Raw genomic sequence first — 71,768 nt, forward strand, 5'->3', positions numbered from 1 at the left:
TATATATATATATATATATATATATGTATATATATATTGTGAGCATTATTCATACGCTTCATATTCTCACCTGTACATACTCATCATCACCGTTTTGGGGCCTGGTGGTGGGGCTCTGTCTCGGGAGAATAAAGAAGAGACTGGCTGCCTAAACCTCGTCTCACAAGTGGTGGAGTGTGCTGTCCGGTCCCTTCGCCCTCTCGCTCCCGGTCTCTCTCCAGCTTCACCTACGCTACATCCCTGGAGCTCCGCTCGGGTCGCCGCCTCTACCAACTGCACTCGACCATGTCGCAAGACCAGCAGACCAGTACCACGACATCCACCTTGCCGACTCCTGCGGGAACCCCTTCTTGGACAGTCACCACCCCTCAGAAGGATCCACCGGTATTTGCTGGGCTTCCAGGTGACGACGTTGAAGACTGGTTGGAGCTATACGAGCGCGTGAGTGACTTTAACCACTGGAACGAATCAGCAAAACTTGCTCACGTCGCCTTCTACCTAACCGGAGTTGCGAAAACATGGTTTTACAATCATGAGCTCGATTTGGTCAACTGGAGCATCTTTAAAAACCAGCTACGCCAGATTTTCGCAAACTCGTCTGTCCGCTCCGATATCGCTAAGAAGAAGCTTGCTGAGCGTGTACAGCACTCAGGCGAGTCCTACACTTCGTACATAGAGGACGTCCTCGCCCTCTGCCGCCGCGTGAACACCTCGATGGCAGAGAGTGACCGTGTACGCCACCTGCTCAAGGGTATTGGGACTGCGGCATTCAATGCTCTTGTAGTGCTGAATCCCACTACCGTCGCCGACATCATCAGTACGTGTCAGCGTCTCGATGACCTTCATATGCTCCGCTTACACCCTGACATCTGATTTCAAGGCGTCCAACGACAGCGAGCTACGTGCTTTGATCCGCTCCATCATCCGTGAGGAACTGCACGCCCAAGCTTCGTCAAACCCTCCTGAGGTCCATCTGACGCCTCCTGGTGGCGGCCTACGCCATATCGTGAGGGAAGAGCTAGCTGCCGTGACCTGCCCGCAAATCACGAGCCCGCACCCTATCCATACGCCAACGTACGCTCAGGTTGCCTCTATAGCGCCACTCCCCCAGCAGCCACCACAACAGGCACCTGCACCGCACATGTCCCTGAATCCTATCACTGCAAGACCATCGCCTGTTCCGTCCTATAACGCATGGAGCCCACCTCGACCGGTTTGTTACTACTGCGGCATCCGTGGCCACATTTCCAGGTTTTGCCGACGCCGTCAGCAAGATGAAAGACGTGGCTATGACGGCTTTGAAAGGGATCAGTTTTCTGGCCCTGTACCACGCCGTCGGCGTTCTGACTACGTTTATTATCCACCACGTTCCCCATCTCCACAGGACTTCAACACTGCCAGTTCATCGCGTTTCCCGCGTCGTCGCTCTCCATCACCGATGCGGCGCTCTTCTTCCCCTCTACGACCGGCTACTTCGTCCTCCGATCACCGCCCGGAAAACTAAATGGTGCAGCTTCAGGAGGGAAAGCTGCATCTTTTGGACAACGTGAAACGCCTCCGGAGCGCCCGTCAAATGTACTTTTGGTGTTTGTTGAAGGTGTCCGAATCGAAGCCTTGGTTGACACAGGTGCATCGCTTTCCGTTATTAGTGCTGACTTGTGTTCTCGATTGCGAAAAGTGAAGACACCGTATAATGGCCCTCCCCTTCGTTGTGCTAATGCAGTTCTTGTTCAGCCCTCCAGTGTTTGCACTGCGCGCGTTTTCATTGATGGCATCCTCCACCACATTCAGTTCGTCGTGCTGTCTTCGTGCACTTACGCGATGATTTTGGGATGGGACTTCCTGTCCTCCGCCTCAGCTTTAATCTCTTGCCGTCAGCGAACTATTCATATGACAGACACTGAATCTTCGTCCTCTGTCAATGATCACAGCCTGCGTTTTGTCACGTCTACCGACTGTTTCATTCCCGCGGGCACTGAGCATATTCTGACGCTGACTTCCGACACTATTATTAATGGTGATGTGTTCCTTGCACCGAGTGGTTACTGCATTTCTGGTGGGCTTAGCCTTGCTCCTAGCCTAGTACGGTTTCAGGACGGTAGAGCCTCTGTCGCTGTTCATAACCCTACTTCTTCCCCAGTTGTGCTCTCCCAGGGCTCTACTGTGACATGCTTTACTGACACCGAACCTCTTTCGCTGGTACCGCTTCACACCGAATCACCACCTTTGTCTACCACAACTGATTATCACACTGCTGCCGCTGCTTTAACGGCCGCGATAAATCCCGATTTGACCACTGCGCAGAAAGAAGACCTTCTGGCACTCCTGCACAAACATGCACAAGCATGTCCCGAGACACCGTTTGCCATCGTTGGGATAGACCTAGTCGGCCCTTTGCCCATAACGCCAGCGGGTCATCGATGGGTCGTGACAGCTGTTGACCAGCTCACACGTTACGCAGAGACCGCACCTCTACGCTCTAGTTCAGCCTCCGACGTCGCCACCTTCTTTCTAGATGCCATTGTGCTGCGCCATGGTGCCCCTCGTGTACTGTTAAGCGACCGCGGCAAGACTTTCATGTCAACAATGCTCGCAGAAGTACTCGGAGCTTGTGGCACAGTTCATAAGACGACATCCGCATATCACCCACAAACAAATGGCTTAACCGAGCGATTTCATCGCACACTAATAGATATGATATCGATGTATATCGGGCCAAACCACGACAATTGGGACAAACTTTTACCTTTCGTGACTTTTGCTCACAACACCGCTATCCAACGAACTACGGGATACTCACCTTTCTACCTAGTTTTCGGCCGTTCACCGACATTCACCATCGACGCCGCTTTCTTCAATGCTCCAACTAACACCTCAGACAGTACACCCGAACAGTTCGTTTCGAGACTTGAGGAATGCCGTCAACGTGCTCGTTTCAACACAGAAGTCAGTCAGCTAGATCGCAAGCAACGTTACGACATCTCTCGTCGCGACGTCTCCTTTCGTCCCGGAGAGGAAGTGCTTCTTTGGACGCCCATTCGTGCACCCGGTTTGTGCGAGAAGTTTGAATCCCGTTTTCTTGGACCCTATATTATTAACGAACAAACATCCCCCGTGAACTATCGCGTTACTCCCGTAGACGTTTCTTCCGACCATCGTTGTCGTGGTTCGGAGATCGTTCACGTTTCGCGCCTAAAACGATTCGTTCGGCGTTCCCCTCCTGGCTAAGTCGCGGCCTGGCTGGCCGCTTGCGCGTGCGGGGAAATTAGTGTGAGCATTATTCATACGCTTCATATTCTCACCTGTACATACTCATCATCACCGTTTTGGGGCCTGGTGGTGGGGCTCTGTCTCGGGAGAATAAAGAAGAGACTGGCTGCCTAAACCTCGTCTCACAATATATATATATATATATATATATATATATATATATATATATATATATATATATATATATATATATATATATATATATATATATATATATATATATATATATATATATATATATATATATTTATTTATATTTGTATATACATTCGAAACCATTTGAAGCTCTTCAAATAACCAAAAACATGGGTACCACAGCGGCACGTCGCTTAATGCGGCGCTCAAGTTTCTGGATTGCGGCATCGAATCGCGGTGTTGCGCTATATGCGTGTCCGTTCGGCGAGCCGCATCAAAGAGAATGCCTCTCAAGCGTGTCCGAAGTTGAAGGCAAATGTTGCAGGCCTCTCCGAAAGGTGCGCAGCATTGCTATACTGCTTTTGCGGTAAGTGTGCGCTGCGGTTCGTGTTGCACTAAATTGCATAGTAATGTATGTTGTCATTTCATAAGCTAAGCACGTATATCCTTCACGTATAAAGGGAGGCTAAACACTGTTTTGTAAGCTGGTCAGTTCTCGTGTGAGGGATAAAGCATAGTTTATGAGTTGGAGTGCACTTTTCTATTTCGTTCACCGATACATGTTATGTTTTACCCGCCGTGGTTGCTCAGTGGCTATGGTTATGGACAAGAAATGGCTGGTAACAGAGAGGCGACTTCGTGGCGCCCGCCAAGGCGTGGGACAAATAGAAAAGCCATGCCTACCTGGATAGGATAGGAGGATAGGAATAAACTTTATTTGTCCAACGGGTATTGTTGTTGGTGCCCGGGTCTAGGCTGCCAGGGATCTATCGCCCGAGGAAAATCTTCCGAGATCCTCGGCATAGGCCCTGGCCCGCTGGACGGCCCACTCCTGGTCTTCGGGTGCCTCGCTGAGGAGGGCGGCTTGCCATCTCTCAACGAGGCGTCCTGCTTCAGAGGGTTCTGCTGTTGTCTTCCCCCTTCCCCCTGGTCCTTCTTTCTCATGGCGCTGGCATTCCCAAAGCACATGGGCCATATCGACCCGTTCGTGCTGGCACCACGGGCAGCCGGGCAACAGGTGGAGCGCGGGCCACAGGCAGTGCAGGTGGTAGGGGTTGGTAAAAGTGCCCGTCTGCAACCGTCTCAGGTCGACCGCCTGGGACCTGTCCAGCCTCCCGTGGGGTTGTGGATATTTCCTTCGTCCTTTCCTATAGTGGCCAAGCACCTCTTGGTACGTTGCCGGAAACTCCTTGACATCGCAGTCGGCGTCCCCGTGAGCCCCAGCTCCATTCGCCGCGATTTGGGTTGTGTTGGTAACAACAGCGTCGACGCCGGACGGGGTGGCCGCCGCCGTCGCCGTCACTCCTCCGCTGGGGTCCCGCACAACAACGGCAGCGGCTGCCCTCTGGGTGACCGCGTCGCGGCGGGTAAGCTGCCTCGCGACGAGGTGGGCGCGCTCGTTGTGGTTGGGTGGGGTGTTGGTGCGTCTTCGCCACGCCTACCTGTCCTGGGCGGAATAAAGTAGAGTTCTGATAGCAGTTTTCGGAAAACTATCCTTCATCGCCGACGCAACTACATGAAATAACATCAGCGGGTATCGGACGTTGGTATCAGACACTACACCGCCTTCACTGACAGAGCCCGAGACCCCTTCTCAACCCCAACAGTCAGTGACGCGGCCTTCGCGCTCATCGTCGTTTGGTGCATGGAGGCGCCACTTCTTCTTGTACTTGGCGCCCTACCAATCCAGGACTCCAGCCTGCCTGTGGATACTTCCAGACCAGTCGGAAAAACACCTCCGGATTTTACTGCATTCACTGGCCGAATTCGCGGCTGTTCGCCACGCGCTGAGTGATGTCTCGTTGAAGCAGGCCAAGGTAACCTACACGCTAAGGTAGTCGTTATCGAAGGCCTGCCTGTGTGGCCCAAGTCTCTATATCGGATGTGCAAGAGGCCACAGGTTTCGGTGCAGACGCAGTTGTCCCCTGTTTCGAGGCCGGAAAAGCTCGCTTTGAAGCTCCGCCTTACCCGCTACTAATAGCGGGCACGTCGTCTCGGATGTCACTGCTTCTGACTGAAAAATGTCCTTCATTCCCCCTTCAGGCATGACTACTCGGCGGCACGAGGCCTTTCATTGAGCTCGGATTATTCGAGCACATCGGCGAGCCTTGATCCTTCGATGGCAACGCTGTGAAGACGCATCTGACTTCCTGGAAGGTGGTTTCGCTATTCGCACTGCGCGTCAGTGCGGCCGGCCGCTGCTCCGTGTCCAAGATGTGCTGGAATAATCATCCGAGAGACCTGCGACTGTCCCGATACAGTCACTGCCACCCGCCACAGCCATCTTCGGCGACCGGAGTTGTCATGAAGTCGCGCCGGAAACGTGCAGCGTGTACGAGGGTAAAGATGAAAGGCACAGGGCAACAAGGAATGGGAAATGAAGAACGAGGAGGAAGCAGTGTACAAGTAGACCAAGCGTCTTCCGCGTCTTTATAGCGCTCTTTTCTTCAATAAGTCAAACCAACTCGCCCACATCAAGCTTCTGCAACATAACCTTGGTTCTGTCCAGCTATGTGGCATTTGCATATTTTTGAAACATTCGCGCATGATGGTTGGGACGCCCAGTATCAGTATATATATATATATATATATATATATATAGGACAGAACCAAGGTTCTGTTGCAGAAGTTTGATGTGGGCGAGTTGGTTTGACATACTTGAAGACAAGAGCGCTACAAAGACGCGGACTACAACAAACGGGTCCGTCGTACATGTTCTTCTTTTAGTCCGCGTCTTTGTAGCGCTCTTTTCTTTTCTTCAAGTTTATGTTGTTTTCCATCGCTTGAAGATACAATTAGTCTTAATTAATTATTCAACTTCGAAGCCATAGTTAAATGAAAGTGTAAATGAAAAAATTGTAGAGCAACACGAAAAACTCCCGATAGAGCATACTGTTGCTCAATATGTGCTGCACAAAAGTGTTTTTCCGAACGTGAAAGAAGCCCGCAAATACACGCAAAGTGCCTCGAGCAGCCAGTCGCACGGCATGTTTGAGTTTATTCGCGGACTTCTTTCACGCTCCAAAAAACACTTTTATGTATAACTAAACACAATACATACAACAGTGAAACACAGAAGTATCTGGAACGCCCTCGTATTTTATCGCACACTTTGGGAGTGAATATCTCGAAACTTGTGTCATCCTGAAAATTCGAGACTTGCCAAGAAGATACCTTCTTTCAGATCAATTCAGAAATGCTGCTGCATGTACGAAGAAAATTTCTGTATGCTTATAGGGCATATATATACACAAACGATGAGAATTTAAACAGGCAAGTCATCTTTTCGTCCACTTTCATTTCCCCTTTTCTTCCCCTTCATTATTTTCTACATTTCAATTTCAACCACAGCTAATTATCGCTACGCTTTCCTTGGCTTCATTTCCTGTTAGCTTTATATGGTCGTGATATATTTCTAGCCCGAGAAATTGAAATGCGTAATCGACTAATTAACAAAATTAATTAATTACGTTGTTATATACTTTACGGCACATATTGCAGTTTACGAATTCTATCCGGTGGGCTTGCAAAACTTATCCATTTGTTACGACTTCTGAGGGACCACACGGGTTTCGAGATATGCGCCCTGAAGCTTGCGGCAAAGTTGCGCTAATAATTGTTCCACTTACTTTTTAAACAAACTGACGTTTTATGCATTGAAAAACAGAAGTATCTGGAACGCCCTCGTATTTTATCGCGCACTTTGGGAATGAATATCTCGAAACTGGTCTCATCCTGAAAATTCGAGACATGCCAAGAAGATACCTTTTTCAGATCAATTCACAAATGCTGCTGCATGTACGAAGCAAATTTCTGCATGCAGTTGGCTCAGACGTCCATGCCTTATTTCGTGCTTTATTCTTCCTCATTTCATCTCAATCCCTCACAGCAGAGATCCTGTCAATGATCTATGAGCGTTTGGCTTTTTCTTGGACACGTCGAAAGCGCCAAGCTCATCTTTGCAAACTTCATTGAACGGTAAAGCAACAACGCGCTCGAGGCCTTTACTGGCCGCCTGCTGGTCTCAAATGGCCACAGATAAGTCAACACATCATGCGTACTTCAATATGTATCACGAGACCAAGAACACAGTGACAGCCACATGTAGCCCACACTGTGTTCTTGCCTGTTACTGTAATGATGAATTCCAACCAAGCAGCCCGCCTCATCACCACCTTGCGTGTTGAAATCGAAATTTGCATTCTAGTCCTTCCTTCTGATTCACATTCAAGTACATATCAAGTCTTGTCACACGTATCTTTTTTTGTTTGTACTCAAGGCGTATGACAGAACGGAAACAAGAAAATGCGCTTTTTTCAGCCTTAATTCATGCTTTTTATGTCAATTTCCTTTAGGTCGGTTCTATGCCAAGGGGCGGTGGGAATATGTAAGCACAGAATGTAGTCTAACGCTTGCGTCGCCGCCCAGTGGGCTCGTGAGGATATATCTTGCCTTGAGACCGCAAAAGCTCCGGGGCCGCGTCGGTGGGGCCCGGTACTTCGCTCTGGGCACTGCTCTGGGTGCGAATGTCTGTAGCAGCGTTGGCACTGCTGCTCATGGCAGCGCTGACGCGCCTGTCCATAGCGGAGCTTAAGTGAATGTCCTCAGCAGCCGCGGCAGCTGGATTCGCGGGCAAGGCGCCGGCAGAACCAACGCCCGGTGGCAAAATGCTGGCGGACACAGCCAACGAAGGCGGCACTGGGACTGTGGTGGCGATTGACGTGAATTCGTGGTGCTTGACCATGTCTTCCTCGGTAATGTCCGGCCCAAGTATGTCAGAAACGACCAAAATGTCATCCTTCGTTAGGTGGTCGACTCTCTCGGCGTCTTCCTTAAGCGTGATAGATTCCAGTTTTTCGAAATTACGAGCCAAAGCCAGTCGTAGAATGCTCATAACTTGGTAGCACGAGTAACGTTCCGTTCGCGAAGCCAGCTCCTGGATGTCGCTTTCTGTGAAGGAAGGACACCTTACTTTTCCCAACTCGCGCGTAATGATCGCAACGCGTTCGTTAAACTGCGGCGGAGGGAGCGATATCTTTGACTGAAACGTCTCCATCATGCTTTTTTCCAAGCGCCAAGGCTTTCTCGCAGTGGCAACGACAACTTCACGAAATTTTCTCTTCTCCTTCAGTTCCTGCATGTAGGCTAATATTTCCTTTCTCATAGCATCTATTTCTCGTCCTATTCCTTCTGTCCTCTGCGAATAGAGGCGATCAAGGTCCTCCAGAACTAAAACGCCGCAGTCGTGCTTCCTAAAATTCTTGATCATCACGCTTGCTAACTTGACACCCTCGTGTTGCGACGTGGCGGCCATGAAAGTACCGATATCGACGATGAAGACAGACTTGTCCGGATACTTCGAAGTGATCGCCCGGACCATAAAACTTTTACCGCTGCCGTGCGGTCCGTGGAGGAGAATGAGGGACACCCCTTTCGACTTGGGGTTCATGAGAATCTGGCTGAACTTGTTCTTCATTGGGTCTATGCCTATGATGTCGTTTGTGTAGCATATCTTTCTCTTGGCGCTTACCGTCACAGCTGTGAGACACCAGGGGGGCAGCAGCAGGCCCAGCAGAGGCAGCTGGTGAATGCACTTCATTTCGGGCATGCCCGCGCACAGGATCTCTTGGTCGATGTCACGAGCGTGGTCCTTCAGTCGCAGCACCCTCTCAATGTACGGGGCACACATGGTTCGAACCGCGAGGGTAGCACTGAGGTAGGCTTCCACCGTCTTGCGGTAGATCTTGTACGCATTTGCGAACTGTTTCTTGGCTTCTTCGTCGGCAGCCTGCTTGGAGAGTTCTAACGCGGTCTTGACGTCCATCGTTGCCAACGTGTGTTGAGAGGCCATTCTGTCGTGACGCTCCCTTCCTTGTTGTTGTTGCCTCAAAACATGGCTCGTACCCACGAGGGGGATTGGCCACACTGGATAGATTGAAACGAACGCCCAGCAACTTACCAAAAGGTTTAAAGGCAGACATTTAGAACGAATGATTTGGCAATTAACTGATAACACCGATTTTGTGAGTACCTATTCACCAACTAAGTAAATGAAAATTAAATTAAACTGAGAAGCTCAAGAAAAATAATAACAATAAAATGAAATGCTTCACGGTCGGCACCCTAGCTGCGTAACCTTCCGGATGCTTCAATGAAGTTGTGCAGAACACTAAAAATCAAACCATGGCTTGTGGCTAATTGACAGGCCCCAAAAGACAATATGTTTGGTGTTGTAAGTGCCAAACCTAGCTTTCTAGCTTGAAATATGAGGAGCATTTTGCGAAAGGAGAAGAAGCGGCGGCAAAAAAGAAAGAAATTGGCAAATAGTTACTGGTTCATTACAAAAGAAAGCAGAGGTTAGTTATGGATAGACCAGAACTATATGAAGCTAAAAATTTAGGCGAAGAACTCGACAGCGGTAACTTGCTAACGTCACCTCGCATTGGCGTATTTGCTCGTGTTCCACTGAAATTTTAGATGTTGAAAATCATCTGCGGAAAATGTCGATGACTCATTACAAGTCGACAATAAAAGCCGTTTGAATCTGGCTCCTGTTATAAAAGAGAAATCAAGAAGAACATTTAAGACCGGATCATTTAGCGATGATGATGCGAGTGAGTCAGCTGATTCATTTAAAAAGATTCCACTATCTCTGGGGACCCAGACAGAGCGGACTTCAGACTAATTGTCTGGGACCAGAGTCGAAAATATACTCAACAGGTGGGACCGATTAGTGGAAGTTAAATGTGTACAGACCGAAAGCGCGTCTGTAACCACTATTACCTTAGATATCTGTGGACCCAATTTTCTGATGGCCAGAATTATCGCCAGGAATTCAGCAAGGAATATTGGAGTGCAATCGGCGAGCCGGTGTGCAAAATACCACCTAAGCTGAACTGAAAAGATGCCAACACAGGCCTTCTCTAAATTTTGTGATGCGTCCGTTGAAATTATCAAGTGAGACGCAAATTGATTAAGATGATCTTGAAGGAGACCTTCAAGCATGTACGCAGGAAGAAGTTATGCGTGCTTTGGAAAAATATCATCAAAGATCAGTTTTACCTTGAACGAATTAGACTTTGGAGAAATCAGGTTCTGCAGACGAACTTGAAGTTTCCTTGTTGTGGCTATAATTGCTGCGCCTGGTTTCGTCCTCACTGGTTCAGCTCCTATAAGAATACATGCATGCGCGTTCTATATATCACTTCCTGAAGCTAAGATCATCTCATCCATTGCAGAAGCAGGTTAGAACACACTAGCTTGGGCCGACCTCTCGACCTTTCTCTAAATAAACACTCTGTCCTGGGGTTATAAGTTAGTGCAAGTCGATAGGTAAATTAGCATTCACGTCTTTCTGTGTATCAGCCTGCTGCCAACAGCATTCAGCGAAGTGGCTCACTGTATCCCCACAAACAAAAAGACATACGCCCCACCTCGGCGTTCGTCTTGTTCGGAGAAAACCAGATTTCCGCTGCCACTAACTCATCCATCACTGTCCGTAATCTAAGGAACGTCGTTTGCCCTGGCTTATATGCGCTGTTGTTTCGGTCGGTTGCCCCGGGGGAGTGACAAAACGCCAACTCTCCACGCTAGGCAACCCGTTTCTTGGTCCCCTGCTGAGACAAATATATCTCTCGGTCGATCGGAAAAGTTTCAGCTTTCCCTCTTGGTTGGGAAGACACAGAAGACAGGAAGAGAAAATAATAATTGATAAAGCATTATTTGTACTTTTAGATTATCAGGATATGGTGATTAACTTATTTCTTTTTGTTTAATAATTGTAAGCTTTTAACCCATTGAGGGTCGATGCCGTAAATATACGGCGCCGCGAACAGGTCCGAAAATGGTCGAAGCCGTATATTTACGGCGCCGTCTGTACGTTTAAAACGCGCGCTAATTTCCTAACTTTTTCTTGCCTGGCATGTGGTGCTACTATGTGGGAATACATGAAATTTTTTTCTCGCGTCTCTCTCTTTCAGTTTTCGTTCTATACTTTTTTTCTTGCTCCGGCGCGTCTGCTACCGCTCGCGCATTGGCGCGCTCGCGGGCGCGCGGCGGTTAGTTTCGGTTTTGTTCCGCACGCGGTTTCGGCTTCTTTTGCTCGCAAAACTGATGGCTATTTCGTTCTTGTCACTCAAAGGGTGACCGCCTGTTACCCGCTCGGTTGTTGCTCACAGGGGTCCGCATACGAAGGATGCCGCCGTGCATGCGTTTCCTTTTTTGGCCCTTTATTCCGAAGTTGCCTCCCACGTCTGCTCAGGGAAGCAGTACCCAGAGGAGGTGCCATGTCTGCGCCAACACCACTCGGCAGCAAAAACATCGCGAGGACAGACTGATCCCTCAGGACCTAAATAAAGTCCTTCATACCATACAAGGTACATGCGCGCTGAGTGCAACAAACCGCTCTGCGTGGAGCCATGCTTCAAGAAATACCACACGCTGAAGAAGTATTAGTGCAAAAGGAACATTTGAGACTTGCAAAAAATTTTCGTGTGCGCATTCTTCTTGTGTATTTTTCTCGTGTGCACATTGTGTATAACAATGCGCCAATTTTTTGAAAATCTTATAACTTTATTGGCTATTTTTATTGTTTTTCTTGAATAAACAGTCCATATATGCCAACGCCAAACATTTTTTTCTCACTTAACGGTCACCCTAGAAAAATTACAGTAATTTTTTTCGAAATAGCTCCCTCTGAAGAATTTAAATGTGCAATAAAAAAAATCGACCCTGAGTGGTCGCATGTGGCGAAAAAAATCGACCCTCAAAGGGTTAAGATAATTCTGCCTGGCGTAGTGATTTTTTGCATGGTATGTGTGAGCTGAGTAGACAGGCCACACGTCACGTCCTTAAGCACGACAGAGTCCAGCCAGTTTCAATACGATACACGAAGGAAAAAACATACTATTTAGGTTGGCTGTGCCTGCGCAAAAAGTGGTAGACTACAAAGTGCTGCCTTTGCTCCCTCAAAATGTGAAGACTGGTGGACTAGTGATTCCATCCGCCAATATTAATTCAAATTTCCTAGGACGATAGGGGTTTGTGTGTGTGTGTTAGTGTGTGTGTGTTAGTGTGTGTGTGTGTGTGTGTGTGTGTGTGTGTGTGTGTGTGTGTGTGTGTGTGTGTGTGTGTGTGTGTGTGTGTGTGTGTGTGTGTGCCGTGCGTGCGTGTGTGTGTGCCGTGCGTGCGTGTGTGTGTGTGTGTGTGTGTGTGTGTGTGTGTGTGTGTGTGTGTGTGTGTGTGTGTGTGTGTGTGTGTGTGTGTGTGTGTGTGTGTGTGTGTGCGCGCGCGCGCGTGCGTGCGTGCGTGAGGGGGGAGGGGTGAAGAACAAAATGACAATTTTCAGTTTGGGACTGCTATACATAAATGAACAAGGAGACCCGTCTTCCTGCCTATGGGGGAAAATTTGCCCTCAGATTGATATGCAGCTCGAGACCCTCCTAAGTCCCATTTGCTTTTCTCTTCCTGCTACGCACGCTTCCCGAGAAATGATCACCACATCGCAGGCTTCCGTTTCGTATCCAGACCGGCAAAGCCGTAGTGTCGTGACAGACAAACGCCCTGTCGGTCGCATTGACGACGTGCCCAGTATCTGCCTGGCAGAAGACCCGGATCTAAACAGCAATTGTCTGAGCTTCCAGTTTCATTCGTTTTCCCAATTGCTGTGCTTGCGTGGCCCGGTCAGAGCGAGGCTTTCCGCCGGGAGCCGCTGTCGTCGTCGCTTCTCGCATCATCGCTACCGATTGTGGCAAGAAGAGAAAGGAAAGTGGTTCGGCCAGTCCTCTCGCAATGAGCGCCACCCCAAGGACGTCGCCGCAAGGGGGAAACCCCTCCCCCTTGCTCGCTTGCGGGGTGGCGGGCGAGGCGCCTCGGCCGTCGATTAAATCTCGCCCCCCGCCGCCCCTGTATCCCCCTCCGGCCAAGAGACGCGCGCCGATCTACGCAGAAGGCCCGGCAGCCGCCCACAGGTGCTGTTGTATACGCGCTCGAGAAGCCGTCCCCGAGAACCCTCACCGAGTCGACCGGCATGGCTGTTATAGCGCGGACGATGCACTGGTGCCTAGCCGCCTGCTTTGCGCTGGCCGTTGGGCTTGTCCGGGAGGCGCACGCCATCGATGACCATCAGCTGTGAGCGCTCTATTTTATTCCCTATATATTTGTCGTGTCCCGGGACCTGCGATCGTGTGAAATTTCAAGCGAACCACTCGTGACCGCACTTGCACAGGAATGCGAGCGGGCGTTGCAATGAATCCTGCGGCGAGTTTCCGGCTCTAATCACGGAAGCGTCATTGACCATGTTTGTGGTCGGGTCTCCGCATCCACACGAGACCAAAACGTGAAGCAGTAGAGCGAAAGCAGAAAAGAGGAGAAGGCGTGCAACGCATGTCTGTTCAATAATATCGCTAAAATCTAGACCACACATCTGGGTCCGCAGCATATAATGTCGCTCTTCCGAAACGCTTGTTGGACAGGTATTCACGAAGCAATTCGTTCGCTGGAGCGATGTATAAGGCAGTCACCGGCCAATCGTGATAGCGAGCTTATTTGTAACAATGGCGTCCGGCCAATCACGAGCCGTCCTTAGGAATAATATTTGTGTGTGTGTGTGAAGGGGGGGGGGGGGGGTAGAATTGTACATAGGTTCTTGTTTGTAAGAATTCTTTACCATTGGCTAGTAGCTGCCGTTATAGTTATGTGTGCTTTTGCGAATGGCCGGCGCTTGTTCTCAAGAGCCGCTTTACATAACGAACTGTTTTGCAAATACGAGCCCTGTTTCCTGTTGCTTATATCGTTATTTATCTAAGCATTAAGGATTCCAGGGCTCACCTTTGCGGCCGCTGTACCATACCTTCACAATATTGTCGGTGACAAGGGCCTCATGTTTCGTCAATAGAAAGTCTTAGAAATTGCGTCCCCGAGCGGCTTTGCATACTCAAAAGCCCAAACTCCTTCGCACGTCTCATTGCGCTCTTTTGTACTCTCGTGTTCTTTTGTACGCCTGGACGGTAGCGTACCCGAACTATGGATCCCCACTTTCTAAAACTTCTTACTAAGTTGATTCGCTAGAACGCAGGTCCGTTCGCTCGCCAACTATTGAAACATTGTGCGCTTCTACGAATGACTATATATCGCATACATTCATCCAAAACAGAGTGGCTCAGACTGTTGCGCAAGTTTTCCAATATATCCTACGTGTTTGTTCTAAACCGCTTCATTGGTCGGTTCGTTCACACCGAGCGCAGCCCATAGCGGCCGCTCATTTACGAGCTCAATAATTTCAGCCGCTGAACTCTAGGGTGCGGGCTCGATCCTAAGTTTGGCAACCGCGTCTCCGCGGCATATGCGCCGAAAGACGACTGAATGTCACAATATTAATGCCCAATGAAGAGCGCCAAATGAGAGAGCTCAAAGTGTATCTCAGCTATATCGTCTCTCTCAAATCGCGATATATTGTTTGCGAATAAATGAGGGTGTTACAGCGCGAAAGGGTACGGCAAACTGAGTAGACAGACAGACACACACACACACACACACACACACACACACACACACACACACACGAAAATATGCGTTTCTCTCCTTGTATGTTGTCGTACATATTTCACGTTGCAAGTCTATCGCTATCCGTAACTAACCAACTAGAAGGGCTACCTTATTTCATCATGACGTCGACTTCCACAATCTCACATTTTCGTGATTGCGGAGGCGAGGGAACCGTTTGTTAGTGGGTGTACCTTGGCCAAGTACGCAAGCGTTCTGCGAAATGAATATTCACTGATAGCCTTGTTTTTCCTCTCTTTTTATTTATTTTTTTATTCTCTTTTTTTAATTCACATATTCGAGAAGACTCTTGGTTCAGAGCACCTTCGAGTCTCGTGTGTTGGAATGCTGGACGATTGCGGTCATTGGCTGTATGAAGCAGCTTCCACCCTCGTCCGATCGGCGAGAGTTTTCGCGGGAAATTGAATGTGCAGTCCTGTGCAAGTCGCATAAAATCCAGGGAGAGGCCAATGTAACCCAACGCAGTTCATCCGTTCACCATAGCGCAAATTACAAGGTGTGAGTGAAAGGGGGGGGGGGGGGAGGGCTATCTAAGCAATTTAGTTCTGAAAGCGTGTTGCCTAATCCGCACATAGGTGGCGCTCACAGCGTACAATGATTTGAAAACTGCAGCAAGGTCCGTGCATTTAAAAGGATCTACTACAAATAGAGGCGGCCTTTCTTTTAGACCGAGCGCAGATATATTGTCAAAACGAACAACACGTAAGTAGTGCATCCTTCTACATGTTGTCCATGTTAACGGTTTACTGGCTTCACCAAAAGCTTCAAAACAAGGCCAGTGCCGATTATAATAAAACGAATCATATAACAACAGTATTACCATACCGGTGTTAATAAAAGCTTTGCCTAGGCCTGCCGCCCGTCGAGGGATATCCCGAGGGCGCTTATACATGGCTGTGATTGCCTACACGGCTCAAGCGATGCAATGAACGGGTCACCTGTGTTTTCCAGTACTGGCTAAGCTTAAGTTCGGTGTCTGTCAGAAATTTACGGTTGCCCGCGCCATGAGACCAAATCTCACTCGCTTCCTACCAGGGACGCGCGTACTGCACCGGCGCGGCTCTTGGCTCGGGTATCGACAGCACCGATTCTCTGTGGAACATTGCATATTCGCTCGCCTTTGCGCATATTTCGTTTATTTTGAATTGATAAATTCTACAGATGTATTAACCAATGCTTCAACACTTCCATCGAAGAGCCGATCGTCAGGAGACGCGCTTCTGCAATCGTCGGCAGAACCTCTATGCCAGATAACGGGCATGGTCTTCGCACGACGGAGAGTACGACGGGAAGCGTCAGGCGCCGTGCCATATATAACGAGCATCTCTCGATTGCGCAAGAACGACCGTTATGGGTATCGTCTAAACATAGCGTCAAGAGCAGTTACCAACCTGTCGTGCAAGTTGGAAAAGAAAAGAAGTGGCGAGGGTAAACGCAATTCCCTCGCGTCTGGACGCCGCGGGGTGCCGAGGACGGGCTTTCTGACCGCGTGCGTGCGTGTGCGCGCGCGTGCTCGCGACAACAAAGCAGAGGCCGCGGATTGAGCACAAATTGGCAGTGTTTATCGCGCATCGTATCCATCCGAGGCGGCATTGAGTCGATGGGCGCTCGGAAAGGCCAGCCGAGTGGGCTTTCCATTTTCCCTGAGGCGCTTCTCTCGGCGCGGGGGGGCAACACGCAAGGACGCCGGGTGCGTATTCCGGCGGCGACTCCCGTCCCATGGGCGCTCTTTCCTTCAATCGACCCAATCACGTAGCGCACTCGTCACGCTGACGTTTATTGTCAGGGCGCCACCATTGTGAGTACGCACTGCGCTTTGGCCGCGCCTCGCTGTGTGTTGGGCGCCGCGGTGCATCACGCTATAGGAATGACAGGTTAGCGGTGCTCCCAGTCTTCGATGCCCGCTCCCGTACGCTAGCTACATCTTACGCATATAAGTTATGTGCAAATAGCCAAAGTGGAGGCATAAAGGGAGAAAGAAATGGCATCCGCCCGACGGTAGCAAATTGCTACGTTATGATCCATTGCGGTGTCCTCGAATATCAACGTTCGGAGAGGAAGAAAAATTTGTCCCTTCAAGGGATAAAACCCGAGACCCTTCTCGTCAACGTCTCTCAACACGGCGCCGTGCGTACCTTTTGAAGCTGTTCAGCATTGGCGAGACGACGTAGCGTGGGAGACGCAAAGCAAGCAGTGTGCGGCCCCCAATGTCTTGTTTTGCGTCTTATCTTTTTTTTTTCTTTTGCCGCGACGTATTATGAATGTCATTTATTCTTTAGTAGCACGCTTTGCTCACACCGTCTACTGCACTCAAACGGCGCTCTCGAACCTGCTAAAAACTGCTTCAGTACAAAATGGTAAACTTCGCGTCTAAAATTAGCACAGATCCCTATAATGTTCCCGACACCGTGGCAGTTGTTACACTCATTTGTGTCACACAAAGTGGAATGTGTGCCCTTGTTCTTTCCACAAAGAAGATGCAAGCCTTCGTCAGAAATCGACAGCGCCCTCCATGTATGGAGGGCGCTGTCCAATCGTGTAAGGTCATGCAGCCTCCTTATGCAGCCACAAAGCTCCAAAACTCGAAAATACCCAGGAGAGATATCGTCCCTAAATGCACAGCTTCGTCGTTGGTGTCCGCCAAACGGTTCCGAGTCGCACACCAAGTTTCGAACAAAATCTTCAGATACTTCGCACGTCAACACTTCACGACCTCATGCATACACTCTCGTTGTATAGCATATGCTCGCATACGGTGCTCGCCCATCGGCGCCTCAATGTTCACGTTTATAGAAATTGCAATGAGTATTTGCAATAAGTTTCCATGTTGTTTGTGACCAAGCTCGCAAATACCTGTTGACGTTTCTTAAAGCATTGCAGACTCCATGTTGCCAGTTGTGTCTGAAATGCTCATTACTATGCCTTGTCTTATTTTGTGATTTTGTCTCCATTATTTTCCTCTCTCCTCGTTCTTTCCCTTCTTTCTTTAACGCCGGCGCATATCCTACGTTTTCTGGCGGTACACTTGTCAGCCAGTGGTTTCTCCTTGTTTTCACCATAGATCACTAAGAAAAATTATCATTAGTTTCTGTTTCCACCCTAAACTATTCATTTGAGTTGCATGACGCGGGCAGAGAGATAATGCCACAAAAGAAAGCGAGACGGCCCGACAGCGTCAAAAATCTGCACGTGTCCCCATGGCTTATGACGTTCGATGTCTTGGAAAACACGCTTCAGTGGGTTTGGCAACAATTTTCCGTACCACATCCACCATCTAGCCTAAAACCCGCCGCGGTATAGCTTCCTGTTTGTGCTGTTCTGCTGCTGAGCACATATCGGGCGCAGCATTCCGGGGGGGGGGGGGGGGGGGCATGAACGGGCGGCCTACTAATATTTCAGTTCACTTTAGGAGAACCTCGGGTGACCACTCCGGAGTTCCTCCTGCTTCGGCGTGACTATTCCCTCAGTTTGCAGATTTCGTGCTGCATCCCGTATCTTAGCAAAAAGAAGGAGCGTACGTCAATAAGGAGGTCTCGCTTTTTTATTTTTCTAGGTTCGTTCAGTTCATTTATTTTTATTATAGCTAGTTGGCATCACTTCTGCACTCTGAAGAAATTATACGCCTAAATAGGCTGGCCTGTATGGAAGAAGTGCCGGGCTGTTACTTTTTTTGTGTGTGTGAAGTAGGCGAGTGAGTGGTGCCTGCTTTTGCGGCAAAAGCCAGATCAATCGACAGGTACATTCCACAATTGTATTTCAAAAAATGAAGAAGAAGCCGGCAATGGTCTGCTGGCCTTTACTTTTTTTTATTATTATTATTTGTGTGTGTGTGTGTGCGCACGCGCGCGTGCGTGTGTGCGCGCGCGCGTGTGTGTGTGTGTGTGTGTGTGTGTGTGTGTGTGCACGCGCGCGTGCGTGTGTGTGTGTGTGTGTGTGTGCGCACGCGCGCGTGTGTGTGTGTGTGTGTGTGTGTGTGTGTGTGCACGCGCGCGTGCGTGTGTGTGTGTGTGTGTGTGTGTGTGTGTGTGTGTGTGTGTGTGCGCACGCGCGCGTGCGTGTGTGCGCGCGTGTGTGTGTGCGTGTGTGCGTGTGTGCGAGTGTGCGAGTGTGCGAGTGTGCGAGTGAGTGTGCGAGTGAGTGAGTGAGTGAGTGAGTGAGTGAGTGAGTGAGTGAGTGAGTGAGTGAGTGAGTGAGTGAGTGAGTGAGTGAGTGAGTGAGTGAGTGAGTGAGTGAGTGAGTGAGTGAGTGAGTGAGTGAGTGAGTGAGTGAGTGAGTGAGTGAGTGAGTGAGTGAGTGAGTGAGTGAGTGAGTGAGTGAGTGAGTGAGTGAGTGAGTGAGTGAGTGAGTGAGTGAGTGAGTGAGTGAGTGAGTGAGTGAGTGAGTGTGTGTGTGTGTGTGTGTGTGTGTGTGTGTGTGTGTGTGTGTGTGTGTGTGTGTGTGTGTGTGTGTGTGTGTGTGTGTGTGTGTGTGTGTGTGTGTGTGTGTGTGTGTGTGTGTGTGTGTGTCGACATATATAACGTTTACTGACCATTTCAAGTAGCCTTTCAAGTATCCTTACGCACGTAACGGAAGGGAAAAAACATATCTATAGGAAACCAGAGGAAATAGGGAGAAGGCGGGAGATAGAAATTCACGACGATGACCAAAACGAGAACAAGGTGAAAGCGGGAGCCAACGTTTCGACAAGCGCACTTGTCTTCTTCACCTTGTTCTCGTTTTGCTCAAATTTAAGGAAAGAAACATATAAGCACAACTCAGTTTGCATCCACATAAATCTTCCGGTAGAGCTGTTCGTTATGTTAGGTGGCAGCCAATAGTGATGTTGGACATATTACCGGCGAAGGTGGCCGGCCAATGACGAGGGGACTTACGAACGGAAAGTTTTGTGAAGTCAGCCATGCCCTGTATTCATAAATTAATTCTTGCAACAGAATTGTTCGTAATAGTTGGTGTCAAGCAGCCGTGATGTTGCACTTATCCTTAGCGTAGGCGATCAGCCAGTGGCAAATATTTTTTTAAAAACGAAAGGTTTTGAGAATTCTGCCGAAGGACCTGTATTCACAAAACTATTTGTACGCTAGCGACGCCCGTAAGAACTGGCACCCCGCAATCGTAAACGCGAATATATAATTTGGGAAGGTGACCGGCAAATTATATGCAGTTCTTACAAATGAAAAACTTTATGAAACTAGGGCCCAGAACCACAATTCATAAAGTAGGTTGCACACTGTTCGTACAGGCGCTGGCCAATCGGGATAGCGATTGGCCAGCGATAGCCAAGTCCAGGATAGAGTTGTCTAACTTTAAAAAGAAAACATAATAGATTTCGAGTTCTCACGTCCCCAGGGTCTAAATTTGCATTCTTACGCAAGGATATGGCTCGTAATAACGGACACCAACCAATATCATGGCGGTGAACCGATGGCAGAGCAGGCGCCGGTCTGCAGTGTTCGTACACACAGAGGGCCACCGCCTGCTCTTCCATTTTATTGCCTACTTGTTTGCGTTCAGCCTTGGTACTCTGGCGCGACAGAATGTATATTGTAGTGTATGTCTTGCAGCAAAGATGCGTGGAAGTGGTCTGCAGTGGCGTTCCCATCCTCTTATTTGTCTTGCATGGTAGTCTTTGTGCATTGTTCCGTCAGTGCCCGCATCATTGCGTTACGAAAACAAAGCCGATAGCTGTTGAAAGCAGCTTTGAACGGGAGTGAAAATGATCACATCTCATGTCGAACACCGTGTTGATTTCGGACGTGGTGGTTCGCGCGTGACGTTGGGAATGCTTGTTGCCTCTGTTCCCACAAGGCTTGCGACACGATCGAGAAAGGAGCGCGCTACCGAGAATCGCCCGATCGCGTCGCCGATGACCAAGGTTACGGCGGACGAGGAAAACGCGTCAGGCGCGCCCCTCAAGCGTTTCAAGGGAACCCATTGAACGCATCTCCGCATCGCGCGCGTGGAATTCGCCTTTTCAATGCCTGCGTAATAACCGCCAAACTCGTCGGATACTTGAACAGCATTGGTTGTCTGGGGGAAATTTGCGTTCTTTGTTGTGCGTTTTCTCCTGCGTCGTTATGGCTATCTTCGAGCGCACATTCGCGTCAACACCGGGAGGGCAACAGCTGAGCTGCGTCGCGGGATTGACTGACTCCCGCTGTATAGCGGCTTCCCCTGTTCGGTGCCGCCGAGGTTGCGGAAAGGCGATCTCGCCGTCGTTTCAGCGGCGGTATACATTTTTATACAAACGAATGGAACACTAGCGTGTGGCTATGGGTCCAACCAGTTTTGGTATGTCTGTAAGTTCTATGCCTGCAAATAAAGAATTGAATTGAATTGAATGGCCCACTAGCACTTCCGACGGTGCGATGGTTCAGTCAGCAATATGATGATGGGGTAGCTAACGGCTTCTTCGTGTCTTAACAGTATTTGTGCTAATTTGTTATATCAAACTCTGTAATACCGATTAGTAACGACGTATACGTTAGATGACGATGTTCAGTTTAACGTGGCTTAGAATACTGAAAACCCATGACGAGTATTACTGCACCAGTGTTACCCAAATTTATGCACACGTATAGCTGCCGTCATTTATCTTATCTAGCGCTGCGCATCCCGTGGTAAAACGAATTATCTCAGAAAGTTACACATCTTATTTGCTGTAGCACTGCAATTCGATCGGACGGCGAAATTGAACAATAAGGGCTAAAATAGGAGGCTGTACATTATTCCACCAAGACACGAGACATCAGCAAGCTATGTACGCCGTGAATCACCCGCCCTGAAATTGATGGACGGCGTCGATCAAGCACAAGGCGGGTGACCTGCCGCAGGTCAACAGATTGGCAGATCAACCACAAGGTGATTGATCGTCACTGCAATCGATCAAACACATTGTGGTTGACAACCGTTATCAGCTTTTGAAATGAAACCATATATAAGGGAAATAAATGCCACTTAAAAGAAAGACTTTTGTGCGCTGCATCAAGCTGTGCTTTTCTGACATGCAAAGAAAGAAGCAAAATTAAATAAACGACGTTTTTTCCAAAATCTTGTACGTCAGAAACGCCTTATAGGGGCGTTTCTCGACGTGTTCTACAATCTTCTATCTGACACCTTGCTCAGTAGGCGAATATACATTCAAGTATTCAGCTAATTAGTTTGAATTAAGTTCATATCGCTAATGATTATCGCTATGAAAACATAAATAACAGTCGGCCAAACAATTACGGACACAGCATGGCTCTGGCTGGTCGCACATCTCCGCTAATATCAAATCACGCGTGCATTCATTCGGAGACGCGTGCTCACGGAGCCGCTCGCAGGCCTGCGATCACCTGCGTGCCTCGAGTGGCTTCCCGGCCGCGCACGCCACTGCAGAGCTTCCTCCGCGCGGACGGAAACCTCGCGTGGGGCGCGACGTTCGATGAAAACAAAAATCGAGCACCTGGAAACGAATGGACAGAGTCCCGGCACGCAACAACTGACGAGCGCCCGTGCACGCAATTGACCTTTTATAGGCGGTCATCGAGTGCTGTGTGCGTCCGTTGAAGCTGCTGCTGGCGGCCAGCTAAGAATTACGCACTGCGCAGAATTGCTCGCGGTTGGTTGCACTGAAGAATTACAGTGTCGGCAGTTGAGTTGCAGCGTCCTGCCGTGAAAAAGTTGCAGTGTAGCCAAACGTTTCATTCAAAAGAGTTTCGGGTCTCTTTAGTATACAGGGTGTCCCACGTTACTTGAGCCAAACGTTAAAAATATGTGAATGCCACGTAGGTGGACAGAACCAAGGTGATGCTGTTTGCTGTCGCTTGGGCATACTCAGGTTAATTTTTTCATACCGCATAATTAGGTAATTAGCCCTAATGTATTAATAAACTTCTCAAATAATATATTTAGATGAAAAGTGTCCATGAGAAAATTGTACAGCAACGTGAAAAACTCCCGATATAGCTTTCTGTTGCTGGATACGTGCTACATGAAAGTGTTTTCCGAGCCTGAAAGAAGCCCGCAAATACACTCAAACATGCCGCGTGAGTGGCCGCTCGAGGCACTGTGTGTGTACTCGCGGGCTTCTTTCACGCTGGGAAAACACTTTTATGTAACACGTATCTAGCAACAGAAAGCTGTATCGGGAGTTTTTCATGTTGCTGTACAATTTTCTCATTGACATTTTTCATCGAATTATAATATTTAAGTTGACTAGTTAATTAAGACTGATTAGATAATTATGGGGAATGAAAAGTATCTCCAAGCGACGGCAAACAACCTTACCTTTGTTCTGTACAGCTACGTGGCATTCGCATATTTTTAATGTTTGGCGCATTACAGTTGGGACACCCTGTATGGAATGGCTAAAATGAGGAGAAAAAGCGTGCCGTGTTTACACTTCTTCACTGCTTGCACTACATTGCAGAATCAAAACACGCGCTTTTTATAGTGCGAAAACTATGGACAACTACTGATTCTAGTGCACTTTCGAGTGAATACTCGAGCAGGCTCAGAACACTCCAGCGTTGACTATATCCACGCTCATGGCTCCGTAGGAAAGAAAGACGGAAAGACAGGAGCGTCAACGACGTTCGCGCCCGTTTGGCTGCCCTATAAACGTGGGGAAGAAGAGTGCGTTAACGCTGTATTACGTGGGTGGCAGTTCAGTCTTATAGGAAGAAAAGGAAAGGACCCAAGTGTACGAGTAAGAAGGGGAAAAAGACATTCAGTGTGCACAGAAACGCAGAGAAATACTCAATAACACAGCCACTATATAGACGCGCAGTATAGCACTTTAGTGGTGTTGTCTTCACGTAAGTTCCTCGGCCAGGATCTTGGGATGGTTTCTTGTGGGAGCGGTCTCTTCCCCCGATGGACAGGTCTATAGTTCCCTTTACCAGGATCGGCAACAGCCCTGGAGCGCCCTTCACCCGTATATAGGCGGCGGAAGAGAGTCGCACACTGCGAGGCAGAAGCAGAATTCGGCCCGCGGGCCGAATTCACAACGCTCTTCGTTCGCAAGGGCTATTTATCATTGGCTGGCCGCCTCCGCTAATAACATGTCCAGATTGGCGGAAATTCTTTTCTTAAGAACACTACGAGCGTAAGAGGTTTTTGGGCATACGGGCCCCTGTGCGCGCGTACTCCGTATCTAAAAAAGTTTAAAAAGCGTATATGTAGTCCTCGAGCTGGACTATTCGAAGCGGCGGACATTACTCGCACAAGAAATCGGAATCCATAATGAACTAATTAAAGATCACTAAACCTGATTTTATGTAGCGCTAGCTTGGAAGGAACACAAGAACGAAGAAGGGAGACGCGCACCAAGCGCTTTGTGCTTGCCTCCCTTCTTCGCTCTTGTGTTTCTTCCAAGCTAGCGCTACTTAAGACCACACTTAGTGTAGACCAACCAGCCCAATTTTCCGTTTTATGAAATAACAACAATCACTAATTATTGTTGTCAATAATTACGTTACGGCACATATTGTAATTATGCATTGAAGCCGATGAGCTTGCAAGGCATAACCACTTGGAACGAACTCTAAGGATCACGTGGGTTTCAAGATATACGCCGTAAAACTTGCGGCAAAAATTATTTTTTTCACTGACTTTGTTTAAAAGCACAAAAGTAACTGGAACGCCCATGTCGCACACCTTGGGAATGAGTGTCTAGAAACTTATGTCATCCTGAAAATTTGTTCCCAGTGGATACGCCTTGCTAACTCACCGGCTGCAATTACAGCAAACTAATTGATTAAAACTATTATTAGCGAATATTTGTTAATTAGTTCATTATGCATTTCGATTTCACGTGCAAGTAATATGTCCGCCTCTGAGTAATCCAGCTCAACTACTCGATTTATCATGTCTGCGACAGGCGATGTTTAAAAAGTTTATGTGGTCTATATATAAACGCCTGGTATATTTATGAACGACGCCACTGTGGAGGGCTCAGCATTCATTTAGATCATCTGGGTAGCTTCCACCTAAGTTGTTTTAAACTAGACACGGGCGTTTTTGCATTCTGCCTCCTTTAGAATTTGGTGCCCGCGCCCTGGCATTGAACCCCCGGCCTTGTCTCAGCAGTTGGATGCGATTGCCCCCCTAGCTACCGCATCGCGCCCAACCATACGAACCGTGCAGGCATCAGCGTGGCACCAAATCGTGGTGCACCGTGTCTGACAATAGAATGTATTCGCTCGCATGCAGATCTCAAGACTTGCTGGACCTGAAGCTGCTGGGCCTCCGGCTGGAGACAAAGCTGACTATTCTCGAAGGCCTGATGAACAAGCTGAGCGCCAGCTCCAACAAGTGCAGCCAGGGTGGCCGCACAGGGGGTACGGACACCGACACCGAAGTAGCCACCAGCGACACCCAGGAGCGAATCTTACGCGCCCAGCAGGCCATCATCGACATCAGCAACCGCAACACCGTCGAGCTGGAGAATCTGTCGCAGCTCGTCACCACGCAGACGGCCAAGCTGGCCAACCGCTCCGACGCCATGCTCGGCCTTCTCAAGTCTTCCGAGCTCGTAAACCGGCGGCCACCTCCTCAGGAAACCATCTCGCAGGGCCGCAGGCACCACCAGCCTTAACAGAGTCCTGACTCTAGGCTGACCGGGGATTAGCGTCACAAATTCTCTCCTTTTCTTTTCACGTGAACGGTTTGAAATGAACGGTGCGCAATAAATTGAAGGCCGGGAACGTTACGGCGCCCGTCAGTTCTTTGTGCACTGTTCGCATGGGATGAATGAGACAACGTCATCAATTGGAGACTCACGTCACTTCATCACACAGTGTGACGCGTACAATAGTGAACGAGAACCGTTCGTGTATGCGTGGGATTTGTAGGAGGAAAATGTTTGCTGTGAGTGCGTTCTAATAAAAGCTATACTCTTCCTCAGTAAACTGAAACGCGGGAAGTATTGCGCCAGGTGTAAGGCCTTGTTGAAGGGAGTTGTGACTGTAGGATACGGTGGCGGTGTGCTGTAGCATTCTTGCAAAATGTATGTCGGATCTGTTAAATAACGGTTCTCAGACGCCCTCTCGGAGACCAACGCAATCCCAAAAGCACTGTGCAGGTAAACCGCCGAATAGGGTGGTCATTGGGCCTAGGTCTGCGCAGTAAAACTCCAAACATGTAGGCTCGGTCTCCGTTCGTGCCTCCTTGTGCAGTTTGATGAACGCCGGGATATTCCCATCAGCGCTTAATATGCTGATAATGCAGACGCTTCATACGTGCGACCAATTGGTTTCGCGTATTAAACGACTGCATCTGGAAGTTATTTTTGATATAATCTATGCGTGTTTTCTGGGGCTTCTGTCACTTCTTGCGTGCTGCAGTAAGATTGGAATACTAATTTCAGTGTGTGGGTGTATTTGTTCAGAACTTCTTTCACCATTGTGAGAGCCATGTGAGTGTGCATAGTATATGTGTAACAGTGACTAATACAAAATGCTGACGACATTAACGGTAAGTTCATTCGCTGCTGCGGTGTGTTGTCAGTCAACGAGTTGTCAGTCGGCGCTGTGTACGTCGACTCTGCCTTCGTACTGTCCTTTGCGCCGTTCTTACCCCTTTAATTCATTCACCATTGTCTTGCATCATTTCTGCGGAGTTATTGATATTAAAATTAACTGTCATGCACCATACACGGTCTTCCGCTTTTGTGTTCAATGAACGTGCATCGGATAATGATACTCGATAAAAACAAGTCATAAGAGTAATTTGTACGATCACGTAATGCCACTTTTTCCTCTTTCTTTTCTTTCTTTTTCTTTTTTTAGCCATTTCTTGCTGGTGATGGTAGCTGTAGCAGCAGCAATAATGTTAGTTGTAGTCGTGATGGTGGTGTTCGTAGTGGTGGCAATAGGGGTGTGTTCGTAGTGATTAGTAGGGGTAATGGTGGGGGTGGCGTCAGTAGTAGTGATTTGGGGGGGGGGTATTACAACAACTGCAGCATTTGTAATAATAATAATATATGGGGTTTTACGTGCCAAAACCACTTTCTGATTATGAGGCACGCCGTAGTGGGGGACTCCGGAAATTTTGACCACCTGGGGTTCTTTAACGTGCACCTAAATCTAAGTACACGGGTGTTTTCGCATTTCGCCCCCATCGAAATGCGGCCGCCGTGGCCGGGATGCAGCATTTGTAATAAGAAGTATAGTAGCAAAATGGACTCCGCTGCATGTAGTGGTGGTTTTGATGGTGTGTCAACAGTACTGTGTAGTTTAATAGAAATAATAGTAGTAGTGCAAGTAATGCGACCAGGAGTTGTAACAGTCATAGAGGTGGTAGCAGCAACAACAGTATTGCAGAAAATGGTTGGAGCAGTCGCACTGCAGTTGCGGTAACGCCAGAGCCGCTACTGGCAATGTCTGCTGGCCTTTTTCAGAAGCGGCAACGCGAAAATTTTTGACAAATGGGCATGAGCCACAGAATCTTCCGTACTAAAAGAAAAAAAAAATATCGCGCCGGACCATTCATGTGGTGGCGGATAAGTCAGCGAAGCTGTCGATCGCAGGGCGAGCAACTATGGTCAAACTCCGCATCCAGAAACATTCCCTTGAATTTGGAATTCGCCCCTCTGAAACTCGAAGGAGGTAGCAACTCACGCTTCTGCCGCTTGGACGCAAACTGAAACGACCTAGCTTAACGCTTACAAGCGGCCTCTAGTGCGCGATCTTCATCGGTAGCTTGTGCTCGACGTCGATGATAGGACTCTCGCATCTGCTACTGCTGACGTTCTTCGGAGGCAAAGTCACTGGCCGCATTCTTCGCTTTCGCACGGGCACGTTGTCATTGGATATAGTCGATTTTCTGCTGTTGACGCCTGTCTTCGTGCGCACAATGCATGGTCTTCATACTTTTCCCGTTTTCGTTGTAGTTGCATGCAACTGTTACAATGGTCTACCTCTGCAAATGCACAATCCGGATCTTTCACACCGTGGCGGCTACCGCGGCGCACATCCCCGCGTTTTCCCGCCTGCCGCGCCGTTGTATTGAGGCGCTACACGGCAGCAGACACAGCCGGCAGCAATGGCGGCTAGCGTGGGTGCACTCCCCCACTGCGCAGGTGCGGCGCGCGGTGTAATCCCGTCTCCTTTCTTTCTTCTGCGCCATTCTATCGTTCGTTATCTTTTTTGTTAACTTTATGGGCGTTAACCAGCCCAGATAACACCCCCCCCCCCCCCTGCGAGATCACGCAATGCCGCCATCTTTTTTGTTAACTTTACGGATGTTAGCCAGCCCAGATAACCCCGTTATGGGACCACGGATACGACTCATTATACATTATACAGGTGACAGGTGACGGACCTGTCAGGTAAACAGCTTTGCTGTAATGCTATAGGGAAATGTGGCTCCATAGTGCACGCATGAGCCGTCAGTGTGGTTGTTTAATCTGTCAGCGGGTGGTCAGAAGCTACACTTGTTTAAACTTTGATCTTCTGGCTTCGAACAGCCTTGTATTTCTTTGAAACTTTTTTGAACTCATTCATCGTCGCAACTTCGATCTATATGTATCGTAACGTCGATGTAACGATAATGTGTACATATTGACGTTGTTTTCGAACACTACAAACCAAAAAAATGATGTATTTAGTGTAATAAATAATTACGCGTAGTAAGTGTTAGACGCACCAGGCATTATCTATATTTAGCGACACGTATACTCGAAGGGGCCATGATTTGCTTGTCGCTAGAAAATAAAAAGTAAAACGAATTAGTTGTGAATCTAAAGCCATTCAGCTGTTCGAAAGACAAGTAGTGAGGCTAGCACGCAACACAACTGTCGGTGGAATGCACAAAGTTTTACGTTCGTAAATACGTTTTTCCATTGGCCAGCCACCTTCGCTAACGATATGTCCAGCATCAGGATAGACTGGAATTTGATCTGATGAACGATTCTACATCATAAGCGATTTTTGCGAATATGGGCCCGGCTCGACAGCGGCGCTGTGAACGGCACTCCGGTGACGCCAGCCGCTTGCCTTTGTCGTCACGCTATACGCTCCGGCTAGAAAACCTTCGTTTTCACGCGTTTGCTCGCGCTCTGATTGTGCGGCCCTCGCCAGGTAGCGCGGCCCTCGCCAATCGCTACCTGCTTTTTTTTTTCTATTGTTTGATAAATTTCAGCATTAGGAGGACTACAAAGATTGCATATTCACTGTATCTCGTGACGCAGTCGTAAAACATGGCGGCGATCGAGAGTCTACGCATGCTTCGGAAATGAAGTACGATCGCGGGGCTCATTCGCAAACTTTCGCTTCGACTAAGAGGCGTTGTAGCAGAGTGCAACTTTTACACTTCGCTCATGATTCTAGTCGCTTGGTGTTGCACATATATAACTTTTTTTTAGAAGAAAACTTTCATTGCCTAAATACACGCGGTTTATCTCGAACATTGCTTGCACCACGCTCTATCATCTTTCGCAATCGTCAAGCTGGCTTTGCACTATTTTCTTGCAAATAAATTTTTTTCGCCGCTTTCTAATGCAAGAAGTTCGTTTCTTTAGGCTAGCTTAAGACTATTCCTGTTCAGCACTTTCAAACTACCAGAAACCACTCGAAAAACGTCACAGCGTAAAAATAAAAATATTATGTTATAAAGAAAGATAACATAGAAAAGCCTATGAACATTTTATTGTGTGTTTGTAGGTGTCCCTCTTATTATTTATTTTTCATTTTTGTGTGTTTAGCGCTCCAGCTACCTTTCCGGTATAAATTTTTAGGTATTAGTCTTAAAGAATGGGTATACTTTGTTTTGTCCACTAATTTTGTCCGCCTTTCTATCAGACGTTCCGGACGGCATTTTACTACAAAGCCGCTAAAGCAGTGCATGCATTAATGCCTCGCAGCAACTACCTAGTCTCTTGAGAATTACATCAAAGTATTTCGTAATGTGCTTAAGGGCAGCAGCAAAATTGGGATGTCTGCGGCCAACAGAGTGGGCGACCGGACAAACAGAACGCACTGGACACAGTATTGCAGAGCGGACATAGTAGCTAAAGGCCAAATGTTGCAGTTTATTGTAAAAACAAAAAGGAGCGACAAATTATTAGGAGTCCGCCACGACAACGGACTTCAAAGAAAGCCGCGCAACCACGGGTCAAACGTAACTGCAGTGCACATAGGTTGCACACCTGAGCAGCGTTTCCACTTCAAACTGCGGTGTAAACGTTCCATGTCCTCTTGTCAGCGTAGATACGTGCAATGACGGCCACCAGAGAACCGCACTTACCAATGATGAACTCTGCAGATTCTGCCTGCGTCTGACAGCTGGCTTTTTCCGCAGCTCAGTGGTAGCACCCACGTTCGTCGCCGCTTCTCGTCCCTTGGGAAACGAAAAAAGGCCACCGCACTCGCTTTTTTTCGCACGATTCATGCATCCAACCACGCAAAAACTCGGCGGCATGACGATTCAGCTCGGCGGACGCGCACAACACACATAGAAAAGCGAACACCTGCGATGCACGAAGATGCCAGCGTGTGCAAATGCGCCTGTGGTGCATTTTTTTGCCCACCAAACACTCCGGCGTGTTCTCTAATATCATGTGACCAACGCGTTACGTGCGTCGTTTGAGAGGGTGTTTTTGCAGCGTTTTCTTGAAATGCGTTCACACGGGCACTTTCACTGCACGCCCTGAGCGTTTCATTAACGGACTATAAGACAGCAAAAGTGCAACTTCTTTTCCTGCAGTTCGAAAGCGCTGAAAACTGGTTGCAACTGACCGCAACGCAACAACTATGTGACAGGTAATGTCTCCAACACAACACAATGCTTTACTGAGAAGCGTTGCCGTGCACGTTGAAGTAAGGGCCAGCGTGACCTGACAATTTGAATCGCTCAGATTGCACCAGACGACGACTTTTGGCTTGCTTCTAAAATGGGTCACATTTCAGAGAAACTGCCTGCAGCTGCAGAACGGTAAGCCACAGGGCGCATTCCCTTGATTTCAAAATGAGGGATACGCGTTCCGTGCTTGAATTAGTGATAAAACGAAGCGACATTGCAAAGCCCATATGTCATACGAATTCCTCGACCTCCGTTGGCGTGTTCCACAGAGAAGCAAGAACGAAGTGTTATCACGCACGTTAGGGCTCTACAGGATATGTTAACGACGATAACCAAAATATATAGACTGTCAATCACGCAACCAGAACTTTCCATTATATCTGCTCTATGGTGCATACTGCTGTAGGCTGACTCTGCACGTGGCTACAATTCATGATGGAGAGCTGCGAGCGTTCCTAGAGGAGCGCAAATAAGGATCGCGAACGCGTGAACGAAAGGCATGGTATACTCAAATACAACAAACGCAAGTCAACGAAGAAGGCTCAGTTGCTACAACCTATGCTGTCTTTATTGACGTCTGCTTAATTCGTGCTCCGAATATTTCTTGTTTATCGGTTTTCCGAAGACCACGTGCTTTTCATCTCGAGTATCTGCAAGAGTTTAAGGAACATGGGCACCGACTCTCACAACGGATGTGAAAGGCGTTCAAACGCCGTGCTACGTCATTGTTGAGTGCCATGTGCCCCATTCCACCGTAGTACAAAGAGCTCACCGTGAAGTAGCTGGGGCAACCTCGTAATAACTAGCGGTGTGTCTGTGGAAACGTCACCAAAAAACTAAAGAGCGGTAAGGGCGCCAACTTTCGTTACCTGTAAGAGCAAGAAAGCAGCTATTGCGTTCGGCAGATAGGAATTCAGAAAGTCACTAAGAATCTCTGAGTGAACAAAAAAACTGAGAAAATCATTTTCCAATGTCAGCGCATTGACGTGAACCTCCAAGGACGCTCGTCTGCACTTCTTTAGAGTTCGCTACGACCTAATATTTAGGGCACGTGTTTACAAAAAGCTCCTACGCTAGAGTTGTTCGTAAGAGTAAATTCCAGCCAATTTTGACGCTGCATAGACATACTGTTGGCGATGGCGAGCGGCCAATGTCATATAGCACTGAAGAAATAAATGCTTTGTTAAATTCAGCCCGTGTTTCTTTTACAGCATAGAATCGACAAAGGATTTCACATCTGCACTTGTGTGTAGCACTGCCTCATTCCTTGTTTTCAATTATTGCATGGTTCTCGAGTATGTTCACTTAATAAGCCTCTGTCTTTCCAGCCTTTGTTTAGAGTTTGTGGCACAAGCTAAGCAAGGACTCCCCATATAGCAGACTCAAAGCCATTATGAAACTAATTGTATATCTGTTATGCACTACTTCCAACCGGTTTCCGACATGAAACGCTCCGTTCGTATAGTGCCATGGGGGAACTCATTGCGGCAGCGTACCACTAAGGTAACATACCATTCTATACTATTGGAGCCCCGAAGGGCATCCTGTAGCATAGCCATGGCGTGCTCGCAGCAACGCCGGACCCACGAAGTTGTATCCGTGCGGCGGCTATTGTGGGCACTTGCTTGTCTGATCCCAGCAGGCCCAGAAACGGCTCTGGCTCAGTCACCAAAGTAAATTCCCGGCCTAGAAGGCAGTCACGAAATTTCGGGACCCCCAATACCAGTGCCAGCGCCTCTTGCTCGAGCTGTGAATAGTTGCACTTTGCCTGGGTCAATGTTCGCGAGCGGAGACCGATAGGCCTGTGAACGTTACCGGTCGTGTGAAACAAGACAGCTCGCACACCGTACGGAGACGCGCCGCATTCAAATTTTAAATTTCTGCGAAGGGTCGAAATGAACGAGAGCCTTGGCTTCTTCAAGGCATTGCTTGGCAAGATTAAATTCGAGCAATTGAGGCTGTTTCCATCGCCAGCGTGCATTCTTTCAAGCAGCTGATACAATAGATAAAGTGTGGTTGACATGTTCGACAGAAACCTCGCGTAAAAAGTAACCATTCCTCAAAACGAACGTAGCTCGCTGACGTTACAGAGGCTCGGTGCCTGCATGACAGTGTCAAGGTCGGATGACGCCCATCACGATCGATACGATGCCCGAGATAAGTTACTGCTGTGCATTGCGCAAGTTGCACTTATCGAACCTTAGCTTTACACCGTGCATGCTCTCAGCTAGAAACGCTCTAGGACGCATTTCAGCCTTTCGCCGCTGTCGCTCGCTATTTATGGAATGATCACATCGTCAAAAGAAGCCTCACCCGTGAACTCGCCCGTGAAAGCTCTCACCGTCGGGGCGCCGATTCAGCCGTTAGGGCCGGCCGATCGAGCCCAGGCAATACGACAGCAACGAGAAGAACCCCCGTGCTGAGGGAGTGGGAGACGGAAGGAATCCGGTGCCCTTACCTGTGGGTTTTAACCGTGACGAAAGTCAGGTGCACGCACGACAAGCTTCGCCTACTCCCCTTTTCCGGTAGTAGAAGGGTTGTTCATTTTTTTCTGGATGCGCCAGTAGTTTCAACACGGGTGTCGTTGCCAGTCCGATCATGTTTTTTTTTTCTTCTTTTTTTTTACATCACTGTCCGTATCCTCAGCTGCAAGGGCCATCGCTTCAGCGTCTTCTAGCGTTAATTCCCGTTCTGGTAGCAGCTGTTCCTGCAGTGCAATTGACCGGATACCACACATAATGCGATCTCGTAGCATGCGATCCAAAGCACTGCCAAAATTCAGTGAATGTCTACTAGGAATTCATTAATCGGCTGGCCCTCCGCTTGACAACGACTGAAGAACTTGTAGCTTTCGGTGATTTCGTGCCTCTTGAGGTTGTAGTGCTCACTAAAAAATTCGAGGACTTTTTCATACGTCAACGCATTTGGCTTGCGCGGAGCCACCTTCCCTGCCAGCACCTGCACTGTATGCGTATTTAACGCGGCAACCACTAATGCTATTAGTCGAGTCTTCAACCGCATTAGCTTGGCAGTATGCTTTTACTTTAATAAGATACGGCTTCCGCTTATATTTGACTTCCTCGAAATCCGGAAGGGGGTGATGAGCCATGATGGTTCTGCGTGGGATCAGGTTCAGGGTCGACTTTGACTGCAATGGGCGATGTCCATTCTCATCGCCACTGTGGCATAGTCATGGCATGTTCGCAGCAACGCCGGACCAACGAAGCATCAGCGTAGTCAGTAGAACAGAATGAATGTTTGTTCGAAGGTGTAGCGCGTATTTATAAGTATATAGCCGAGTGGCAGCAAGATAGGAAGGAGCAAGTGTTAGTAGCGATAGTTCGATGCGCTGAAAGATCGCCAGATAAGGCGATAAAAGATGCGTGCACGTGTATCGCACAGGCGCATTGAGCGCTGTGGGTGGGGCTCTTTCGCCGCATTCTATCGCCTGCTGCAGCACTTCAGATCGTCGCGAAGCAAGCCGTTCACGCGTTTGTAAAATAGGCCGGAGACTGCATGATCACACTCTGACAGGCCGCCGTTGTAAAGCTGAAAGAAAATTAGATAAAACAATATATTACCTCGCGTATATGTTTGGCGTTTCGACTTAAAATACGTACATTAAAATTTTCATGAACGTATCTTGGTGACGTAGCTATATTAGAAAATGTTTCTCCGTGTAGTGTCCCTCTCACGTGCACTAATGCGTATTCGAGTCGCTACAGTACGTAGGCTTAACAAAGAATTCGCAACCGCCGTTGAAGAGCATTTTAATTTTCTTTAAAGCTATCAATCGAGTTGTCGCGGAATTATAGTACTCGACGTGTACAATAAATTTTTTTCTGAAGCGGGGAATTATTTATTTATAAAACAAGAAGGCCACCAAAAAACGATGGCAGTGTCATTCCTGCTAATGTGTAGGGCAACATTTATCTGATTATCGATCAATTCAGTCGCTTTCCTTCCAGCTGGAAGAGACATGGCTGCTTCCAACTACGGACTACGCGAGCTGCTTGCTTCGCGCCGATCCGGAGCGCAGCAGCAGACGGTAGCAGACGACGAAAGAGCATCGCCCACAGCGCTCACTGCTTCCGCTCAAAACACCCGCCGGCGGTGGCCCCGAGTAGACGCCACGCTCTCCGGTGTTCCCTTTAACAGTGGACCACTCTGTACATAAATTTTTTACGTGTTTTATGAACCTTAAGACGTAAAAACTTAACTAGTCACACCGTAGCCACTGCATTAAATTATTAATTTAAATGTAGGCTACATTTCAGGCCTTAAAGGAAGCCACTGAAGATAATCAACAGGTTTTTGCAAAAACTCCAGGAATTCGTGCTTGGTAATAACGTTATAACGAGAGCAACTTTAGCTGCAGACGATAGTTCACCAGAGCTATCAGATTGGTCTACAGGGCAAAACAACAAGAGTTGCTATTACTTCATTCTTACATTTCTCTGCACAACGCTTGGACGGAGGCACAGTTGTGAGGCAGCGCAGTCTTATATCTTGAAAAGCCTTCGCTCTGTCCATCGTCTCTGTCCGCATGTTCTTGCACTGCAACTCTAGTTTCATAGGCATGAACCAAATATCTCGTGAAAAAAAATACCCTCTGAACCAGCAACCCTCAATTGGGACATTTGAATTGTTAAATTAAATTAAATTAAATTAAATTACAGGCATTTTACACGCCAAAGCCATGATCTCATTAGGAGATGGGCCGCAGTTGGGGAGTGACTGGATTAATTTTGACCAATAGGGGTTCTTTATTAACTTGGGGTTCCTTAGCGTGCTGTGCGCTACTCTAGCGACACCCGTGCGTTCACAGGCGTGCGGTGCCATCATGTTCGTCAGATCATCGCCTTAATATCGCCCACAGGCTTTGCTAATACATGCGACTGACGAACGGAATACTTTGTCCCAAAAACCCTACTTCGGTGAACCCATGCACAGATTTGCACTCGTTATGGAAGTAGAGTCCGAATTTTGCTCTCCTTAGTTCGCATAACGGTTTAAGCATATGACAGTGCTCGGAAGTGTAATGCTTAAGGTTAAATGCCCTGACGAAGAAAATACACCCTGTCGCAACGTGGGGCGTCAGCAACATTGTTCTACCGCTCTTTATAGTTTCAAGCCTCTGTTATCCTGTGAAACCTTCTCTTGCTTTTTATTGCAATAGGATATACTCACAGTCACGGCGGACCAAGGCAACTTACGTGCTCAGCGTTCTCGCGATACAAGAGTTGACTATGAAGACAGAAAATAGTTATACGTTTCACACGTTTATACCACATCAGCAATGTCGAAATTTGTGCCTTGGAGCCGAGGCTGTTGTCAGAAGCTAATTAACTTCGAGGCTACCTGAAACGTACACTCCGGATGTCGGCAGATGGACATATGCAGAGAGCCCTAGACACGCGTATTTAGGCTAGCAAATGGTGAATCATGACGAAGCGTCTAGGGAACTCCCCACGCAAGATCAAGTGCGTGCGACGCCACATGAAGAGGACGTTCAGTCTTAAAGCACTACCCGCCGTGGTTGCTCAGTGGCTATGGTGTTGGGCTGCTGCTGAGCACGAGGTCGCGGGATCGAATCCCGGCCACGGCGGCCGCATTTCGATGGGGGCGAAATGCGCAAAAACCCGTGTACTTAGATTTAGATGCACGTTAAAGAACCCCAGGTGGTCCAAATTTCCGGAGTCCTCCACTAGGGCGTGCCTCATAATCAAAGTGGTTTTGGCACGTAAAACCCCATAATTTTTTTTAATTAAAGCACTCGGTGACACCTTTTCGTTAGCATTGCAAACAATCGTTAATAGCACAAGAACACAAAAAGCAATCGCTTTATAAGCCTATGTTGGCAGATTACTCTTCTTGGAACTTCCCAAGTGATATTATATCTGAAAAACCAATATTATGAGCCATGAAAGTTGTATTAGAATGCCGCACTCATCGTTCACGCTAAGGGGCTCAAGAAGGCAGCGTAGCATATTTCGCGGCCTCTCTTGGAAATCGGGCAAACGCGCACGGTGCGAATGACTGCCAGCCGGTTGACATTCGCGCTGGCGCTCAGGGCCCGGGATGCCTCGAGCAGCGCCCACCGGTCGGCGACGCGGCGAACAGCGCCGCGAACCCATATGGTGGCCCGCACACGGTAGGCGTGCAGCGGCTCACGACGAGCTCCTCGGTGATCACGTTGCGAGACACAAGGTTGGCCACAACTTAGCACGAGTATAGACCATCGCGAAAAGCTCGTTGGCGTAGGTCTTGTGCAGGAACGATGCCTGGCGCATCAGTACCTCGGTTTCGGGCAGCTCAACCCAGTTGTCGTGGATTACGGGTGTACGAAAGGCTTCGCACCTGCCGAATAGCTCGCAATGTATCTGCACGCCAACGACCGAGGATCGCACGCTCAAAATCTCCATCGCGTCAAGCGTGGTCACCATGGTACAGAGAACGCCGGTGAGATCCTTGGGCAGGTAGTCATACAGCAGGTTGCGGCTCTGCCAAAGGCCGTCCCTGAATAGGAATTGTTTTTGCGAGATGCGCGACTCGCACAGCTCCACAATATCGATGCAGCGGTGCTCCAGTAAAGCCAGCGGATCAACACGGAACTAGTGGCTGCGCTGCATCTTGTACTCGAAGGGAACCACGTGTCCACGCATACCGCCAGGACCAGCCGTCCTGAGCTCACTTGGCGTAGCTCGAAGTTGACGACCCACAGGAATTCGTTCCATAGGGAGAGCTTCACGCAGACGAAGCAGCCGTTTGCCGTGCTGGCCGTGCACGAATTGTCGCAGTTCAGCCGATGATGGCCGAAAACGCTCCGCCGGTAAAGGTTCGAGAAGAGCTGGTTCACGGACGGGCATAAGCTGGGACACTTGCCGACCGCGTAAGTGACGTACTCGTGCGGACGACCGCTGCTTCGCGCTTGCAGAGCAGCTCATAATATGGGCACGCGAACGCTCGAGAAGCGCACACTCATGATTTCCGGCATATCGAGCGTGGTCACCAGTGAGCGGAGAGCGTCGTCGAGGTCCCTGGTCAGGTAGTCGTCCAGCAGGGAGTTGCATAGCTTCACATGCCCCAAATCGCGGCTCATCCGGAGGCCGTCCCGGATCAGGAAGGGGTTTTGCTCGATGCCCGACTCGTACAACTCCACGAAGTCGATGCAGCGGTACTCCATGAGCAGCCAGTGGACCAGCGCGAACGCGTTTCTGCGCTGCGTTCTGGACACGATGGGAACCCCGCGTCCACGCAGACCCACCGGCGCCTGCCGACAGTGAGTGACCTCGCGTAGCTCGAAGTTGATGGCCCACAGGAACTCGTTCCATCGGGAGAACTCTGCGCAGAGGAAGCAGCCGCTGGCCGCGCTGCACCTGAACGACTTGTCGGGGCTCACCCGGCAATGACTCAGGATGCCGTGACGGTAACTCAAGTTGACCGGCAGGCACAGGCTGGGACAATTGCCGACTAGAGGTGCTGCGTGGTACTCGAGGCGGCCGTTCTGTGGTCCCACTTTGCTGGCGCTTTCGTTGCAACATCGCCGTCGTTTGAGTTCCATCGGTATCGCCGACCGCGGAGCTCGTTCTTTGCAGGTTGGACGCAGGTAAGAGGCAGAATCTCTGGAACGTATCGGGGCCGGACGCTGCAACGCGCCTCGCGCGCTTGACATCGGAGTTCAGGGCTCCAGCACCAAATTAAATCTGACGAAATGACGGTGGTCAGACTCAAGCATAGACGTTTGGCGGTTACTAGCAGTGGCCGCAACAGAGCGTGCCAGCGCTCGTGCAGGCCGTCGCTCGTGGACTGCGTGCCTTCGTCTTCTATATGTCCAACCATTTCTTCTCAGATATGGATCCTTTTTCTTCACTCAACTTAACACTTCGTATACTTTACAATGGCGAGGATGGGAAAAAGTCATAACAACGTTCTTTGTCGCCGTACTGCCTGAAGCAAGGTTCTGCACCATGTGACAAGAGCAGCCCTGGCAAATATACCTCGTCCAAATTCATCCTGCCTAATGCCACCGCATATTCACAACAAAACAGAAACAGACTCGCCGAAAATGCTGAATAAATGACGCTTTTTCGTTGCCGTATTGAAATGGTTTAAAAGCATATATAGTCGGATACAACTTTAGAAAAAAGGGGGCGTTTACTCCTCCGAGGCGGGTGCACCAATGGGCGCGCATTCTGGACCGACGTCATGCGCCGGACGGCCGGTGACTTCGCCGCTTCGGTCATCTGGGCGGGGCCTCCCCTTTTTTCTAAAGTTGTATCCGACTATAGACACCTTTTGAAGCCGCAAGTGGTGTAACAGGATCAAGCAAACCGCATTGTTGATGTCGGCTTTAAGTGCGGAAAGCGTTATAGATCCATTTTCGTGGCAGCAGATATATATATATAGATCAGATGGGAAGTATAATTCCTATAGCTATAGCTTAAATAATGGCAACATCTGTGTGCGTGTGTGTGCGTGTATGTGTGTTTACGGCGTTATAAAGCTGGTGTCTCTGTTTTTCTTGATTTTAAAATTTTCTCATCTTTATATGAAATATTTCCGCGGGTAAACTAAACTTTTAAAACATAAACTCGCCTTTTTTTCTTATCAGCAGGCTTCACTGAACTTGGCTCAGCTGTTGCCTTACGAGAGTATTTATGCGTTTAACACATGAACTTAAATGGGTGCGTCGAAGTGGACCCCGAGCTTAAACATCCGCTTAACCCTCAAAGAACCATCTGCCGTTTGCAAGATATCGTGACGACGAAAACCAATTCCTCTCATCGAAACTATACATCCTTTACTGGCTAGCGACCGCTAGGTGCGCTAGTTGTAGTAGTCCACAATTCCTGTAGCCATTCACAAGTCGAAACAGCAGTAAGTCGAGGCTCGATCCTCCATAAGTGTGCACGAGGCGCTTGCCCTTTATCCCTCCGCGCCTTCTAGAAATATTTCCGCCAATGTTGCCACTGGTAAAAACATTATTTGCCCGGTTGTTAGGGAGAAACGGTGCAAGACGTGCGCGACGATACGCACCACAAGTAACGAGATAGCTGAAGAAGTAGCCATAGCGCTCGCAGCAGCTCAGACTAACGCAACCGTGATAGTCAGCGACTCTCAGACGGCAATAAGAAACTTTGCCAACAGCCGAATCTCCCCGCAGGCACTAGGAATTCTTGCAGGAGGCCAAAATTACAAAAGAAAGCTATACATCACCTGGACACCCGCTCACACTCTCGCGGAGGACGGCAACAACGAGGCGGCACACGACGCGGCTCGAGGGCTTACGGACCGAGCCGCAGTCGCAAGTGACGCCCCGACACCCTCCGGACGTGACGGTGCGGTAAATGAGTGGGAGTGGGAGGACAGAATGACAACATTTAATGACATTCAAATCAAATCAAATCAAATCTTTATTTTCCATCAGGTGCTACAGATGGAGGGGCTACGGAAAAAAAGCTGCCACTTGGCGGTTTGACGAGTCCGCATACCCATATATAAGGCAGCGTCTAGACAGCACCAGAGCATAAACAAGCGATAAACAAATCGAGGCACTTGATCAAAGCAAATAAATAAAATAAAAAGTCCTGAGCCAGATCAATCAAACACAGTCAACACAAAAGAATGAACAAGCAATAAGCGTATTAGGACACTTCATAAATGCAGAAGAAAAGAAAAAGTCTTGAGCTAGATAAAAACAAACACCAGAATAGCTGAAATCAGGTTACTCAATGAGCAAACAGGTCTCTAAGTGTAACAGTGGAGCAACTAAATAAATCAAAATTCAGTGACTGATAATAGTTTAAAAGAGATGGCAGAGAGAAACACAAACGTTCCATACCACAATTCAGGCGTGGTAAAGCAACCTTCTAGTTTTCTCTACGTCTAGTATTGTAACATTTCTTATTTCTTTCTAAATGTGCCAAGGCATCGAGGCTATGAATATTTTTTTTTCACTTCATATTTAAACCGAGCACTCAAACGGTAGCGGTATAGCTTGTGAGCTGTAATAACAAGTGCCCTGTGAAAGAATTCTGCAGTGGTCGCATTATGACGAGCATTGTATACGTGGAGTAGATACCGTTTTTGCATATGGATTTTTTTTTTGTGTTAGAGAAAGTAGTTGTGCCCCAGACAAGTTGGCAATAGTTGACGTGTGGATAGAAAAGAGAAGTATAGACCAATATTTTTGTTTTAGTAGAAAGCATGTACCGGAGACGACCGACTACACCGGTTATTCGAGCAAGTTTGGCTAATACAAAATTCACATGCGGTTCCCAGGACAGATTGGTAGTGAATATCACACCTAGACATTTAAACTGGTCAACAATGTCAACAGGGTGAGAGTTTAAAACAATATCGGCATGAGGAAGAACAGGTTTATTTTTCGGCCGGAAAATAACTGCTTTTGTTTTATTTTCGTTAATCTTCATGTAATTGGATAAGGACCATTGCTGCAGTTTAACTATGGTATCATTGCAATCAGTGATAAGTTTATCGATGTTATTACCAGAAAAGGGTATGCTGGTATCATCTGCATATATAATAAATTTGGCGTTCTGATTAATGTTAACAATGTCGTTTATATACAGGTTAAATAGCAAGGGGCCCAATATGCTGCCTTGCGGAACACCACAAGGCAGTGGCAGCACTCGTGATCGCGTGTTGTTTATTTGGACTACTTGACATCGATGAGATAAATATGATTGCAATAACTGTAATCCACACCCTCGCATACCGTAAAAGTCCAGCTTCTGCAGCAGAACATCATGATTCACCAGGTCGAATGCCTTGGAAAAATCGACAAATAGGCTGAGTACTATTGCCTTGCCTTCAAACTGAGTTAAAATATACTCTTTCTGGTGAAGCAGAGCTAATTCTGTAGAAATATTCTTCCTAAACCCAAACTGGTGTTTCGTTATTATTTCGCAGTGATGAACAAAGTGTACAAGCCTACAGTGTATTATTTTTTCAAGGGGCTTAGAAAATATAGGTAAGATAGACACCGAACGGTAATTGCCCAATTCATTTCGGCTTCCCTTTTTAAAAAGCAATACTACTTTTACGGTTTGTATTTGCGCTGGGAATGTCGATGCCGTCAAACATTTATTAAAAATATGCGTTAGAACTGGTGCAATGACATCTGCGACAGACTTTACTGGTTTTACTTGAATTTCGTGTATATCTCTACTGCTGCTGTTCCTTAAATTATTATTGTTGAAATTACTTCCTGTACATTCACTGGCTGTAGAAATATTGATTTTTCATTCCGCGTGCTGATATACTGACATGCATTTGAGGAGCTTCCTAGCGTACTAATATTTGTAAAAAAAATATTGAAAGTATCAGCCAGTACCGCCTCGTGCAAAACTTGGCCATCAATTGTTAGTTTAGAAATGTAGGTACGTTGGTTATCGCGACGCAATAGCGTGTTTAATTTGTCCCAGAGCAACTGAGAAGTACTCTCTACGTGCAGTACGCAGTTGTTTCGTTAGTTGGTTCCGATACCGTTTAAAGACGGCCAAATCATCAGATGTTTAAGAACTGTCTGTAGAGCTTATCTTTTGCTTTCATTTGTTGATACAGTTCATGTGTGACCCATGGCTTTCGAATTTTTCTACTCTTTTTACGTCTTTAAAGAGGAAAATGCGCATTGTACAATCTTTTGAAGGTATCTAAAAAAACATTGTAGGCATTGTTAGCATCATGACTATTCAGTACTTCACGCCAGTCTGTTTGAAGCAGCTCATTCCTAAACGCGTCAAGAGCCGTATCGGTTACTGGCTGGTAAAAACTGTCAGCAGACGAACAGTTTACAGTGCGGGCAACTTGTAAACAAAGGAACACGGGAAGATGATCACTAATGGAACATGATAGGACACCAGCTATTGTATCTTGCGATGAAAGGTTTGTTATGATGATGTCTAGTACTGACTCACATTCAGTTGTTATTCTTGTTGGCTCTTTAATAACGTTGTCAAATCCATATGACAAGAGAAGGTTGTTAAAATTTGTACTAGTAAGTGTGTTAACACCAATATCAATATTATAATCACCTGCGGCGATCAGCTTATACTTGTTTTCTATACAAATGAAAGAAAGCCTTCATAAAAATAAATAAATGTTGAAATATGCCCATTTGGCGGCCGATAAAAGACCGAATAAATTTCCTTATCTGCAATTAAATTTAACACTTCATAGTCTGGAGTCACTATGCTAAATGAATCAAGCAGTTCACAGTCCATTTGTTCCAAAGTGAGAATTGCAGTGGCACCTCCGCGACCACAAGGGTGGTTGATGTAGTACGTATTGTAGCCTTTCATTCTGAAAACGTCACTCTCGTTCGTGCTCCATGTTTCGCTGAACATAATAACAGAAAAGCTAAAAGAAAATTTAGTGAAGAATTCTTCTAAAGAAAATAGTCAAACCCGACTATATCGAACCCGTTTACATCGAATTACCCCGTATATCGAACAATTTATGAACATTGTATTGCTAAAATGAGAATATATAGCAAAAAATACTAATATATCGAACAAAAATAGCAGCCGCGCTTGATATATCGAACTTCAAGCCGCGCAAAACTGCTCCAGAAGTTGGCTTTCCCGCGTGGCGGCCGGGCGAGCTGCGCCAACATCCATCCCCCCCCCCCCCCCACTTGGCCAAAGTGGTTTAGCCCAACAGCGCTCGCACGGCGCTGCTAAAATAGAGTCCCAGCGCTGCTCTCGCTCCCTCAGACAGCCACCCAGCCACCCCTAGCAGAAGTGGTTCGACCGCGCACTCTGTTTACTCGCAGCCACGTGTATGTGACTCGCGCGACTGCCATTGCGACTGCTTTGTTCCGTGTGCTTCGTTGCTTTGTGGGAGCGGTGAGCTCGTCCGCTTCGTGAAAGATGGCTGCTGTGAAGCGACAGAACCTAACCATATCTTCAAAGCTGGAGATCATCAGAAGAGTTGAGCGCGGAGAAAAGAAGTCGGATGTCGCCGCAGCGTACAGCATCCCCAGAAGCACGCTGAGTACGATTTTGAAAAATAAGGCCGACATTAGGGCTAAGGCGGACAAGAGGCCTGCTGCTACCACCAGCGCTCGACGAGTACGGACGGCTGCATTTGAAGACGTAGAGGCTGCAGTGTATAAGTGGTTTGTTGACGTTAGGTCGCAAAACATCCCCGTTTCTGGCCCAATGATCGAACAGAAAGCAAAGGATTTCGCTTTCATGCTGAACAGACATGACTTCAGAGGCGGCTCAGGCTGGCTGCAGCGGTTTAAAGAGCGTCACGGCATTGTCGGCCGTGCTGTCACCGGTGAAAGCCGCGCTGTAGATCTCGGCAGCGTGCAAAAGTGGATTGATGAAAATTGGAACGACATTAAAACAAGGTACCATCCTCGTGATATATTCAACGCCGATGAGACTGCTTTATTCTGGCAAATGCTTCCGAACAGAACGCTGGCCTGTCGTGATGACAAATCCCACGGCGGGAAGGTCAATAAAGCCAGAATATCCGTGTTGCTCGCCACCAACGTCGACGGGTCAACCAAGCTTCGACCGCTCGTAATAGGAAAGAGCAAATCACCGCGGTGCCTAAAGAACGCACTTTCTGTCCCGGTGTCTTACAGATCGAATGGGAAAGCTTGGATGACAAGCGAACTTTTTGGCAAGTGGCTCAAGTCCTGGGACGACGACCTGGTAAGCCAAGGCAGAAAGGTCTGCTTACTGGTTGATAACTGCTCTGCCCACCATTGCAACGTCAGCGTCAGCAACATCGAGCTTCGTTTTCTTCCGCCGAACACAACGTCGGTGCTGCAGTCTTTAGACCAAGGTGTCATTCGTGCACTGAAGGCAGGCTACAGAAAGCGACTTGTGCAGAGGCTTTTGCTAAACCTCCGCACTGGCCGGGAGCTGAAAATTGACCTCCTGGGAGCAATAACCATGCTGAATGAGTCATGGAACGACGTCAAACAAGAAACAATTCAGAACTGCTTCCGTCATTGTGGACTCTCTGCTTCCGGCGAGGCTGGCGCGAGCTCATCAAACAATCACCATGAACCCCTGGATAGCGGTGAACCGCTGGAGGAACTTGATGAGTTGTTTAGCCAGCTTGCCGAGTTCCCGGGTGCTGTTTGTGATGGGACTGCAGCAACAGACTTCGTCTCCGTCGACGACGATGTTCCGACAACCGGAGAGCTCGCTGACGAAGACATCATTGCCGACCTCACTAGGGATGCCGCCGGCGACAGTAACTGTCAGGATACGACGAGTTCGTACCCGCCATCGTGTTCCGACGCACTTAACGCGCTGAGCGTTGTTCGCCGTCACTGTGAGTCAATAGAAGGCTGTGGGCTCAGCTGTTCTCAGTCGCTCGATAACGTTGAGAAGTGCATGCTTAATAATGCTTTCAAAATCAAAAAGCAGAAGAAGATCAACGACTATTTCTCGCATTAATAGTCCCACCGTACATGTTTTTATCAAATAAAGAATGCTTTTTACTGAGGTGCGGTTTGTACATTGCCAAATTTGTTAAAAGTTGTATTTCGAATTACACGATATATCGAAGTGATTCCCGTTTTTTTACGAGTTCGATATATCCGGGTTTGACTTTGTTGCGGACAGATCTTGCGTTTAGATGTACACATTTTAGTACGGAAGACCTAAAATTAGATACCATAATGTTCAGGTCATCTGGTGAGTAAAAAGTGTGCTCATACATCTTTGCCCTCTTCCCTTAAGTATATCACTCAGTACACACTTCATTTTGGCTGAAGACGATGAAGGTCCTCAAGGCATTTAATATGGATTGCGTTTGCCCCATCCGTCATACGCACAAGAACCTTCCCATGGGTATACCATACATATTTGAACTTGGCCTCTTTCGCCCAGTTTTTTGTTGCCAGAAACAGTTCTCGGTTGTGCCTGGTTAAGTTTTCTTGAATGAAGATGTGTGGGTTACTGTCTTTTAATTTGTTCTTCTTAGTCAACCACGATTCCCTGATCGCCTGCCTTGTGAAGCGCACGATTATACCGGGTATCTTATCTTTCTGAGCGGGCAGCCTGTGTGCCGAGGCAATGTCCTGTTTAACAAGATGAGGTGCCTTGAGCTTATCGGCAACCTCATTAAATATCGTGAGCAAGTTTTCATCTTTCAGAGAAGGAACACCATGAACTTCCAAATTAAGCTGCCTATTTCTAAACTCAAGATCATTTACTTCTCGTCGAAGTTGTACCTGAGCTGATAAGTTGTTTTTATCCCTTTCCTCCAGTTCTTGCGCCTTCTTTCTGAGCACTCTAATCTCATTTTCTGGCACACCGATTGAGTTTTTTAATTCTTCAAAAATGGCAGACATGTGCGTGATAGATTCTTCTATGGCGTGCACTCGAGTTACGAGGGCTGGTAGGCTTTCAAGCTTCAGATTAATAGATGTAAGGATAGCCTTTATATCTGCATCGGTCTTTCTTTCATCTCTGCAGCTACCATGTGACGTTACGAAATATTATAGGTTACAGAGGCGCCTATTCCCGCGACCTCACGCAAAATTGACAAAAAAGCAGTCTGTCGCATGGCGGCAGTTACGAACTAGGACATATCCGAATCCTGCGCTCTCGCACATCACATATCCGGATGTATATCCTACGGACAAATGCAAAACATGTGAATCCAGAGCCACTCTGGAGCACATATTATGGGAATGCCGAGGGATAAATAACAATAAAGAAAACGCGGCCTCTAAGCCTTCGCACGCGCTGGGAAGCCGCGCTGCTCAGCCCCGACCTCGAAGATCAACTATGGGCCGTCCAGCGGGCCGAGGATGCCGCCAGGACCCAAGAACTCCTGGCCGTCACCTAGGCGGGGCCTTTGGCCCTCCCCACCAACTCGCAGGGCAGACAATAAAGTTATTTCCTCCTCCTCCTCCGGTTGTTAACCAGCAGTGAGCACGTCGTGGTCACGGCCAACACATAAGCACTGAGATAATCACTATTTGTAGGTCAAAGACGACGACTTCAGGAAAAGTCACTTTTTTTTCTTTCTTTTTCGCAGCAAAAGCTTGTTTATTGTGCCCTTTGTCAACCGTGCACCTCCTGACTGCGAGAAGTAAAGAAAGTGAGGAACTGGCGCTCTGGACTATGCAGACGACGTCGCATTTTTCGCGACAGCAAGAGATATCAATTTCCTTTACCTGTCTTTGCAAACGTACCTCTGTACTCTAGAGGCGTGGCTTCACAATCTTCATCTGTCACTAAACGTAAACAAATGTGCAGTCCTTGTTTTTCCGCTTTCCGGGCCGGTACAGTTATCATCAGTATATGATCAGAAAACCATTCCACACGTAGAGTCGCTTAAGTACTTGGGTGTCACATATGACGGAAAACTTAACTGGTGTTCTCACATAGAAAATATTGCAACGAAAGGGACACGAACCGTAGGTTTACTACGTGGAATCCGTAACCGGCGTTCTGGGATGCGAAATGACACACTAATTATTATTTACCGTATTCACATGTATGACCGATTCCAGAATTTGTATTTTGTTCTCCCGAAATGCAAAGTATAAAACAAGACCACTTGTTCCTTTAGAGAGAGGCGCTCTTCGACTATTGTTAGATATGAAGCTGGTTCCTGCGATTACTTCGAGTTCCCCAGACCACGTCGGATTGCAGCACAGCTAATTGAGGAATGCAGAAGCAGCAAAGCGCATTCCAGAGAAGCGGCCTAGCAAACAAGTTTAAGGCATCAAGTTCACGTGCCAACAAGTTCGTGCACCGCCGGGATTTGCAGGTGGGCGTCGGACAATGGAGCAGGTGCAGCCCTCCCCTTCTCCTTGTTCGAAGTGTATTGCCAGTCTGCGATGCAAGACCGCAGCAAGCCGCCAGGTGTGACACCACGACACGGGCGCCTACCATTGGCTGGAAGTGGCGTCATCGGAGTGGACTCTCCCATTGGTCAAACATGACGTGACTTGCAGTGCTCGAAGGGTTTATAAGAAGCCTTCCAGAGAGACCTGAGCATTCTGGGACATGCCCTGATTCCCCGATTCACCTCTCTCGAACTTCTTGCCGCGGGCCGCAGCGTCCGAGTTGCTGCCGGCCCGTAATGACTGTACGTCTGTTACCTGACGCTCACCTCCTTGTAAATAATGTAGAATAAATCCCTCCCAAGTTTGTGGGTTTTTCATCCCGAAGCCCGCCCTCCAACCCCTACATCTGGTTGGCAGCGGTAGGATCGCCTCCGAACGCATCAGCTGGTGGCAGCGCTACGGATCAACCTTCGTCGAGAGAGATCATAAGGAACCGGGAAGAGCGAAGAAGAGAGAGCCTTCGTCGAAAGAGGTCCGAAGAGACTGGGAGTATCGAAGAAGGAGCGAGCCTTCGACCCAGGGAGTCCGGAAGGAACCGGGAACAGCGGACAAGTGAACCGGATGGCAGGGTGCTGCAACCGTAAGTGAGCGCGTGGTTTTTTTCCTTATGATTCGCCAGACTCAAAGGTTGTGTGTTCAATTTTGATAGTTCTGGGAATCGGGAGTTTGTTGCATTGTGTGTTTGCACAAATTAATTAAGGAAAACAGTTTTAACCACCTGTCGGGGCAGCTGCCATGGATCTTAGAAGGTTGACGAGGTTAGACTTGTTGTTGGTGTGCGACGATTTGGGAGTTGAGGCGGACGAACGGATGAAAACGCCAGCTATCATAAAGGCGATTCAAGATAGTGGCAATGATGAGAAAAGCATTGAGCTTGCTTGGGAGGTGATACAGGAGCCACGGGAGCGTGTGCGTCGTGTACGTTTGCGAGAGCGTCGTGAGCTTAGGAGTGAGCGTCAGCGTGAAGAACGCGAGAATGAACGGAAGCATGAGCTTCAAGAACTTACTCTTAGGTGTGAGCGTCACGGACGTGAGAATGAACGCGAACGTGAGCGAGAGGAAAAGTATGAGAGAGAGAAGGCAGCACTGATCAAAGAGATACAGCATTGTGATCAGTTATTGGCACAGAGAGAACGGCTGTCTGAGAATTCTGTAGGTAGTACAGAGCGAAAGAATGAGGAAGCATCTAGCAGATTTTCGCCAGAAGCCGACGAAAAGAGTAGTGCCTGTGAGATTAGCTGCAGATTCATAAGTAAAGGGAAAAAGCTAGCTGCTAACGATGCCTTAGTGGAAATAGAGGCCGTTAAAGGCCAGAGTGAGAGCGACGAGGTGCTGTGCCAACAGATGACTGTGGAGACAGCTAGGCCAGCTGCGAACAAATTGGCACAGTTACCGCGTGTGTGCGTCGCTGGTAAGGTTAGCGAGGTTGCTAGCGAGGAAAAGGGTACTGTTGACGCGACAGACGCGAGCACCCATGTAGAGCCAGATCTGCGTGCAGAAGAGAAGTGCGAGCTGGACGATGCAGTTGAGAATAGCTCTCGGGGTGGCGAGCTCCGTAGCTCACGAGAGAACAACTGCATTGTTCAGGGATCGGTGCGGCTCTCCGCCAGTCTAGATGGCCTAGAGAGGGATGATTCAGTCGTTAATCATTCGGACTGTGCGCGTGAGACAGCGATAGATACTGACGGGCTGTGTGCCGATTCACAGCGTGAGCTGGGCAATGTAGTAGAGGGCAGTTCGCAAGAGTGCGAGTTGTCTTACTCGAGTAAAGCCTACTGCATTGTGCCAGAGTCGGTTGAGCTGTCCGCCAGTCGAGGCAAAGTGAGAGTAGATTTAAATGTAAATCACTCAGACTGTGCGGGTAAGAGACCGATCCGGGCCGACGAAATGTGTACCGGCCAGCACGAGGCACGAGAAGGCGACATGAAAGCGAGTGCGAAGAGAAAGCGCCGCAGGAAGAAGCGCCCTAAAGATAGGAACGCGGTAATTAATGTAGCGCCGCCAAAGATGGCGAGAAACCCAAAAGGGCAGGGCGCGAGAAAAAAAATGCGGTCGTCTAGGACGATGTTGACGCATCCAAAATGGTCGAGCCACCGGTCAAAGGGGGACCGCGAAGAATGTTCTGCGCGGACGCGGACAAAGGGCACGAGGCAGTTAAGCTCCTCGTCGTTCCGTAGTTCTTCTCATAGCTCAGCGTGCAGTTCGAAGAAACGCAAGGTGGCAGGACGAGACCAGGTGGGGAGTGGCGACGCGGTCAATCGAGTTCGTGTTGAAAGCGGGGCGCGGGGACGCAAATTGGCAGTAGACCGTAACGTCTTGGGGGAGCTGATAGTGAATCAGCCCTTTTGTTGTCTCTCGGCAGCCAGAGTAGCTTTCAGACCACGTCCACCCCGGGTTAGACTCAAAGTATGAGTCAGACGTAAGCGTTTGCAAATGGAGGCCAAGAGCCCTTCCGTAGAAGTAAAACGTGTTAGTTTGTTTTATTTTTGGGCATCGGAAAGTTTTCGCGATTTGAGAGTAGGATTTCTTTCAATGTGTAAGGTTTGAGCTTTGTTTGTGTTTTCGTTCGAGAAGCTCAAGATTCGAAAGATGAGGTTTGTGTAAACATGTAGTCTCGCGAGATGCTCATTAATAAGTTAATAGGCTTTCTTTTTGTGCGTGTGAGTAACCTGAGGGTCAAGGTTATTGTTGAAAGGCCTATCGTAACGCGCGTGTGTGTTATTGAACCTTCTTTAAGTGTTTTTGAATTTTGTAAGGTTAAGCGCGTAGGTTTTCAGTGAGTGCATGATTTGCACTGAGAAGCGTTCTTAGTTCCATTAGCGCGTGTCCTGTGTGGACGGAAGGGAGCAGATTTAGGACTGGGTTGCTCTGGCAGCCGTATTCTGACTTCTCTTATAAGTACGCGTGGAACGAGTTATTAGAAGACGCATCATTTTAAGAGTTCTGCGGAGTGTGTAAGTCCCGCAAGTTTAATTGTTCGTTTACGTCAAGTGTCCTGTAGGACCTTCAGGGAAAAAAACGTGAGTAAGCGTAAGTGAAAAGTTTGCCTACAATGCAAGTACGCGTTTTGTTTAGTGACCACAAGGCTAGTGCGCTTGTGATTACGTACTTGTGAGGTTGACCAGATTGTTCAGTGGCACCAATACGTGTGATAAGTACGCCACTGCGATAGATTGGAAACATGCTGTTCGTGCAGTTAGGCCACTTATGTTATGTTCGGCTGTTTTCATTTGTTGTTTGCATCCTCAACGACCCTTTTGTTTTGCAACAACAATAGTGCTCTGGTCTTGTCGGCATTCGGGGAGAAATGGATAGCGGTTTGGAAGGGTGGTTGGAACTGTTTTGTCGAAATTGGGGAAATAAAAGATCAGGGTTGATTTTGACTCAGTAATAGTCTGGCGAGTCAGGGGTGAAGAGCCTGCGCTTACGCGTGGTGCAGCGCTGTGCTGTTTTGTTTGTTTGACGTTTGTTCTCCAGGGCCCAGGATCCCGAAGTTCGTCAAACGTGGCTCGACCCCAGTACCCTGCAGCTTCTATCAGCGTTCCTCATGGCCAGCGAATTGATTTCACCGGCCATTCAGAACAACCGGGGCGAGGACGAGCTGTTAGATATGAAGCTGGTTCCTGCGATTACTTCGAGTTCCCCAGACCACGTCGGATTGCAGCACAGCTAATTGAGGAATGCAGAAGCAGCAAAGCGCATTCCAGAGAAGCGGCCTAGCAAACAAGTTTAAGGCATCAAGTTCACGTGCCAACAAGTTCGTGCACCGCCGGGATTTGCAGGTGGGCGTCGGACAATGGAGCAGGTGCAGCCCTCCCCTTCTCCTTGTTCGAAGTGTATTGCCAGTCTGCGATGCAAGACCGCAGCAAGCCGCCAGGTGTGACACCACGACACGGGCGCCTACCATTGGCTGGAAGTGGCGTCATCGGAGTGGACTCTCCCATTGGTCAAACATGACGTGACTTGCAGTGCTCGAAGGGTTTATAAGAAGCCTTCCAGAGAGACCTGAGCATTCTGGGACATGCCCTGATTCCCCGATTCACCTCTCTCGAACTTCTTGCCGCGGGCCGCAGCGTCCGAGTTGCTGCCGGCCCGTAATGACTGTACGTCTGTTACCTGACGCTCACCTCCTTGTAAATAATGTAGAATAAATCCCTCCCAAGTTTGTGGGTTTTTCATCCCGAAGCCCGTCCTCCAACCCCTACACTATGTTTAGGTGTTCCTAAATTCGTTGCTAGTAATGTATTATACCTGCAGGACGCGCGCCTACCTTCTCTTCACACGAGGTTCTGCATGCTTACGGTTCAAACCTGCTTAAGGGCTTATGAATCTCCTCTACGACGTAGACAATATACCTTTATTAGTGAACCAAATTAATTATTTGAGAACACGTGGTAACGGTTGCATACCACACAGGTTGCATTTGTGCAAGCACAATTAGCACCTTTAAATGTTCGCCTTAGGGAAATCATTCCGCTTGATAGGTCCACATTGCCGCTCAAAATTGAATTTGCAGACATTTTTCGCAATAACGCAAAATTGCTGCCCCCAACATCCTTGAATGAACTTTTATAAGACTATTTGGCCCGTTTGCCGATAAATTTAATAGCGACTGATGCTTCTTCGAGCGAAGAGAAGGCAGGCATGGGAATCTACTCACAATCCCTCGATTGGTCTTTTTCACTTCGCCTACCAGATTACACATCAGTTTTTCAGGTCGAACTTATGGCAACAGTTCTTGCCTAGCGAAAGTTACCCTTCATGCTACAAAAGTTATTATCGTCACAGATTCTCTCTGTATGCAGCGCGCTTAACACGTCTACAAATTCGACAGCTTTGAACACGTTTTGTACATTAGCTCCGCCCTACTTAAGTTCGTTTAGTATGGGCCCCAGGCCACCGAGACATTGATGTTACTGAAATAGCTGATTCCTTAATACGAGCTTCTTTAACAGGTCCGGTGAGGTCTGTGCTGCCGGCAATGCCGTGCATCGCTGCAGCCAGGTATAGGCAGTTTTCTTTGGCCAAAGACAGAAAAGGCCTCTTGTTAGCAAAATCTGCAGATTTAATGCATCTAAATTATTCTTGGAACCCACAGTTCTGTACTAACAGGCAATTCGAAGTATCATTTAAAAGGCTGCGTTGCCGTATTCTAAGACTTAATTTTTACTTGCACAGATATGTGGTCTGGTGGTATCCGCTATATGCTACCTCTACAATGAGCTGGAATCCATCGATCACTTTTTATTATCGTGTCAGTGGTTTCCTACTAATCGAAAACGATGTTTAGACATTCCGCTTCGTAATCTAGGCCTGCGTTTAAGCAGCACTATTATACTCTCTATTGAAGCAACAGCATTAGGGTGACAGCCACAGGAACGTTTGCCGAGCCATTTATAATTTCCTCTGTGGTACAAAAAGATTGCCTTATTAATATTTCGCAGTTTCCATGATTGATTTACTTCTCCTTCAATAAGCTATAAATTTAGAAAATTCTAAAAGTAAAAACGCAAATTCACAGTTAAAATATTATCATTATTATTGAAAATTTAACATGCTCATGTTTAACTATATACTTTATGTATTTCAGTAATAAGCTCTTGTTACTACTTCTATCTAGGCAAGGCTGACTATCTTATTAAACTCTACTTTATTTTATTTATTAACAGTTTATTTCTTATCTTGGATTATTCGTCTGTTTTCCTTTTTGTATTATTTATTTATTTATTTATTTATTTATTTATTTATTTATTAACTAACTTGTTTCATTTTCAATCATATTACCACCCGATTCGTGGCCTATCCCCCATAGTAGGTTTATGCGGAGGAAGCCACCTTGAAGCACCACCGGATGGCGCTCACGTCCAGGCATCAGCGACAGCGGCGTCACCAGCCGTGCGGGGGAAAAAAAAAGAACTATAAGGCTCGCCTTCGCACATAGCGTTCGCCGCAAGCGTTTCCCGGTAAAAATTACGGTTGCGTAAGCTGCAGTTGACGGGAAGCGGCTACTGTGTGGCGGCACTATATATAGCGCCGCGCGTCGCGGCTCTGTCAGGTGGTGCGGTGATCGGTGCGATGCCTCAGTATATCGGGAAATGAAAACACGTACAGAGCTGCGCTCAAATTTCGCATTAGGCAGTATCGTAATCGTCGGTGATTTTTTTCTTGAGAGCGTCGCTGCAGCCACGGCTCGCGTGTTGCAGCTCATATCGAGCGTAATAGCACGTCCATGCTTCACAGCAGAGCACCGTTATCTTCGCGGGCAGGGGTAGAGGTTACATGCAGTGTAACTTGGAGCATAACTTTTGCAGCTGTTAGCTCCACTGGCGTATTTAATCCATACAGTAGCAGCTGCAGGGCGTCGATGCTTTGCCACAGCATGCTTTAATGACAGAGTATGACGATGATGTTTCGGTACACTGCAGCTGCTCGCGCTGACAGGCCCGTGTGCGCGGCGGCAAGCGTGGCCATACATTCGATTCCGGGCTTGCGCTGTTCACTTGCAGCAATGGCTCGGAGAGATTCAGCGATGCCAATTCGACAACCTTCTGCTGGACTTGGAGAATTGGAGCCCGGAATCTGTCTTTTGGACCTACAGCTTTTCCACATCGACGACGCGAACTTCCTCATTTGGTTCAGTATTTTTGTCTCCTTTTTTTATGTCTGGGACAAGCATTGGAAATCGCCTCGTGTGGTCTATTACAATTCAAGCGCGGCATTTCTTTTACTCTCTATAAAGACATGTCATGGTTGCCTGCAAAAAGGAGGCATGTCGTCTGGCCTCTGCAGAAGCGCTGACGTGGCCTAGCTTTAGGCACTTGTGACATTGCAGTGGTCGGGGCACATAAGGACGCATCGGATATCTCACGCAGCCCCCCTTGGCATGTCTCGCTCGAAAAGAAACAGGACGCTCGTCGAGCGGGCGAGTCGAACCGTCGACTACACCCTTTGGCCCGGCGTGCTTCGATGTGTTTAATAAATAATGCCTTCGTCAATCACCACGATTGCGATGGCAGCCTACTTTACGTTACCTTTGCGTAAAATTCATCCAGGCATAACATCGCCGGTTTTTTTCGCGTTCTTCCTTCTGTATGGCCGCCACCCTGCGTTGCCATTCGAGACAGTCTTCCGTTATGCTCACTGTGGGTCCACCGCATAAGCCCGGGACGTCGTTTCTCGACCCCAAATGGCGTGCAGGGGCTCTGGCGAAAGGTCTACGGTGACATGGTGTATTCACACACGGTTAGACACGTGTTGAAATGAATACCAGACGGCGCGTTCAACCTGCTGATGTGCCGAAATTGTGCGACCGTCAATGACATCATTAAGGAAGGCCGGCGCTTTGAGCTGGCCAAGAGCCGCGGTATTGGGAAGCTAATTTACTTTTGTGTTAGTTATTAAGGCTGACGAACTGTGGACCTGTACAACCCTCATTTATTTATCTGGCACTCTGATTTACCATCCTATTAGTTTTTTTACGCGTTGAAGCACAGTAGCAAACGCCTCCGAAATATGTAAACGTTTCCTCGCGCACGTAAAAAAAAAAGCAAAGAAAGGTCTTCGGTGGCTAGACAACGGGCGCCCAACATACCTTATGTTCACCACCAAGTTGCTTAGAGGATGGCAGAACCCTGAGCCCCGTTGCACGTTAAAACGTCTGATACCGGGTATGAGGAGGCAACTCCGCCCGTTATCAAGCAGTCGGCATCCAGCGGTACAAGGGTTTCAACCCAGTGTTTACAAAAGTGTAGGTGGATTGTGCAGGCAATGAGCCACCACTCTGACGGCGCTCCAAGCCTATATTATTAAGATTGCTTTAAGAAAACGCACTCATGTTCCAAAAATGTTTTCTTCGAGAACCTTTTATGCTAGAATTGTTCGTAAGAGAAAATTCGAGCCAGTATCAATAGCGAAGGCGGTGGATAAATGGCAAAAACACTTGCGAACGACAAGCTTCGGACGAGACAAGATTCCTGCCCGCAAACAAAAATGCCCTATCAGAATATATTTGCACTGGATTATTGTTTTTTATAGCAATCCTCGCGACAAAACTGTCTAATACGTAAAAACAAACATGCAAGCCAGAATTAGAGGAAACGATAACGCATTTCATTACGGGCTCAGGCATGGGACCTGAAAGTATATTTATTTTTATTGAAAATTGAAAGCGGTTGGAAGCTATTACTGTATTAACAAAAACATTCTTAAGCTATAGCTGTTACTAAGAGCAAATGCTCGCCAATCCTGAAGCTGGAAATATTAACGAAGGCGGCCGCCCAATGGTCTGTCTGCCTGGACTTCATGTTGGGTGCGACGGGAACCACGCGTCCACGAAGACACACCGGGCCACCCACCCTGAACTGACTTCGCGCATAGCTCGAAGTTGATGACCCACAGGAATTCATTCCATGGGGAGAGCTCGACGCAGACAAAGTAGCCGTTTGCCGCGCTGGCCGTGCACGACTTGTCGTGGTTCGGCCGGCGACGGCTCGGAATGCTCCGAGGGTAACGCAGGTTCGAGAAGAGCTGGTTCACGGACGGGCACAGGCTGGGACACTAGACGACCGCGTACGCGACGTACTCGTGCAGACGGTCGCTGCTTCGGCCTTGCAGAACAGCTCGCACAGCACGGGCCCGCCGACGCTCGAGAAGCGAACGCTCACGATCTCCAGCGTGGTCACCGTGGAGCGGAGCGCGTCGAGGTCGGGGTCCCTGGTCAGGCAGTCGTCCAGCACGTGCTGGCGCAGCTTCACGTGCCCCGTGTCGCGAGTCGGCCGGAGGCCGTCCAGGATCAGAGAGTGGTTTTGCTCGACGGCCGACTCGCGCAGCTCCACGAACTCGAAGCAGAGGTGCTGCATGGGCAGCCAGTGGACCAGCGCGAACGCGTTTCTGCGCTGCGTTCTGGACACGACGAGAACCCCGCGTCCACGCAGACCCACCGGCGCCTGCCGACAGTGACTGACTTCGCGCAGCTCGAAGTTGATGGCCCACAGGAACTCGTCCCATTGGGAGAGCTCTGCGCAGAGGAAGCAGCCGTTGGCCGCGCTGCACCTAAACGACTTGTCGTGGTTCACCCGGCAATGGGTCAGGATGCCGTGGTGGTAACTCGGATTCACCGGCAGGCACAGGCTGGGACAATTGCCGGCTAGGTATGACGCGTACTTGTTGAGGCGTCCATTCGTGTTCTCATCTCGCTGACGCTTTCGTTGCAGCATCGCCGTCGTCTCAGGTCCATCGGCATCACCGACCGCGGAGCTTGTTCTTTCCAGGTTGGACGCAGGTAAAAGGCGGAATCCCTGAAACGGAGCTGTGCCGGACGCATGCAACGCGTCTCGCGTGGTTGACATGGTGGTTTAGGGTTCCAGCATGAAATGAAATCTAACGAAATGACGGTGGTCAGACTCAAGCCCAAATTTCTGACGACGGTTGCTAGCCGTGGCTGCAACAGAACGTGCAAGCGCTCGTGGCCGTTGCTTGCGCACCGCGCGCCCTCGTCTTCTTTATGTCCGACAGTCTCTTCGCTGATTCGGATCGTTTGTTGCTTTTTTTTGCTCACAACATGCTTTTGTAGGGCTGGAAAGGTAGCAAAGAAAAAATTTAATATCGTATGCAATGACAGAATCTAAATGACACGAACCTTGTTTGAGTTAGAGAGGTAGAAGTAGTAGCGAATGATGCAAGCACGACTTTTAGCTGTCTGCGTCCGGAGTACGAGGGTGATGCTTGGTGCTTTTCGAGGAAAGAATGTTAGTGAGAGGCGCATATGGGGGGCAGAAAGATGTGCGACACATATCTAAGCAATTGCGGCAACATCCATCTCACCATTACTTTCGACGGTAATTCCTTAGAATTGAATCAATATAGTGACACATCGTGTAGCGACCGTCGAAACTAAGTTGCGTATATCGATGGCGTTCATTAATTTCCGTCATACTGCCATACTGCAAAGTTCTGCACCAAGTGGCAAAGCGCGGCCCTGGCAAATGTACCTCGTTCAAATTTATCCTGCCTTCATGCTGTAGTACCAGCAGACATTCACAACACGGCTGCATGGCCAACTCAGACGAGGCTAGAATAAGGTGACCAGTTCTAGCCACCTTTGCTAGACACGTATTGCAAGGAATACCAGAACCTGCTTATGTGCGAAAATTGTGCGACCATCGACCACATTGCGAATGCCGGCGCTTTGAGCAGAAAAAGAAAGAGAGCCGCCGTAATGGGCAAGCCAATTAACTTTAGTCCGAGTTGTTCAGGATCACTAACTGTGGACCTGTACACTCGTCTCTCTTTTTTCTGTGTGGTATTCTGACTTAATCCTAACAATTTTTTACGCGTTGGAGCAGAGAAGAAACCGACGCTTCCGAGGTATGTTAACATTTCCGCGCGCACGTGAAAAAAAAAGAAAGTTACAGGACTGAGCGACAAACGCAGCACAGTCACAGCGTTAGCTGGGGGAGCAACTCCATAGGAGCTCCATTTTCGGCAGCACGCACCATCTTCGCGGCACAGTCTCTTCGCGTCGTTTTCACGAGAACGAATGGAACTGTCCGCCCGGCGTCAACGGCAAGCTGTGGCACGTACTTCCCTCTGCACAGCGGTCTGCTCAGTCAGATGTTGAGTGGTTGCAGCTGCGCGCGTAGATCTACGATTTGCCTCTTCAGCAGCGGTCCGTGCCTTGCGAGGAGGCGCCATAATGTGCACCGAAGAGTAAACACACGTATCGAAACTACGCGGCGCACATGTCACATCCCTTGACACGCAATACGATACGATGCAACTGCTACATGTAGTGACGCCTTATAGAATACAAAGCAACTGCAATTTAATGTTTGCGCGTATCGACGCTACGTGGCGCGAAAATTACATCGCGTGACAAGTGGCATGATACGATGCTGCTCTGCTGCTGCTGCTGGTAATGGGGGTGATGGTGGTGGTGGTGGTGTGGTGATGATGATGATAATTTGTTGTCACCCTCTTAGAAACGGGGCGGTGACAAATAGTCACATAGTCTGCTTGATTTAGTCAGGTATGGTATACATGTTTTTCATTCTTTTCAATATTCTTTTTCTTCCTCAAGACTTTTCTATCCGCCACCTACCCATCTTGTACCGCCACGTACCCAACTTTTACATGCCGTGACGCCTGGTGGATTGCAACGCAACTGCAATGCAAAGTTTACACGTATCGACACTACGCAGCGGGTATCTCACATAGCGTGTTAATCGCGTGACGAGTGCAATGATACCATGAAGGAACGAAAAACTAAGGAGAGGCCCTGGCGTGTCTTTGTGTAGCCGATTATCCTCTCTTGTTTACATTTCCCGCCTTCGGCGCGCGCAACCACGCCGGGCTGCGCGGACGTGTGCTCGCCGTAGAGATCCGACCAACGGATCCAATCGCGGTGCATACCATCGCAATACCGTAGCCTAAGTCATTTTGTCCGAGTATTGTGCTCCAGCGTTGAAAGGAATTCATAATGAACTCCGCAAGTTAGACTTTGAGGCCCGTCCCCCGCTACTTTTGCCGATTTTTCTGAAAATAAATATGCATTCTCACTGCAGTGCAAGAATGCACAGGCGATGACCGACAGCATACTTTACGCACATCACGACCTATGGCTAGCCCATCTGCAGTCTATGAGAACAAACACGTATGCTGGTCGTGGCTTTATAGAAATCGCTTTGCTATATTGAACAAAATTCGGGCGGCCGCACCCCGCGGATATGGGACAAGCTATAGCGCGCCGGCGAAGAGGCCAGCAGAGGAGAACGTCGTTACGGGTTTAAATGCACTGACTGCGGCTAGGAGTATACTGTTCTCACGGTAAGTGAAGCTTCACAGAAACAAAGATCTGTGTTATCACCCGCGTGGTGCCGAACAGTAAGCGCGTATGCGTGCGGCTAGCGCATTGACCGGAGCTACGTACGACCATCAGCTGCTTGGTGTGCGCGCAGGCGTACGTTCTTCTGTCGAGCCTTGTTCACTCTTGCACCGCATACGCCAGCCTTCACTTGCCAGCGCCTCTCGAGCACACAGATATCTGCCGTGGGGAGGGTTCGTCCCTTAATTTCTCGCAGCACCCGTTTCTTTATCTTTACAGTTGTCTGTTTTACGTGTCACAAACGCATCGTCCACTGTCAATTAAAAGCAGGAACACTGCACAGCAATCAATGACCTGCAAAGCGTTTATCGTACATATTCTGAAGCACAGCGGTATCTGTCTGTGATGAGACATTAGAGTGAATCCACCGAAAACGGCAGATTCCCAGATCGTTCTTCGTCCGTGGCGTGGTACGTAGTGCATGCGCACTCGTTTCGCACATTTAGAGCAGAGCTCTTCGGCGCCCGTTCCTGCGTTTAGCGTCGACGCACCTCAGCGTCATCCCTCGGCGTCATCCCTCGGCGTCTTCCCTCAGCGTAACCGAGCGAACGAGCACAGTGAAGGATGAAAGAGCGAACGCGGAGCGCAGCGGGGGACGAAAGATGACCGGTAATAGCGAAGAGAGCGGGAGGAGGAAAGCGGAGGAGGAGGGTATGGCGAAAACGTGAGAAGAAAAGCGTAGTGCCGCGCAAGACGGGCTCTGCGCCGACGACCGCTGCGAGATGGCCGTCGTTTGTTCAACGATGGCGTGCGGCGAGCGCGACCACTGATACCATATGGTTGGAAACGAAGCGCTGCATGAACCGAGGTCTGTCTGCGGCAGCTGCTGTGAATCGCGCCCATGCGTCACCCACGCGCTGCCTCTTGCGATTCCCCAATTAGCGAGGCAGTCACGCCACACTTTGCTCCGTTTACAACGTGCAGAACGTGACAGATTGTCCGCGCCAGCCAATATATCGCGAAATAAAAACGCGTATACAGCTGCGCTCATTTCCCGCTAGGGAGTATCGTAATCGTCGGTGAATATTTTTTTTTACTTCTTCCATTCTTACCTGGTCACAACAACCGGGAGAGCACGGCCTAGATAACACAGCGGGACAAAACACGGAGACTAACACAATCCTGCCCACACGACGCCTTTGCCATGGCGCAACACCTAAGGGCAGCACACGCACACGCCACCCCAACGAAACCGCCATTGTGCCCCGACAACATGGTCGCTACACACAAAAAAAAATACCACGTGACTTCCTCCGCAATTTAGTATATGGTTGAGGGTAGCTCTCTCATCGCACTCCATGCGGTCGGGTTGTCGCCTCCACATATGAAGCTCAATAAACAGTAGGAAATAGCCTGGATGAAGGGGCTAGGGCCTCTTCTCAGTTTTTATGCGAAGCATATTACTAGAGCTCAACCCAGCTCCTCAGGCGCGGCGGTGTCGCCTTCAATACCACGTGACACCGTGACGTCACGACAGAGGAGAAACGGGGCTCCAACTCGCGCCGTCGCTCGCGGCGTCGCGGCGTTATATAAGCAGCTGCGCTTGCCTGTGCTAGACACTCACGAGGTGAGATGCCTCCTGGAAACAGAGCTGCTCGTTGGAATGAGAAGCGAAGGTTGCGGCGTGCTACAGAGACTGTTTCTAGGTGGCTTTGCTACGGCACAGTGACTACGCACCCCGCATCGGACGCGGTGAGCGTCGAGCAACGCAGCGTTCGGCGCGACAACGAAATGTGCGCCTGAGCAAGCGCCGCACGCCTGAGCCGACGCCGACGACACCGGCTTTTCTGCGACACGAGCTCCTTAACGCTGTCGCGTTAAAATAAAGGCTAGTATGCTTCGCATCCTGGGCTTAACCTTAGCTAAGCCACAGCCAGTTTTTTTTTCTTCCTCTATATCCACAATATGATGCTGCTCATGATGATGACGGTGGTGACGATGGTGACGATTTATTGGCACCCCCTTTGAAACGGGTTGTGACAAATTATCACCTTGCTTGTTTGATTTAATCAGGTACGCTATACACGTTTTTCAATATAGCATTTGTGTATGCATCTCTTTTTCTTCCTCAGAAGGTATCTATCTACCTTGTACCGCTACCTATGCAATTCCTACATGGTGTACCACCTGGTGCTTTAATACGCAACTGCAGCGCAAAGTGTGCACGTATCGACACTACGCGGCGCGCTAGGATGCGTGTCACGTGTCAACACTCCTGTCGCGCTAGGACACGTGTATAGCGCATGTTTCCGCAGCCTCCAACAAGCGCTGGCATGGCGCAGTGGTAAGGTTCCCGACTTCCGCGCAGAGGGCCCGGGTTCGATACCGGAAGGAAGGCGGTATGCTTTTTCTAATTTCTGGCGATAGCTGCAACGGACACAGGCGACGGCGGCACGCAGCATCGACAACCGAAACGGCTATGGGAATAAGCCCATAACAGCATACGCTGTAAAAAGCAATCTGCGAATTACACATGGTTTGAGGATCGGTTTAACCAAAGCTTTTATTGGTGTATGTGAAGAAGGCTGTTAGCTTAGCGGTCATTTAAATAAGGAGACCGTATGACCGAGAGGGGACACATTTCCACTGGGAATCACCTCGCTCAAGATAAACTTGATGCGCTCGATCATGCACATACGCATGATGACGCGATGGAACGACCACGACGAGATGAAAATGATGGTATCATGACCCAACCATGACTGTAAAATGACCCGAATGCATTAAAGCAGACAATAACGCGTGTTAATGGTGGCTCAGCCAGGGGACATGCAAGTTTTTTTGTTATTTTAAACTGTAAGGAGGTTTTAATCCGTGGCCGTATTCACAAAAACGTGCTTAAGCTATAACTGTTACTAATAGGAAATATCAGCAATCCAGATAATGGAAATAATAATGAAGGCGGCCTGGCAACGGTGTGCCTGCACTGAATGTTGGCCGCGACGGGTAGCACGCGTCCACGAAGACACAGCGGGCCACCCTGAACTGACTTCGCGCATAGCTCGAAGTTGATGACCCACAGGAATTCATTCCATAGGGCGAGCGCCACGCAAAGTAGCCGTTTGCCACGCTGGCCGTGCACGACTTGTCGTGGTTCAGCAGGCGATGGCTCGGAATGCTCCGACGGTAACGATGGTTCGAGAAGAGCTGGTTCACGGACGGGCATAGGCTGGGACACAAGACGACCGCGTACGCGACGTACTCGTGCAGACGGTCGCTGCTTCGCCCTTGCAGAAAAGCTCGCACAGCACGGGCCCGCGGACGCTAGAGAAGCGAACGCTCACGATCTCCAGCGTGGTCACCGTGGAGCGGAGCGCGTCGAGATCGGGGTCCCTGGTCAGGTAGTCGTCCAGCGGGTACTGGCGCAGCTTCACGTGCCCCGTGTCGCGAGTCAGCCGGAGGCCGTCCAGGATCAGAGAGTGGTTTTGCTCGACGGCCGACTCGCGCAGCTCCACGAACTCGAAGCAGAGGTGCTGCATGAGCAGCCAGTGGACCAGCGCGAACGCGTTTCTGCGCTGCGTTCTGCACACGACGAGAACCCCGCGTCCACGCAGACCCACCGGCGCCTGCCGACAGTGACTGACTTCGCGTAGCTCGAAGTTGATGGCCCACAGGCACTCGTTCCATCGGGAGAACTCTGCGCAGAGGAAGCAGCCGTTGGCCGCGCTGCACCTGAATGACTTGTCGTGGTTCACCCGGCAAGGGCTGTGGATGCTCCGAAGGTGACGCAGGTTCACGATGAGCTGGTTTACCGACAGAGACAGACAGGGACAGTTGCTTACAAGGTACGTGGTACACTCGCCTGGGCGTCCGTTCCATAGTCCCAACTCCCAGACGCTTTCGCTGGATTGTCGCCATTGCTTAAGGTCCATCGCCTTCACCGACCACTTCACGGTTGGATGTAATGTAACAGCGAAATCCCTGGAACCGAGCTGGGCCGGACGCCGCACAGCGCCTTGCGCTGTTGACGTGGAAGTACAGAGTTCTCGCATCAAACCGAATCTAGCGAAACGACGACAATCAGACGCGGACAAAGACGTCTGACGGTTACTAGGAATTGCAGCAACAGAGGGTGCCAGCGCTCGTGGTCGTTGCCCGTGCACCGCGCGCCCTCGTCTTCTTTATGTCCAACAGTTTCTTCGCAGGCGTGTATCATTTTTCTGCACTCAGCATAACACTGAGGGTGCCTTTCTGTGGCTCAAAAGGCAAGCAGGAAATTCGTAACACTGTTCTTCATTTTCCAAAACACAGTCACAAGCAGGGATCTGCACCAAGCGGCAGGCGCAGCCCTAGCAAATATATCTCCTCCAATTTTCTCCTGCTTCATGCTGCACTGCCAACACATATTCACAGCAAAACAGATTCTCCACAAATGCTAAATGAATTGCGATTTCTTGTTGCTATAGGGAATTTTTTTTAATGTTGCGCACATTCGGAAGCCGCAACTCACGCAAATGGATAAGCGGACAGCACCGCTGAGGTCGGCTCAAAATGCGGGAACACTGTAGATCCATTTCTGCGGCGACAGAGGGCACTACTTTATGGTGACACATTCCTCTGGGGAGAACAATGTATTTCACGGCTTTCTTACTACGTATAGCAGGTGGACGTATGCTTCCTACTATTTGTAAAAAGGTTAAATGTTCTAGTTTGAAGTATTGCAACATCTGTTGATATTTTTCTTGCGATGTTGCAAAGCTGGTGCCTCTATATATTTTTTTTTATTTTGCCATTTTTACACCTTTCTATAATATATTTTCGAGCGTAAACGAAAATTTTGAAACCGTCAACATGGCCAGAACTTGCCTTTTCCTTTAGGGCAAGCTTCATTGAATTTGGCTGAGCTATTGCATAAAAAGAGTATTTCTGCATGTGTTGCACATGTACTACTTAAATTAACATGTCGAAGTGTGCCTCAGGCTGAAAGTTCCTCCTAAGCCTCAGGGAAACAATAGCACGAAGGGTATTTGCCTGCTTGCTAAGCAACAGTGAGCACGTCGCGGTCGCGGACAACACATACGCGCTATCAAAATCGCCATGTGGGGTGATTTTCAATCACCCCATTATTGGACAAATCACGGTCAGTAACAACCCATCACAAAAATGTTAGGCTGGGTTTTAAATGAACGAAGAAATGTGTAATTTATTCCCTTTTAATGAAGTGAAGCATAAGACCAACGTTATGCGTAACATTCAGCTATCGCTCGTTCATCTATACAATTCTGTGGAATTCCATAAAATCCGTACAATCTGCGCAAATCTGTGGAATTGAATCCGCGACTTTTCGACGCTAGGGACCTGGCTGACGAGAAATATATGTGCACCATAGTAAACATGGCACAAACAGAGGTTGCGCGCGTATACATAACGGGTGTCAGTCGTTGGAAAAGCACTAACTGCGCCTCCTGGCACTGTGTGCTGCAATCTAGCTCGACAAGTATTCTTGTTTCACGCACTGTCTTTACCCGCGAACTGCAGAGCACCCGGAAACTTCCCTCTGAACTTTCCATTAGGGAGGAAAATAAGTGAACTTAGCGCCCTAGTGGCACCTCATGATATTCTTGCGAAGATAATGCTTTGTTTCGCCTCATCAAAAGGCGCACGGTTGCAAAATAGCGTCTTGAGGCTCCTGGGATGCAGCACGCCGTCGGACGGCGAACGTAAATAAAAGGCGCTTCGTTTAGTCACTAGCACATTTTCTTTGTTTAGGATTTTTTTTTTCTTCAGTCGTGAAGGAAGTTACTCGGTATCGTTCTTCAATCAGTGCGCTGGAAAAAGTTTCTAATTTCGAAGGATCTTGCGACAATGACCTTTTCTTTATTCTCCACCTTTTTCTGATTCAAGACTTCTCATTAGAGGAAGAAAGAGAGCACCACGCCTTCTTTTGTCAAAAGCCAGAAGCTGTTGCTGGGCGGCCCTGTGTCTGTCTTTCCGCGGCACATGTTGCTCCAAAGCACGAGGGAGTGAGAACTACACCTTTCAATCTTCAGGACTTTCCAACGCCTTGTGGCTTCATGGATGACATTTGTGAATGTTTATCATCAGAGTGTTGAACTTGCTTTCACCTTTGCGCATCCTTCTTGCTATGTCATCATCATCCCTCATCACATCTTTATGTCCCCGTTCCCCCTCCCCCTGTGCAGAGTAGCAGGCTAGATCACCTCAGCTGAGGCCGACCTCTTGATATGTCGCAATAGGCTTAAAACACTGACATCAGTCAGACATAACGCCGCAAGCACCGCAGCTTTATTGCAGCCTGCGTCCGTGTGTTCCGATGCTGACGTGTGATGATGACCATGGCAGTGCCGATGAAGGCACGATGAAGATGACGATGAAGTTGGCGATACATCACTTCTCCCCCTCTTACAGGTCCAAGCGTTCAGGAGGCCGTCGCTGTCGGGTCGATCTTCGTAATGGTGGCGGGCTATCCGTCTGGGCCACTTCCGGACTATGTCGCAACGTGATTGGAGTGCTATCTGCAGGGTTTACGGCTACCCTCTGTGTCGAGAAAGAGTCTGAGACAGTTCGACGTCTCACCTGGTCCAAGTGTCGCCGCTGAATTCCTTTCCCGGAATCAACAGTGACCATTCTGGACCCCAGTTGATCTCGCACTACTCCTGGTATCCACCTGCGACGACTTGTTCGGAAATCGCGCATCCAGACTGGGTCACCTGCCTGAACTGGAGACCCTCCACCTCGTGGTTGGATTTCTGGTGACCTTTCATCGGGAGCGATACAGTCCAGCTTTGTTCTTATTTGGTACCCCAATAAGAGTTCCGCCGGCGACTTTCCATCCTTGACGGGCGTTCGGCGATATCGACATAAAACCCGCGCTATGCGTATTTTGAGGTCTATTCCGGGGTTCTTCTTTAGTCCTTCCTTGAGCGTACGCACAGCTCGTTCAGCTAACCCATTCGACTGTGGATGATAAGGGGCTGTTGTGAGTTGTTGCACATTGTTCCGTGCCAGAAACTCACGAAAAACTTTGCCCACAAATTGTGGTCCGTTATCAGAAACAAATGTTTTTGGAAGGCCGAACCGTGCAAATATTGATCTTAGCGCGTTGGCCGTGGTTTGCGAAGTCGCAGTTTTCATTGGAATGGCTTCCATCCATTTCGTTTCCGAGTCGACGACGACTAAGACCATTTGTCCGTCCAACGGGCCTGCGAAATCTGCTTGCAGCCGGCTCCACCTTTCCCCGGTGGCTGGCCAGGCCAAAGGTATCTGTGCTGGTGGCATCGCTGAAGCCTGCGCACATGTGGAACATGAGTTCACCAGTCGCTCTATGTCGGAATCCAGTCCCGGATACCAAAACAACGTTCTCGCTGTGGTTTTCATGGCTGTCATGGCGGGGTGTGTCTCGTGCAAAAGACGCAACACACGCCTTGCCGCCGCCAGGGGTAGAACAATGCGATGTCCCCAGTACACCAAATTATGGCTGACTGTAAGCTCTGTCCTTCTGTTGAAGTACGGCCGAAGATGCTCATGGCCCTGCGGAAGATATGCCGGCCATCCCTGGGAAATCCATTTTTTAACCTGCAGAAGGCTGGTGTCTCGATTAGTCAGATGTTCAACCTCGCGGGCGCAAAGCGCTGTTTCCTCAAGAGAGTGGGCATACAAAACGTACTCGTCGGCAGCACAGTCCCGCGTCTCCTCCATTACTGGCAAAGGCAACCGACTGAGGGCATCAGCATTGGAATGGTCACTGCCCTTCCGGTACTGCAATGTGTAGTTGTAGTTGCCAAGAAACAAGGCCCAACGCTGTATTCTTGCGGCCGCCATCGGTGGTATGGCTTTACCTGGATTGAATAAACCAGTAAGAGGCTTGTGGTCTGTTACTAAGACGAACTGATGTCCGTACAGGTAGTCTTTAAACCGGGCGACGCCGAATACCAGTGCCAAAGCTTCTTTTTCTAACTGCGAGTAATTGCGCTCGCTCTTGGTAAGTGTCCTGGACCGGAATCCGATGGGGTAGTCAACACCATTCACGGGGTGCGACAAAACGGCTCCAATGCCTACTGGTGATGCATCACACTCCAGCCGCAGTGGCTTATCCGGGTCGAAGTGAGCCAAAAACTTGGAAGCCACAATTGCCTGCTTAACTTGCTGAAATGCTTTCTCCTGTTCCTGGCTCCATTGCCACTTGACTCCTTTGGATAAGAGAGCATGTAGCGGAGCTAGCATGGTGGCCAGATTGGGCAGGAACTTGCCATAGTAATTTATGAGACCGAGAAAAGCTTTCAGCTCACTCACCGAGGTGGGCTTTGGGGCTTCAACAACGGCTTTGATATTGTCGTCCTTCGGTCGCAGACCCTTCGCGTCGATACGATGACCGAGAAATGTGACTTCGTCTTGCCGAAACTTGCACTTTCCCTTGTTCAGTCGGAGACCATACTCCCGCAGCCGCTGCAGCACGGCTTTGAGCCTAGAGGAATCATGTTTTTTCTCGGCGATGATAATGTCATCCAGGTACACCTGCACTCCAGGAATATCCCCCAGCAGTCCGTCCATTCGCCTTTGGAATATGGCTGGAGCAGAACTTACGCCAAACGGTAATCTGTTAAAACAAAAGAGACCCTTCTGGGTGTTGAGGACTGTTATCTTCTTTGCTTCCTCATCCAATGGCAACTGGTTGTAGGCTTGACGCAAATCCAAGGATCGTGAATACTTCGCCACCGTTTAACCTAGCAAAAATGTCGTCCACTCGAGGCAACGGGTATTGTTCTACCACAGTGGCCGCATTCACAGTCATACGGAAGTCTCCACACAGTCGGAGGGACCCATCGCCCTTCAAAACGGGTACCACAGGGGTTGCCCATTCAGCGGTTTTTACCGGCGTCAAAACGCCTTCCGCGACCAGCTGATCCAATGACTCAGACATCTTATCTCTGAGAGCATAGGGTACAGTACGGGCCTTAAAGAACCGTGGACACGCGTTTTCTTTCAATTGAAATGTGACCGGTGGTCCTTTGCACAGGCCGAGTCCCGGAGCAAACACGTCGGCATATTCGTCAAGCAGCTGTTGCAGACCTGTGCTGGCAGCCTGTATTCCAGCCGGTTGCAGATGCGCTACCACATTCGACAACATTGCCACTCCAACTTCATTAAATGCCTTGATGGTGTCTCTGCCGCACAAAGATGGTCCGGAGCGGTCGACCACTATGACAGTACCAGGAATATCTTTCCCGTCGCACGTAGCGGTCATGCTAAGCTGGCCGACAACTGGAAGTTCTCCCAAGAGACAAGAGAGCTTGAGCTGTGAACTCTCCAACGGAGGCCAGAGCCGCTTGTACTTGCGGAACACCGTTACGGAAATGACGCTTACAGGTGACCCCGTGTCCACCAACATAGTGAGCGGAACGTTATTCCAACTGATGTCCTTGTATATAGGCCTAACCTTGCGGATACTGGCTGCGTGATGGAGAACCGCTGTAATCGTGTGCAAGGCGTCGTTGTCGTCCGAGCTTGTGTCCTCTCCGGCTGCCATGGCGTACGAACCCTGGCGCCGTTGTCTTGCTGGATAAGATCCCTGCCGACGGTCACCATTTGTGCTAGACAGGCACATCCGACGTAGATGTCCTCGTTTTCCACACCGGTGGCACACCGCGCGAAGGTGTTTGCACTCGTCCTCAGCATGCGATTCTCCACACCTTCCACAGACGTCGCGTTGTTCCGGCTTGGGACGTCGCTTCGAGGAATGGCTCTCTTGTCGGGCAAAATGTACTTCTGAGTGCGCCGAGTTCATGCTCCTGGCATTTTCAACAGCTCTCTGTGCCGAGACAGCAAAGTCTTCAGCCTCTTCTAAGGTGAGCTTCCGTCGCGTCAGTAAATGGCGCCGAACGTCTTCATCCAGCACTCCGCAAACGATTCGATCCCTCAACATGCGCTCCAATGACGTGCCGAAGTTACACTTCTCAGCTAGGCGTCGAATGTCCGCAATGAAGTCCTGAGCAGCTTCCCCGTCTTGTTGCGAACGCATGAAGAAAGCATAACTTGCAGCGATCTCGTTGACCTCCGGAGCATAGTGATCTTCCAGATACCCGACGACTTCCTCATAGCTCAGTTCATTCACCTTTTTTGGTTGACACCGGCCCTGCACCACACGCACTGCACTGTCCGTCAGCGAAGCGATGAGCAGCGCTCGCTTCTTCGTTGGGTCCACGATGCTATGAGCCTCAAAGTACGCCTCCAGGCGAACGCGATACGTAGGCCACGTACCTTCTGCATCGGCAAATTCCGGTGGCCGTCCAGCACTCATGCTGACGCGGGTCTTCTCACCTAGCGACGCTAGGCCTCGTCGCCACTGATATGTCGCAATAGGCTTAAAACACTGACATCAGTCAGACATAACGCCGCAAGCACCGCAGCTTTATTGCAGCCTGCGTCCGTGTGTTCCGATGCTGACGTGTGATGATGACCATGGCAGTGCCGATGAAGGCACGATGAAGATGACGATGAAGTTGGCGATACATCTCCTCTCTGCCTTCTTTCAATTAAATATATATCTCTCTCTTCCAACGCCACAAGTTACCTTGGGCAGCCAGTATTGCCGCGCGACTGGCCACTCGAGGCACTTTGCGTGTATTCGCGGGCTTCTTTCACGATCGGAAAAACACTTTTATGTAGCACGTATGGAGCCACAGAAAGCTGTACCGGGAGTTTTTCGTGTTGCTTTACAATTTTCTCATTTACAGCTTTCATCTAATTAAACTATTTGAGAATTTGGTTAATTGATTAAAACTAATTACATAATTAGGCGTAATGAAAAAAATAATCATCTAAGTATCTCCAAGCGGCGGCAAACAACGGTACCTTGGTTCTGTCCAGCTGCATGGCATTTGCATATCTTTAAATCTTGGTGTATGATAGTGTATGATAGTGATTAAGCCTTGTCTGACCTCGAAAAAAACACACGCGCCTACTTTACATATAGGCACCAGGCGCATATGCATATGCATACAAGTTGCCACCATTTGCACAGCGACATAGGCGAACCGTGTTGTGTTGTAAACAGTAATGCATACCAATCACGAGAGAGCCTCGTGCCGTGTGTTTTATTCTAATTTACCTCTCGGGAACAAACGATTCCGATAACGTAGATGATGCGGCGCTAGAGCCAGTGATGGAGAGCGTAAAGGAATAAATTAATCCGTGCATAGAACAGTTAAACAGATAAATAAGTACATTGATGATGTTTGAGGTTTAATGGCGCAAGGGCCAGGTATGGCCAAAGAGCGCCATGCTTGGAAAACATTCTTCACACATTCTTCTCACAATTATAGCTTTGATTTCTTAATGTTGCTAAAGATTTCACATGAAAAAATTATATATCTATGTTGTACAAAGTATAGGGTACCGATCGTGGCGACTCAGCCCTAGAAAACATGGTTTACTACTCGGTGCAACCTGCACAATATGCATACTGAAAAGAAGAAGAGGTAGTAGTGTAGCTTGCTTTTGTCTGAAATTTGAGCCCTTATTAAAAGAACTCTTTTAAAATATTATTCTCAACGGCTGGCGTTCGAGCACCCGCCACTCAAGATAGCGATCGGCATAATAACGACTGTAGCCGCGGTGGTGGCCAATGGTGGTGGTTAGTATACTCGTATGATTTTTGTGAGTGCGGGCTCTGGTGAATACATGGAACACCTTCGTTTGCTTTGCAAATGATATGCTGCTTGCACAGGAATTAGAAGCTATCAGGAAAACAACATAATGTGGATTAGGCGCATGCATTGTTGGAGAAAACCTCGGCGCCACGAAGAGAATTGTATCACAATTATCCGGGATCGGAGATAATCATTAAATGCTTGGAAATAATTGATATTCTGTTCCTTTCTGACCCTTTCAAGCGTCTGTATTAAATATTTACTGGTTTCAAAATAATTATGCGCATTCCATGGTAGCGGTAATTCATTCTTAGTGACACTGATCATGCTTATCTGTTGTTGCATTACATACCGCGTTAGCAGTGCTGTCTCCAGAGAAATACCTGTGAAAAACATTCGACACCTGAGCCCGTATCACTAAGTTTACCTTACATGAGCGCCTCTCGTGATTGGTCGTATGCTGCGGTGATCGTCTCATGTTCCTCAAATGACTAGTCAGCTGCAGACGGACGCGCGAACGGCCGCCACAAGAAATGCTCGTACGTAAGAGAAGTTTTGTGAATGCGGTCCCTGTAGTGGAACTCACTTTAAAACGAGTTGTCGAGGTTCACGAACTGTCTACCTGTACTCTCTTTTTCAAATGTTTCTATCTGCCCCTCTGAATTCATCATTC

General features: G+C 48.7%; 3 protein-coding genes across 3 annotated transcripts; 2 read left to right on the top strand and 1 right to left on the bottom strand.

The window, feature by feature from the left end:
• Positions 1–7,264: 7,264 nt before the first annotated feature.
• Positions 7,265–30,475, bottom strand: LOC139050833 (vacuolar protein sorting-associated protein 4A-like). The gene is made up of 3 exons (XM_070527622.1): positions 30,196–30,475; positions 10,468–10,574; positions 7,265–9,330 (listed from the first exon to the last, which is right to left on the bottom strand). The coding sequence occupies exon 3, from the start codon at positions 9,254–9,256 to the stop codon at positions 7,811–7,813; it is 1,446 nt and encodes a 481-aa protein (XP_070383723.1). The 5' UTR covers positions 9,257–9,330; positions 10,468–10,574; positions 30,196–30,475; the 3' UTR covers positions 7,265–7,810.
• LOC139056018 (uncharacterized) lies at positions 13,293–26,603 on the top strand. Its single transcript, XM_070533790.1, has 2 exons — positions 13,293–13,533; positions 25,162–26,603. Exons 1-2 carry the CDS (start codon positions 13,433–13,435, stop codon positions 25,544–25,546), a joined length of 486 nt encoding a protein of 161 aa, XP_070389891.1. The 5' UTR covers positions 13,293–13,432; the 3' UTR covers positions 25,547–26,603.
• Positions 30,476–43,501: 13,026 nt separating the features above from the next.
• LOC139056022 (tigger transposable element-derived protein 6-like) lies at positions 43,502–45,346 on the top strand. The gene has a single exon (XM_070533802.1). The coding sequence runs from the start codon at positions 43,647–43,649 to the stop codon at positions 45,195–45,197; it is 1,551 nt and encodes a 516-aa protein (XP_070389903.1). The 5' UTR covers positions 43,502–43,646; the 3' UTR covers positions 45,198–45,346.
• Positions 45,347–71,768: the final 26,422 nt, after the last annotated feature.

Source organism: Dermacentor albipictus, chromosome 1, assembly GCF_038994185.2.
Source record: "Dermacentor albipictus isolate Rhodes 1998 colony chromosome 1, USDA_Dalb.pri_finalv2, whole genome shotgun sequence".
Classification (NCBI taxonomy): domain Eukaryota; kingdom Metazoa; phylum Arthropoda; class Arachnida; order Ixodida; family Ixodidae; genus Dermacentor; species Dermacentor albipictus.

Coding starts and splice junctions, on each gene's coding strand:
- LOC139056022 (XM_070533802.1), top strand. CDS start 43,647: ATGGCTGCTGTGAAGCGACAGAACCTAACCATATCTTCAAAGCTGGAG.
- LOC139056018 (XM_070533790.1), top strand. CDS start 13,433: ATGGCTGTTATAGCGCGGACGATGCACTGGTGCCTAGCCGCCTGCTTT. Junction 13,534..25,161: donor GCCATCGATGACCATCAGCT/GTGAGCGCTCTA, acceptor GCTCGCATGCAG/ATCTCAAGACTTGCTGGACC.
- LOC139050833 (XM_070527622.1), bottom strand. CDS start 9,256: ATGGCCTCTCAACACACGTTGGCAACGATGGACGTCAAGACCGCGTTA.